The following is a 72,089-nucleotide window of genomic DNA, read 5'->3' as shown; positions in this document are numbered from 1 at the left end:
AACTTTATGCCCTAGAAAAGATATCTCTTCTAGCCAAAACTCGCACTTACTGAATTTGGCATACAACTTATGCTCTCTTAGTATCTGTAAAACTAGCTCCAGGTGCTTAACATGTTCTTCTCGAGTCTTAGAGTATATCGAAATATCATCGATGAAAACCACTACGAACTGATCCAGATACTTCTTAAAGACTCGCTGCATTAAATCCATGAAAGCAGCTGGTGCGTTAGTTAATCCAAATGGCATGATTGCAAACTCAAAATGTCTATATCTTGTATTGAAAGCAGTTTTGGGTATATCTTCTTTCTTAATCTTCAACTGGTAATACCCTTGCCTCAAGTCCAGCTTAGAGAAGACTACGGATCCTTGCAGCTGATCAAATAAGCTATCAATCAACGGTAGAGGGTATTTATTCTTAATCGTAACCTCATTTAACCCTCGGTAATCGATACATAACCTCAAGCTTCCGTTCTTTTTCTTGAAAAATAGAACGGGTGCTCCCCATGGTGAGTCGCTTTCTCTAACGAAACCTTTCTCCAGTAGGTCCTGTAGTTGAATTTTCAACTCTTTTAGCTCTGCAGGAGCCATTCTGTACGAAGTCTTGGAGATTGGAGCCGTTCCCGGCACCAAGTCAATCTTGAACTCCACTTCTCTCTCCGGCGGTAATGTCTTTAATTCTTCAGGGAAAACGTCTGGAAATTCCCGTACCACTGGTACATCTTCTAATTTCACTTGGTCACTAGGAGCGTTAATCAGGAAGGCTAGGAAACCTTGCGCTCCTTTATGTAACATTTTCCTCGCCCGTATTCCCGAGATCATAGCAGACGATGCTAACCTACCTTTCACATCTAATTTCAGGGTTGCTTCCCCGGGAATCCAAAACTCTAACACTTTTTCTCTGCAATCAAGTTTAGCATGATGATGGGCTAGAAAATCCATTCCTATAATAACATCATAACCTTTTATGTCCAAGCTGATTAGATCCACTAGCATTTTACGCTCTCCAATCCAGAATTCGCAATTCTTATAGGCTAAGCTAGTGATTATATTATTATTACCCATAGGTGTCCTAACTTCAAGATCGAAGGGTAATCTAACAGGTTTCACATCAATTCCGGACATAAAAGTTGGATTCACAAATAAATGAGTTGCACCAGGGTCAATTAGTACTCTAGCTAATCGATGAAAGATTGGAAGAGTACCTTCTACAATTTCCGAGGAATCGGGTACAGATTGGTCATCTATAGTGTACACCCTGGCAGGAACTTTCGGCCTGCCCCCTCCAGAAATGGCTGGTCTAGCGTTCGAGGTAACCTCTTCTTGCATTTTTGGGCAACCGGAAATTTGGTGCTCACTGCTTCCGCACTTCAAGCACTTTCTTGTTTCTTCCAGCATTCGACCTCGGAATGTCCAGGTTTCTTGCAATACGCACAAGTTACCTGGGGAATTATCGCACGACCTCCTTGCGGGGCGTTCCTAGGTTGACCCCTTCCATTTGATCCCCCTCTAGCTCCATTATCTCTCCCCCCTGTACTTCTCGCCCCAGCTCCTCTCGCTAAAGCGCCTCGTGGTGCTCCAGAGCTATTCACTCTACTCGTTCCTCGACCCACTTTGGTCGGTGGAGCATTTCCATAAGTTGGCTCCCTACACTACTAGGGGCAAATCTTTTCTTGGCCTGAAAAGATTTCACTTGGGCTCTGGCTACTTCAACCCTTTGGGCTCTCTCGACAGCATCGACAAAAGTGTCTATCCGAACTGCAGCTAATCCCTCCTGGATTTTCACGTTTAGTCCCTGCACAAACCTCCTTACACGCCTTTGCTCCGTGGCTATCAATTCAGGAGCAAAACGGGATAGTTTCATGAATTGGACCTCATATTCGGCGACACTCATCGCCCCTTGCCTACATTTGATGAAGTCATCCTCTCTCTTCTCTTGGATGAGAGGTGGAAGAAACTTGGCGTTGAACTCCCTCGTGAAGTTCGCCCAGGTCCTGGGAGTATGATTCCTGTCCCAGTTAACCCTAACTAGGTTCCACCAAGAGCGAGCAGCTCCTTCAAACTGGAACGTTGCGAAAGTTACTTGTCTCTCTTCCGCATAGTTTAAGGCTGCGAAAATGTCGGAGATTCTCTCCCACCATCCTTCGGCTATCTCCGGTTCGGGTCCTCCATAAAACTTGGGAGGTCCGAACTTCAGAAATCTCTCTAGTGCCCGATCCTCAGTATCGGTTGGGCTTCCTTGGTGATGCACTTGTCCAGAGGCTTGGTGTTCAGTCAAGCGCTCTAAGACATCAGTGATTCGATTAATTGTGGTGGCCACTTGGTCTCCGGCCACGCCCTCTTGACCTTGGTCTTGATTGACCTCGGGTCCCCTATCGCTACCCGCTTCGGGATGTTGTCTAGTTGGTCTCCCACGTCCTCTACCTATCACTTGTCGGTCCATAGCCTAGTTATGCCTATTACTGAAAAATAAGGCTATTAGGCGAGAATATTATTTATTGTTATTATTGTTATTATTCTCTTTGTAATTTAAAATCAACAGGAAAATTGAGAAAAGTAAAATGAAACGCTTAATATATAGACACATGTGAGAGTCATACAAATAGCGGGTTGGGACATTTTCCAAAAGTAAGGCACATGAGTTTAACAAAAACATATACAAGTAATCCCTTAAACAAAAATCAGGGATGTGGTGCCTCAAAAGTAGGCCATCGAGCTAGGCAAAATTTGATGGCCCAACCTAGTGTCCTCCTTTCTAACCCTATCTATCTAATACAATCAAGTCAGATCTAACCTAACCCTCAGCAGGGCTACCAGGAGCAGCATCCTCCTCTGGATCCTCCTCAACGCCTACCTGAGCGTTACCCTGAAGAATACTCGTGGCCTCATCCATCATCATAGTGGCGTCAGCCCTAATACCAGCACTCCTATCACGTACTCTCTCGGCTAATCGAGTCAACCGAGATCTCTGTCTCCCTATCCCCCCGCGAGCAACCTCCAACCTAGCATGCTCAGCTGCTAACCTCTGCTCTAACTCAGCTATACGGTCAAACTGAGTGTCCACCATGATGCTCAACTCCTCAACATCCTGGGTCAAAGTATAGTTAGCGTCCCTCAAATGGCGACGCTCATCGTCTAATCACAGCACTAACTCATTAGGGTAGGCGTGGGTGGCCCTACACTGACATCGGGGATGCCTATCAGCTGGTGACTAGCGTATATGAGCTCCTCCACCTCGTGGCCTATAGGAGATGGACCTAAGAGGCTCTATATGTCCATTAGTCTCTCCATTACCATTAGCATGCCCATTTCCGTTCTCCATACCTGCAAAATAACAAAAACCCAAAGGTTAAAACTTAAATAGCTAGTTTGGTCAGGTACTACTTAAATATGTCTAGGTATCTCATTTCTTACTTCTAGAAAGGATTAGGGTTTCTAACACATCTAATATGTCTTTCAATTAAATTTTCTAACCTAGGCTCTGATACCACCTTGGCGACCCCACTTCCCCCTAAGGCGAACCAGAGGGTTTGCGGGCCGTCTGCCTAGCTCTCGCCAGGACTCACACAAGCAAACTATCCAAACCCTTCCGAAGAATAACCTAAACTATTACAACACTGTTTCCTTCCAAATAGGCTGATGACTAAAACCACATTAACTTCAGAGATAACAGCATTTTTAAGATAGCCAATCGTCGACTCTTAAATACCTTGCGCGTTACAAACCAGGCAACAAAACATACAATCCAAATACATTAGTACAAGCCAAATAACAATTCCAGGGTTCACACTTTTCCAGCTTCAAACGGCAATCCAAATTAAAAGATACAATGTTTAACTCAAACTACATGCATAAAAGTGAAATTAGATTTCAAGTCTTGCTCAAGTGCCAGAACCTGTCAAGGAAAACAAAATAACGTGGGGTGAGCTAAAGCTCAGTGGTGCCCCAAAACATGCAATCACATAAAACAAATAGCGAGTATTAACTTCAATTAAAGTAAACAATTAGGAAAGCGTTTAACAGCACAAGATAGGATACAGGGGCTCTCAGGAGCCATTTCTCCACGAGCTTGATCAAAATTTTCCGTAGTCGACCCTCCGTCAACTTTCACTACCTAAGGTCCGTGTAGATCTTTTTATTTTTCTTAACTCCGACCACCAATCATACCCCTGTACCGAGCCCGCACTCCAAGCACGAAAGTGGTAATACTCGAGTATACCTTAGGGACTGGTCGAGGAATTCATCCAACGACGTTACGTCCAACAAGAGATTAGGGACTAGTCGTGGAATTCATCCAACGACGTTACGTCCAACAAGAGATTATTAGGTCAGGGTAAGAGTCCTTTCCACCCTTAAGGTGTAGTACACTCCCCTGCCTAGTGATTAACAAGTGCAAGCATGTACTCATGAAAACATTTCAAGCAAGTCACTACTCGAACGGCTAGTGTGATAAAGTACACACTGCTCACTTCGATGGATCAGAAACCATTTTTTTTTTCCAAATATCACATATCAAGTCAAGAAATCGCTTTAATCAAGTAAGCATAGAACAAGCAGAGACACTCACCAAGAGTGAAGTCACAAGTCAAGCTGGGAATCAAAATCCGCGTCCTCGCTAAATCCTAGAAAACCAAGTTTTAAGAACTATAAGTTTTCTATTCAAGTTCTAGGTTTATAAATATAAAAGATTCTCTAGTATATAAATAGTTTATTTTCTCAAAATAATTCGACAATCCACTTAAGATTAAAACTAGTAAAAGTAGCAAAATATTCCGTATAGTTTCCTTATATTACTTTTCTTTCTAAAGATGTAACTAGAGCTACTTTACTTGAATAAGTTTGCTTGCCAAACAAGTTTTCCTCTGGAATAGCTAGCCAGGACAATTTTTAAAGAAAGAAAAGGAAATAGAAATAAAACCTAGGGTTTTAAAACTAGTGAAATCATTTTCTAAAAATGGTAAAGCTAATTTAAGCCAGGAAAGAAAATAACTAGTTGACAATGTATTTCAAAGTCCCGAATTTCTAACGTTATCGTATAATACTAAATTTTATCGTTCCATACTGGTGTAAAATATATTTAAATAGCTTGATTAAAAATTGCTCAAGTTCACCGGGCCAAAATGAACTTCACGATTCCGATTCACAAGCACATTATATCTCAGATTTGCTAATATAGTAAAGTCACGTTTCAACCAGCAATTTCACTAGGGCTTCGTCAATCATTAGCCCTGGGTTTCAACAGATTCATATCTGATTGAAATTAAACAAATGACCAAGGCTTCGTCAATCATTAGCTCTTGGTATCCAACAGGCTCATATCAGATCACAATTAAACAAATAAATTCAAGGCCTCCAGGCAATTCCATCGACTAAACCGCAAGGTTTTATCCACCAAGTGAAACTAATAACATGTAATTCCAGCAGTTAATTCCATCAAAATTTAACGCTTGTGCAATTCACTCAAATAGCCAAGAATCTCCATCTCAACATTTTAGCCATAAACATTACATTGTCACTCCAACTTTCACATGAATGACCCTCTTAAAATGTTCTAGACTGAAATCAACAAGTATAGGATATTTTACAGCGAATCAAACTTTAATGTAACAATCTGGAACCCAAAAATTTGCAAAAGAAATCTGGAAAAAAAATTCTTTCTTCTTCCCTCGGCTAAGCTGAGAAATTCAGCACTTTGCTTCAACATTTTTGGTCAATTCAACCAACCAATCAAGTGTTTCACATCTATATATCTTATAAGACTTTAAAACAACCTATTTCATGCATTTCCAAGCATTATTTTCCAGAGAAAAATTCCCAAAAACAACTGAAAATTCCAGTTTCACTCCCTCGGCAAATCACATAAATTTTCCAGCACTTAGTTGGTCTTAAATCCGAATTTACCTCGGTTGAATCATTGTGTTAAGTACCCAAAACTAACATGCAAGGCTACTTAATGAAATTACTATCATTTCTAGTTCAGATCAAGTTCGGACAGCAACTATAAACATCCACAAATCCAGAAATTCATTCGGCTATTCTCGGATGATCTTGCATGCAGCAGATTTTCTTGTTCATTTTTTTTCTTGCTTAACCGAGCTAATGAGTAGCATGCAAAGCTTAATCATCTTGTCTTAAATTAGTTAATCACATTTATAAGCTCAGATTGCCTCAGGGAAACAAAATTAAAGCTGCATTTCCATTTCAGCTTCTCGGCAAACCCATTCCTTCCAAATCAGATTTTTCTAATGCTTTGATTTCATCATCCGGAAGGATAAACTTCACATGCAAGCTCTTAAACAGCTTCATCTACCCATAATTAGCTAGCCTAAGTCTAGAATTTACCTCAGCTGGAAGCTCAGCTCACGCAACAAGAAGCTGCAATGTTTCTTTCTCGGCTAGCTCTCTGACAGCACAGGAATGCAGCCCGCCAACTCCCTCTCTTGCTCAAGCTTGCACGCGGAATGGAATGGAGGATGATCGCAGCTGGTTGAGGTTAAAGAAAGGAATGGAAGCTCTAGGCAGTGAGGAAGAGGATGATAAAACTCACGCGGTTATCACTCACACTCACTCGCGAACAGTTTAAGAAAGCAACTTGCGCAACTTCCTCCCTTGCTCAAGCTTCTGATCAGACAGGAAAATAGGAAGCTCGGCTCTTCGCTCTCGGTCGATAATAACAAGGCAAAGAGAGAATGTTGTTGTGGTTTGAGGTGTGATAGTGGAGTGGAGATGGGTGCTGAAATGAAGATGAATCGCGGATGGAGGAGGTTGAGTGTTTGAGAGGAGAAAAGAAATGTGATCCGGCAGAAATGGAATTGTTATTTTAAAAGGTTGGCCAATGGATCCTTAGTGGTTGCATGGTAATTTCCGAGGTGGTGGAGGCTATTTTAATCTTTTCACGTTTCCTCCGAATTTCCACTTAAGTCCTTATTCTTAATCTAATTCCAAAATTTATCCCAAATGCAGTTTGAATGCCTAATGATATACTATTCTTGCAAAAGTTTACTTATCGAAATTTTTACGTCCTAAGTATACTTAGTATACTTGTATCGCTTGTATATAAAATTTATCGACTTCGTCCTAGTACTAAGGTTCCTATTAGCACTTAACCTTATTAGCAATTAAAACTAACTATCGGAATTCAAAGAATTTATTTTAAGGCAATAAAATTAATCTAACTAAAGAAATATTAATTTAGCATAACAAAACCAAGTAATTTAATATTTTAGCACAATTATATTATCTTTCGCATAAAAATTGTTTTTACGCCTTTATTTAAAACAAGTGAAAGTAATGCTAGAATTTATTAAAGAATTAAAATTTGCAAATGAAGTATGCATTGATATTTATATATATTTCGAGGTTCTCACAGGCGCGACAGCTCCGAGAATTGGTAAGTTTCTTGAAATTGGCTCTAAACATGCTTGTGGGTTTTTCTTTGATGTGAAAATGCACTGATCAGAATAAGCTGCTGTCTTGATGAACATAGAAGTTAGCTTGCATTTCCTTAGCTTTTAGTGCTTCCCAAACTAGTTCATCATTGTTTGAAGAATGCCGTGTCTGTACATCATTGTTGAGTTTGTGACGCCCCCACTTCTCCCTAAGACGAACCAAAGGGTATCCGCGGGACGCCTGCCCAACTCTTGTCAGGACTCGGTACAATCCACAATTTAAAACTCGGAATACTTCAAATAACTTCAATACATAATTAAAGTACTCCAAAATATTTCACACTTACAATTATTCAGCTTTCAAGCTTAAGTACAATCCAACGGAAAATGTACTATAACCATCCGCTATAATACAACTTAAAATTTCAAAAGAAAGCTATCTAGTACTATTCACGAGCACTCTTGGTCTCGAACCCTGTTAAAGAGAACAAAAACGTGGGATGAGCTACACAGCCCAGTGAGGTTCCAAGACACTCTATCAGTTCTAATAAATCAAGTAATTGAGCATACCACATGTATAGTTCGGGGTTGCACGTTGGCTCATGAACATGAGACAATTATCATTATACGAGTACTTTGACCATATCACAGGTATGACACATTAACATGAGACAATTATCATGGTACAAGTAATTTGAGCATGTCACAGGTATGAGTCAAGATTTGCACGTTGGCACATTTGCATGAAATAGTTATCTCTGTGCAAAATAAACACACATTGAAGAATACGGTGTTCCAGTGGAACCATGTCGGTCATCTGCACCTTATAACTTTCAGATCCCCTCGGTTTGTCTGGCCATCACCTTATCTCTCCAGTGGTAGTAATCGAGTATACCGAAACGGTGGCCCATGGTTTCAACCTACCCGACCGAGCCCAGTCCTGGCTCGAGTAGGTTAGTAACCAAGGGCAGGGCCCAGTTCAGCTTAGAGCTTACAACATGCACAAGTAATCAAGTAAACCGATGAACGGTAAAAATTTATCATTTTAGTAGGTCGAATGAGATAAAGTACACACTCGCCTTAAAATGGTGGACAATTTCATATCAACATATAATTTACGGTAATCAAGTAATCAAGTAGTCAAATAATCACGTAAGTAGGTAATCAAGTAAACGGTAAGTAATTACGGTTAACGGTTAACGGTAAGTAGTCACAGTTAATTGATAGACATATTAAATAAATATGCCCTTCAAGAATTTCATGTCGAGTAATTCAAGTAGTCACGTAAATATGCTCTTCAAGCATTCCATATCGAGTAGTTCAAGTAGTCACGTAAATATGCTCTTCAAGCATTTCATATCGAGTAGTTCAAGTAATCATGTAAATATGCTCTTCAAACATTTCATATCTAGTAATTCAAGTATACCTTACTTAGATATGCATGAGTGTGGTAAATACTTAACATGTAGCACTTAACACTTAATGACTATGGGATAAGCATGTCCATAGACTTATTCAAATTACGTACTCCTATATGGAACACTCACCTATTCAAAACAAGTGAGTAAGTACTCAAATAAGTGTTTAGGCGTCCACTTCGAGTTCCTCTTGAAGGTCTCCTTGAGCGCCTGAGCAAATAACCATCAATTATTATACACTATCACTTAGAACCCCTACTTATCAAAGAAGGTTGTACTAGTGTACAATCTAAGGAGAATTCATGAATTGAGCCTTAATTATTTATAATCGAGGCTCGGAAGTGGGTTTCAAAAACACAAGAGAAATCTGATTTTCGCCTTTGAAATCAAGGGTAAAACGGTCTAGCAATATCGGAGGAAAATGGAGGGTTCGAAACCCTCAATTTCCTTTAAGTTTGAAAATTTCAGATTCGGCAAGCAAACTTTGAAAAATCAGATCTCACTCTCTATGTGTCCAAAATTGGAAAAATTGGTACCGTTGGAAACTACTTCCAAAACACTAAAAGTTCTTAGAAGACACTTTTCCATGATTCCAAATGGAAGACATTCAAAATTTGGCTCAAAGTTGCTGTTTTGTAGTCTTAAGACAGTTTTGGGGTTGGTTTTTGGTCAACTTTGGAAATTCGATAAAATTCACAGAATTTGAACTAGTCTCTCAAATTTGAAACTCAATTAGAGTTGCAATCAAAGTTTAAAACAAAACAAGTGGAACAAGAATTGAAATTTTGAGCGCCAAGATATAGCAGCTCAAATGTGGCAAAAAATTCCTCATTGATCAAGAATTTCCAGATTCGAAACATGAAATTTGGGACTTCAGTTGGACATTGAAATAGACTCGGAATAGAACAAAACTTGGTAGTATTATTCTACCATATAAGGGCTATTCCTCTGTCAAATTTCATAGAAAAATTCACTCGGCAAGTTGGTTAACAAAACCATAAAAGTTCCAAGAATTTCCAAGGCAAATCTGCCTTGTAATTCAATTTTTCTTTCCTCAAACCTTTGGCCAATAAAAATGCCTAAAACATGTATCATTTGTGATAACCAGGTCTAATAAGAATCCAAGATACATTTGGTAGGTGATTAACACCAAAAATTTCAGAACAACAAGTCCCAACCAAGGTTTAGGCCTTTACTAGCCAAAAAGAGGGTTTTTACTCACTGCATCAGTTTCGAAATATGGCCACAACTCACTCAATTCAACTTGTAATTGAGCGTGGTTGGTGGCGTTGAAAACTAGATTCATAAAGCTACAATTTCTATGCAGAAATCATTTTCAAAATCTGTCCACAACTAGCTCATATTTGAGCATCAATTGCTGCTCAAAACAGAGCTTCCAGTGAACTAGCGAAACAGGGCAGCCAAGTTCAAATGGTTGGTACGGTTCACTCGGGTGGAATCAAGATATCCATTTTATACTGTTGGAAATCTGGGAATGTCTATTTTCCAGTGCCACAAACGGCACTCGATTTCAATATCGGAGTAAAAAGTTATGGCCAAAAAAAAAACACTGCCTGGGTAATCCGGGAACAATTTCCAGTTTTGAAGCCTTTTCGAAAATTCAACTTTTGGCCAACCAAATCAAGTAATTTTTGATGGAAACTTTCTACACAACCTATACAACATATATACATTATAAAAAAGTCAATTGAACCACTGAAAAGTGCTCAAAAGCACACGAAAATGACAGGGGCAGTTTCGGAATATTTTTGCTCATCACCTCCTTTGAGTTTCCTTTCACCAATACAACTTATTTCCACTAATTTAAGCACTAAACCAACATTAATAATATCAAAACTCATGAAATCAGTCCTCAAGTCATTGTGGGAGTTCATAGAGCCCACACACCAAAATCCAACAATCTAAAGGTACCCACATGAAATTATGAACTTATAAGTGCTAGATAACTTCCATAAACAAAGGTTTAAGAGGTTGATCGTTGTTTACCTCCTTGGATGATTTGAGCAGAAAATTTCGGTCACTCTAAGCCCAAGAAAAACCGTGAAATGAAGCTCTCCTCCAAGCTCAAGTGAATCTTCAAGTTGTTTGCTAGTTGTAGTTAAATTTTGGAGTGATTTGGGTGAGAAATGAGGGAGTTGTTGAAGAAGAATTTTGGTTGTCTTCTTCCTTCGAGTGATGCACGGCTGGTAGAGAAGAAAGGAAAGGTTGTTGCAGCTGCAAAAGCTTGTTGAGGAAGCTTAAGATTGTGTGGCTAAGAATACTCTAAAAGTCAACCAAGACTAGTGCGCGTACGCACGCGTTTTGCGCTCGTTTCCCCTCGGGTTTGTTTCACTTGTGCACTAAATCTCTAATGCACTTCCTTAAACCTTATAATTATTCACTCTTAATAGTCTAGAAATAAAAGTCTTAAGTCCCTCAATTAAACCGCGCGTGTGAAAACGCGTATTTCTGATTTGTGCGCGATAAAGTGGAATTTCCACGAAATTCTTATAACGATTGTAATACTAACTAATACTAGAGTACTTAAACCTAAAAATACCTATTTTAAGACTAATGCATAAGTCTCCAATTTTCCAAGCTTATTGTATCTTCAAATCGATCACTGTCTCCAAACGCGCATTCACTATTCTCACTAAACGAGATTCCAAAATTAATTTCCATAACAAGTCATTTTAAAAATACATGTAAGTTATAGTTCCATGTAATTGGGTCTAAAAAGGTTACAAAATAATATTCGGGGTAAACGGGCATTTAAATATTTAACTAAGCTCGTAACAGGAGTTTAAAATAAATAAATTTTACGAGTCCTCACGACTTTTCTTAATCTACTATTGATCATTCTTATTTTTCCAAAATTAATACACTCTCAATTCAAATATAGTTTCGAAAAACGTGTACTCGTTGTTCCAAACTAAACGAGTTTTCGAAAAGTAACTTTTCTAACAAAACGCTTTAAAAACATAAAAGAGGCATTTTTTCATATAAATGGATTTTAAATAGTCGAACTAAATAATTAATTAAGCCTGTAAAATAAAATAAAATAGGGAAATTTTTGGGTCCTCACAGAGTTGATAGAATTTCTGTGTAAAAAGAGAAGTCTATCCATGCATTATCGGTGTAAACCAAGAGACCAAAGAAAAGAGTAAACAAAAGAAAACTCAAAACAAATATATGCCAACGAGTCAACCAATTTGCCATTGATACTCACTCTTTCTCTGGCACTAAGTTTGTCTATTAAAGTACTCAACTCCTTCTCTTTTTCCTCTAGTTGCCTCCTTAAATACTCAGCTTTCTGTCGCCAAATAACCTGAGGTTAATATTCATGTTCTGTTTGAATAAACCACATCACAGTATGGAATTTCTATTCTGCAGATATATGTTAAATACGTAACTAAAAAATTGCATATCTTTATCAATATTGTAAATAAACACATCAAAAAAAAATTCACCTCCTTCTTCACAGCTAAGCTTTCCACCCTAACTTCTCTTGGACTTCAAACGAGCTAGCCTGTGCTCCATATATCAAAGCCTTAGCATCGGCCAACTTAGTCTTAGAAGTAAGCTTGACCTGTTCACACTTTACACGTGTTTCAAAGTTTGATTCACGCAGCTTAGGATTTAATATTGCAGAATTAGTGACTATTCATGTTGCTGGGTAATTTATAGCAAATTGGCTGAATGGTATTTTGTCATGCTGCCAAAAAATTCATGCTTTAATGAACCTGTGACATGTCCATGAAGGATAAACTAGAAGACTAGTTCCATTGTTTTGACATGAAAATCGCAGATTAACCATAACTCTATGAAAGAAATAGATGTACATTACTTGATTGTAGGCTTTTAACTTTTCTGTCAGTGGAAATTGAGTTGACATCCGAAACTGAGTTGATGACTACTCTTCTTTGACTTATGAAAAATTCTTTGGGGGTCTTGTATATTTCTTAATTACGACTTTAGGGAGGCATATCATATTTCCTTAGAAACTATGTATATCCTTCGTTATTCCTAGCATTGTATTTCGGCATAGAGTTATTAGATTATGGGATTCATAAGCTGAATTTTTTTTAAGGCATGTCTATTAGTCCTCCCGAGGTTTTTTCAACACCACATGTGTCTAGAACCTATTCATCCACACCAGTCATGATTGACAGTCCAATATTTGTAAGCTGTGACACCTGTGATCCCACACAAGAGGATGGTGAGACACAACAAGGGGGAATGGAAGACACCAATAGAAAGCAAAGAGATGCAGCTGAAGATGATAGTAAATTTCGAGTACCTAAAAGGAATAAAGCATCTGAGGCATGGGAAGATTTCGACAATTAGGAAGAAAATGGCATATATTATGCCATTTGTAAACATTGTAGCAAGAAACTAAATCGGGGAAAAACTAAACAAACCAGCAGCATGTGGAGGCATCGAGAAAACTGTTACGTTAGAAAAGCTAAGCTTAGAAAGGCCGAGCAGCAAACAAAGATAAACTTTCAGCAGGTGGATGAGCGTTTTCCAACTGTACCACCATTGCACACGGGCAAATTCGATATGGAAGCAATGAGAGAGGCTTCTGCACATTGGATTTTGATGCACGGGCATCCTTTCACAATTTTGGAGGAAGAGGGTTTCAACATAATGATGAAACTTGGGTGGCCGGAGTGGCAGAAGATCTCACGCATGACAGCTAAAAAAGATTGTACACAGGTGTATGAGATAGAGAAAAAGAAGTTGAAGAATTTGCTAAGGCATGTACAGAAGTGAGCTTGACCACCGATATGTGGAAATCAAAGAATCAAAAAATTGAATACATGGTGGTGACTGGGCATTGGATTGATGGAAATTGGAAGCTTCAGAAGAGGGTGTTAAATTTTGTTCATATTCGACCATCACGTCGAGGAGTTGAGATTTCAGATGCAATTTTCAAGTGTGCAAAGGAATGGGGAATTGAGGGAAAAATTCACACTATTTCCATAGACAATGCCTCAAACAATGATGTGGTCGTGAGATTGTTGAAAGATGATTTCGGTAGATGCAAGAAGCTATTGGGTGGAGGAAAATTATTTCATGTTCGTTGTTGCGCCCATGTCTTGAACCTTATGTGTGATACCCCGACTTCTTTAAACCCTAAATTCTAATCAAAAGAAAAAAAAATCTTAGTTTACTTGTGACTAACCGGTTTTCTTAAATCTCCTATATTTTAATCGAAACCCTAATTGTAACCAATGGAATTGTAAAATTCCTCACATTTTGCTTAAAATTCCTTTTATGTGGCATTTATTCCTTTCTAATAGCTTTACTACTCATTTACATCCCCAATGTTTAGAATAAAGAATAGAATTAAGAGTTCTCCCTTTTGCATTCATCGTTAGGGTAAACTAAGATTTTTACGGCTAACCGTAGTGTGACTATCCGGTACCGAGGGTGGATCAAATTTGGTGATTAAGAGTGAGTTTTAAATGATATTAAGTGTGTGATTAGAAGTGATAATAATAAGTTAGTGAATTATAAGTTAAAACCCTATTATACGCGATTTAGGGAAAAACGGCTCAAACCGACAGGTGTCACTCACTACCGATTGAACACACCACTTAAACACTACTTTATTATCTTAATCTCCTTTCTTTTATATCAGCAAAAATCACCCCAAAATATCCCTCATGGCAGCCGAAATTATTGACTCAAAAAGGAGAGAAAAGAAAAAATTTTTGGATTAACCAAAGTGTGACACTTGTTGGTTACTTAGAGACCTTTGACCAAGCCAATTTTCTTTGCTTCTTATCTTCACTTTGGCTCCATGTCTTCACCATTTTTCCTTGGTTTGGCCGAGAGCAAGAGAGGGAGAAAGAGTGAAGAAAGCTTTCCATTTCAACCTTGAATCAAGCCTTGTGAGTGAAAACAAGAACAACTAAACCGATTAACTTGTAAATTGGAAGCTTGGGAAGCTTAGAGAACTAAAAATTTCAAGGGGAAGTAAAGGAGAACACTAGCAAGCTCTGGTTTTAAGGTAAAATGGCTGAGCACTCTTTTCTTTTTTTCCTTAATCATGTTGGAGTTGTTTAGTAACTTGTATTTGTGATTGTGATGCTTAAATCAAGGGAATTTGGATGATTGGGGTGATGCATTTGAGTTAGGGTTTGAATGATTCCCTTCTCATACTTGTTGTACGGATGGTATATGATGTATATAAGCTTGTATATGAGGTGGTAGTGATGGTTTTAAACTAGAAATGGGCATTATATCTTGATTGTAGCAAATTTCCAGAATTTAATTTCTTGCATACCCTGTTCTGCCCGGTTCTAGTTCACCATGATAGAGGCCAAATTAGGCTTGTCACAAAACATAAAAGTTGTAGGTAATGATGTTTTATAGTTTCCTACAAAATTTCAACTCAATCGGAGTACTGTAACTTGTGAAAAGACAAAAATACCCCTGACTGCCATAGGTAGAGTTCCGTGGACAGTTTTAACATTTCACCAATCTGATCAAGTTTGTTCACCCTGATCCGTACTGATATAGCATTTTACCAAAACATGAAAGTTTTATTGTTATGTTTTACCTTTCCAACGCCACTGAAAACACCTCAATCGGACTTCGGTAGCCTGAGTTATTGTCATTTACGTATAGTGCGGTTAGCTAGCCCGAATGTGAGATTCTGGTTCTGTAATTTGACATTTTTGACCTAGCTACACTATGAACTGGACTAAGTAGTCTTCATCAAAGTTGTAACCCTTTATCTTAACTTCGAAACGGTATAAATTTCATCCCAATCCGATAAGTGTAGCCTCGGTTGTGTCCGTTACGCAAAACAACGTCAAATCTGTCTTTTGTTTCTTAACTCAAACTTCATTTCCGGACATTTTCCTAGCTTGATTTTGTACTTGTATGACATTGAGTCTATTGAACAGCTATTGAAATGAGATGATTTTGTGTGTGATTTTGGGACTGATTAAGAAAAAGAATGAAGCCATAAATAGCTGGAAAATAGGTAAATACAAAGGGCGTGCTGCCCAAATTTGCACTCGAGGAATAGGTAAGGATTTGAGGATGAATACCACTTGAACCATCTAGGATATTTACGTCTTCTCTTATCAAGGTATATGAGTTAGAATTCGGCCGAAACTTGTACCCTTGGAAAAATGAAAGTTATGACTAATAGAAATACGTTTTCTCAATTTCTTCGACTCAACTGGTATTTCAAAGTATAATTGATTCAAAGTTTCAAAGTTTTAAGAGCGAGCATGACCTTTTCAGAATTTGATCAGTATCTTGAATACTACTTAAACGAATTGCATTTACTTGATTTTATTGAAGCGAAACTCCTATGTTTCGAACTCTAGAGAGTTTTACATTCGCAAATGATATTTTATCGCAGATTTGGACTCCAACCAAGGAGTTGGACCTGAACGTGACTTTTGAGAGGCACTAGACCTTTGGTGAGTGTTTCCAAATACCTGGTTGAACTGGACACTTGTTCACAATACTTGATCAATGTAAATAAATGATATGAGATTTGTTGATCGGGCAAGAGTGTACTTTATCGCACTTACCCTAACATGATATATATTTGTTTATTGTTGCAATTAACTTGATATATTTGTACTTGATTTGTAAGTGTGGAGCGGCAGTATGTACCACACTCAATCCGAGTGGGAGGTGCCTCTCATTCCCGTCTCCATACTTTTATTTTAATTCCGTCGATTGGAGATGTTATCTCATCGACTTCTTGGGGACCCAAACCCCACTGGCGAGTTAATCGAGTCGAACCGGCAAGGATTTGGTCGATTAGATAACGAACCATGGGTAGTTAGTGATGTCGAGTGGAGTGTTATCTTCTCGACTAATCGGTATACTCGAGTATTACCACCAGTGTTTATTGAGGATTTTGGGCCCAGAAGGGGGTGTGAATCGTGGACGGAGAGTAGTTTAAGTGGTGTTCTACTGGATTGGTTACTTACTTGAAAGTTGACGGAGTGTCAACTATTACTTGATCAAGCTCTGGTGATGCAATGGAAATTTGGCTCCTGAGAGCCATCCGTATCCTTATACTTTGGAATGATTATTGCTTATTAGATTATTGTTTCTTCTGAAAAACTTTTACACTCGCTCACTTTGAGATTTGCTACTTGAAGTATTATTGTTCACTTTTATGAACTTTTGATGCTCATTAATTTGCTATGTTGATATTCGTACTTTTAAAAATAGTCAATTTGTTATTTGGAACCTCACTGGATTTTTAGCTCATTCCACGCCATTTATTTTCCTTACAGGGGTACGAGCGAGGCGTAAGACGTGTACAGACTAGCGTAGTCTAGTTGTTTTGAATTTTGAATTTGTAATCACGCTAGTACCCGACGAGGGTTGATTGTACTCGAAATGTAAACACTTTGAAGTTTTTTGGCGTGTAGAAGCTTTGTATCTGGATTTGAGCATCAATGTATATATTAATTTGAAGTGGATGTGTTATTCATTTTCTATAGATATATATTATTTTTTTCTTGAGCTATGAGTGAGTGAGTCCTGGCGAGAGTTGGGCAGGCGGTCCGCCGAACCCTTTAGTTCGCCTTAGGGGAAAGTGGGGCCGTCACATTATGGTTCAAGATGGCTTGAAGGAGATAGTTGATATTTGTGAAAATATTCGAAATAGTGTGGATTTTGTGAACAAGTCTGATGGTAGGGCATTGCTATTTGCAAAAATTGCTCAACACCAGCAAATTCCTGGGAAAAAATTGCTCCATGATTGTAGGACGAGATGGAATTCAACATATGAAATGTTGAGTTGTGCTATAAAATATAAAGAGGTTTTTCCTCGTTTTCAAGTTCGAGAGCCCTTTTATAAGTCTTGTCCATCTTTAGAGGATTGGGAGAAAGTTGAGAAAGTTTGCACCATTTTAGAGAAGTTCTACACAGCCACGCACATAATTTCGGGGAGTGAGTATCCAACTAGCAATCTATTCCTCCCTGAGATTCTAAAGGTAAAGAAACTCTTGGATGCACGAGTGGATGATGAAGATGATTTTGTCCGGGGTATGATTACAAGAATGAAGCTCAAGTTTGACAAATACTGGAAATAGTGCAATTTATTGATGTCCATTGCAGCTATCTTGGATCCCAGACAGAAAATGCGAGCAATAGAGTTCACCTTCCCTAAGATGTATTCCACATATGAAGCTCAAGAGAATATCACATATGTTCGAAAAGCCATCTTTGAGTTTTATGACGAGTACGTTGCTATGGCTACAAGTGGAAGTGCAGGGACAGGTTGTTCATTAAATCTTGCATCCGAAATAGCATGTCTACCTCGAGCAAGTGCTGACTATTGGGATGATTTGGATGAGTATTGTGGTGAACTCAAATCCGATGAACCCCACAAGAGCGAGTTGGTGGATTACCTAGACAAGCCTTGCCAACCTACTGGACAAAATCCAAAGGATTTCAACTATTTAGATTGGTGGAAAATCAACCGATCAGCATACCCGGTACTCTCTCAGCTAGCGGCTGATGTATTGGCCATTCCTATCACTACTGTCGCATCTGAGGCCACCTCTAGTGCTGGAACTAGGGTGATTGATTCATACCGTGCTTCACTTGCTCCAGAGACAGTCCAGACGTTAATGTGTGCGGGCGATTGGTGTAGAAATTTACACGGGGTCAAAAAGAAATTGAAAGTAAGTTATATCTATATAAGTTTGTTATTGCAGAGATAAATTAGTATTTATTAGTTTGTTTGTTGGTTTTAAAGTATTATATTTATATGCATTTCCACCACCTAAATGCAGCCACAGAAAGCTCTCAAAGAATATGAGCTGCCCAATGTTTGAAGTTGCATAAGGAGCAAATAACTTGTTGGAAATCAGGTCCACCTTTTTTGTGAATTCTCATTTTCTTATTCTTAATTTTCTTTAAGTTGTGTTCAAATTTTAAATTTAAATTGCACATAAGTTGGTTGATTTGTCATTTGTGTATGCTAGGTGTAGTAGATTGTACACCGAAGTTTGAAGATGCATAAGGAGCAAACAAGCTGTTGGATTTACCATATTACAAACAGGAGCTTCTAAATGCTGATTAGACTCCAGAAAATTTCCCTAAATTTTTCCTTTCAATTGGCTGCACTCTTTTTTCTATTTTCGTGAAATTCTGATGAGGTTGAGAACAGGTTGTTGCTTGTGTATATTGCTGAAATGTTAATGTGGATCATGGCCACTTAGTTTCTGCATGCGTATGGTTTTTCTTTAATCTGCCTGCCCTTTTGTTTCTCATTGCTTTCTCTTTTGCGGAATTTCTAAATTTTGGAAGCTAGAATTCTTGAATCTTGATCATGGCCATACTTGGTTTTTGGTTATTGGTTGGAATCTTGATCATGGCCGTGAGGTGATTGGAAGTAGTCTAAGGGTACAGGAAAAACATATATTCTTAGAAGGAGCTGCTCTTTGAGAAAGCTAGTCCAGCCGCTATGCACTTAGTGGACAGGAGCCATGGGATGGATATCCGTCATTCCTTGGTTGCAGACCACTTCCTCGGGTGGAGTTTATCTCTTGCCTTTTTTGCTTTTAATTGATAGATTCAATGTTTTTCACTTGTTCCATTGATGGTCTTGACAAGGATTCATAGCATTGACGTTTTTCACTTGTTCCATTGATGGTCTTGACAAGGATTATTAGGAATTGTGCAAGAACCAGGATCAATTCGAGCTCATTCGAGCTCGAGTACTCAACTTGATATTGAGCTCAAATGATACTCGAGCTCGATCGAGTCAAGTTTGAGTATGCTTATGATACTATCGAGTCGATTTCAATCTTTATTTCTCGAGCTCGAGCTCTGGTGGTCTGTGTCAAGCTCGAGCTCGAGTACGTCACTACTCGAGCTCGACTTGGCTCGATTTCACCTCTAGCTGTGGTTTCTCCCTCCGTTTATTTGCTAGTCCAACGCTAGTAAGGATTTTTAGAAATGGGCTAGTTTAGTGCTAGACCTTTAAATCGTTCATGCGTTAGATTTATTTTTGTGTGATATTCATTACATTTTCATGCATATTTTTATTTTTAGAATCTTTTCTTATTTGTATGATATTGTCTATTAGATTATCCCCTATCCTCTATATGTGTTAATCATATCATTTAGAATTGCATCTCATTTAAGAAATTGCAAAATAAGTTAGTTCATTTGTTTGTCTAGATTAGGAAAATTATTCTTTGAATATGAAAAATGGGTGATTATAACTTTTTAGTTTAAATACCCATTAATCCCTGTATAAGAAAATTATGTCATGAGTTTTTACCTCCCATACCCATTATGTTGCATTTCCTTTTCCTTTGATCACTTTTACCTATGTGTGTAATTTAATTTTCTTTTCTTTTCTTTTAATTTCATCATCTGCATACTCGTGATACTTTTAAGGAATTATTTTGGCCTTTGGAATTAATGCGATTGGTATCAATTAAACCCTTGAATGAACATTTTGTCCCTTTCAATATTTTCTAAATTTAGATTTGCATCCATGTAGGAAACATCCAAACGTGATAAAATTAAGGGATAGATTTAGGAAAATTTTTTATCAAACCTCGCAACTAGTTTAGACTAGATTGAAAGGGTACCTTAGATTTGAATTAATCGAATCTTTGTCTTCCCTTTTTTCAACCGTGACTCTCGAACCCATTTGCTCTTGTTTTTCAAAGACCCAGAATTGTCGAAAAGGGTTTTATTTTATTTTGTTTTTGTCAAAAATATTTTTGGGAGACTTGGTACACCTAAACTCAATATCAAGTGGCGACTCCTATATTTCTTAAACTAAATTTTGGACCCAAACTGTCGCATTCTTTAAAGTCTCATTCTAGGCCCTTTTTCACTTATTTTTTAAAATCACATCTTTTATAAATACTTTTTTTCATCGCAAAAAATGGGGCGCGAAAATTTATTTATATGCATTAAAATTGGCACCAATAACCGCAAATACACATCTCCATATTATGAAGAATTAACTAAATATTCAACAATACCCAATATTATAACATGAGAGACATGTCATTAAAATTGTCAAAAATTGTCAAAATCACCAATTTATTAAAATAGGTAACAAATATGTCCCAATTAATGAAATTAGCAATAATCAAGTGAATAGCAATCATTAATTTGCAACAATAATCCACATTTAGCTATAAACATGATTAAGCAAAAATTATCCCCAAAAATCACAAAATTCATCAAAATTACTCTCTATACACAATGTACATGCTAAAACATCATCAACTAACCATTTTTAATCATAAACATCCATCAAAAAGGGCTCAATAACAATCCAAACTAATTTTCTAATTTCTTTTAAATATAGCAACTTTAAAATTTAAACAACTAATAATCCATCAATTTGCTACATTTGAACATGTAAACATATTTAAACAACCTTAATAAGCATATTGGAGGCTAAAAACTTCAATAAATGTCATCAAAAATTTGAAATTAAAAGATATAAAAAAACTCAGGAAATTGAAAAATATCAACTTCAAAAATACAAAGATTTGATGAAATACTTACCTCAATCACATAGAAAGATGTTTGGTTATGCTAATGAAGCAAAAATCCCTATGAAACATCCTCTAATTGACCCCCAATTGTTTGGATAAAAGTTGAAAAACCCTAGCCTTCAATCTCCTTAAAACCGATTTTTGAGGTGTTTTTGTTGGATTTTAATCGGTTAAAAAGGGTCTATGAAGGTTAAATGATGTTGGATTGATGTTTTCTAGTAAAAAAAATGGAGTGAAATTGGTGATTTGTAAATGTGTGTGGGAAAGAAAGAAAACGCGGCTTGAGGAAGAAAAAGAAGAGAAGAACAATGGTCGTGTTTTCTTTGTTTTGAAAGAGGAGGTTCAAAAACGCGGGAGTGGCCGCTTTTCATGGGTCGCGTTTTCAATAGGGACTTTGCAGAACCGAAAATGCGAGGACAAAAACTGTGGCACTAGGTCACGTTTTCTTGCCCGCGTTTTCTATTTTTGAGCCAGACTTAAAACGCAGGGCAAAACGCGGCCTTCCTCGCATTTTAGCCCACATTTTGCATGAAGTTGTTGAATAATAACTAAAATGCAGCCCTAAAACGCGAGTGCTGGTCGTGTTTTAAAAGGTGTGTTTTGTGTTTTGAACTTTTTGTGCAGAAATTTCTGCAATTTTCTAAAAATTGCGCACTTGACCCCAATTTTCCAAAACACATCCTAGATCATTTCTTTATCAAAATAAACAATTCACGCACTTGTAAAATGATCTAAACATGCATTCTAAACCTCTTTAACGTATCAAAAACCACAATTACACAATTTGAGGTGTTGAGATCATTGATCAAACTTCGCTGTTTTCACTTCATTTGGCCACCTTTGCTTCTATTTCCCAATCCTACAAATGAAAAACAGCAAAATAATTTAAACACATAATTTAAACATAAAATTACACTAAAATAACATAAATTTAAACAAACATTGGGTTGCCTCCCAACAAGTGCTTTTGTTTATAGTCGTTAGCTCGACTATTTTGTCTCATTTTTCAAGGAAGATTTGTCAACGAATAATCCACCATTTTAGGTCGTGGTGGATCATTAAAAGATGGTTTAATAGAAAAAGCCACATGTTCTAATGATGTAGAGATGGAAGTGACTTACCTATCTGAAGTGTTTCATAGATATTATCTTGAATATGCACCACTTGAGAATTCATCAAAGGAACGTCCACATTGCTTTCTTGGGGAATAATACCTTTAAAACTTATATTCTCAATACATTCCTCAAGAGAGGTAAAAAATGAGTCATTAAGGCTCAAATCTTGAGGTTCAAGGATGAGTCATTACTATCATGTGTAATGGACTTTTTTCATTGAAACACAAATTAGATTTATCATTTTGATCAAAACATAATCCATTTTCACATACAACATTCCCACCATTCATGCTAGGGTCATTTTGCATTTCATTAGAAGAAATAACTTCACAAAACTCATGCAATTGTTTTTGTATTCTACAAAAGTGAGAAGCCAATTCATCTAACCTTTCTTCAATCCTAGCAAAACGGTCGGAAATTGCATTAGCTAGCTTTTCTATAGCTAAATCCCAAGATGATTTGGAATCCTTAGTTAACCTTTTTATTGTCAATTCCCAAGATGGTTTTGATTCATATTGGACACATTCGGATTGGTAATCATAAAAACATGGAGAATCACTATTAGTACATCGATTATCCCAACCATAAGTAGAAGAATTATCCCAATTAGCACCATATTGATCAAAACAAAGATTGTAATGCCCTAATTCATCATAATAATCCACATTTTGTACTTGCAGACATATATTAGTAGCATGATAACCTCAACACAAATCACAAATCATATGATAAGAATTAAAAGCATTAACATTCCTCTTTCATTCAATCTCATGCATAATGGTGTCCAATTGAACTTGTAACGTTATAATATCAAGTTTAGCCTTTAAGCAACTTAAACCATCTTCAAATGACATACTTTTGGTAATTTGATGGTTACTTTTATCCATGGAGTTTTACACGTAATAACCATCCATTGCCGAACTTCCTTCTCTCATGTATTGTCCTCCATATTGACCTATCCACCCCATCACCTAAATTTGCTTTTAAGCAATCTCAAAAGCAAGATTAGTCAAGAAGGATAGTTTAAAAGATGCAAAATAAAATAGAAAATAAAACATGACTCAACAAAACACTAAAAAAGACATATAATACATAAGACACACCAAAAACAAAAAAAATAAGAACATTTGTCTAAATTAATAAAGTTGTTCTTAGCATCGATATTGACAAATCTTTCCCGGCAACGGCGCCAAAAACTTGATGAGCGTGGGTATACATATAACAATTAGCTCATTCCACAGTCAACTTTTACATTTATAAATCCTAAATACCCCACACATGATTTTTGCAAGTATACAAGTCGAGAGTGAGTATAGGGTATTAAGGGTCGAACCCACAGGGAAGATTTTCAATTACCGGTGATTTTTGAACTCCTTTATTATTTAGACTATCACAAATGCAAGAAATTAACTCTACACTATAAACATGAAGTAAAAGTAATAAAAATAACACTAGAAAGCTCGTAGAGGTATGGAATTCCTTACTACTCTTGCAAACGAAATTACTAGTTAAGTGAATGTTATTATCTTGGCTAGTCATGGCGTAATTTCCTAATGTATATGAAACCTACTCTCGTAATGAATGAACTGTACTTGTAATTAAGTCATACCTACTCTCGTAGTTATGAAATTAACTAGAAACTCATTTCTTCTATGAAATTACATGAAACAAGTCATGAAAACCATAAAGGTGCTCCTCTACTCTCGTGAGTGAACTCCCTAGATTTATCACTTCCTTGAACTAGTGTTAAATTCTAATTCTCATTGCAAACTTAACACCTTTAGATTATCATAATTAATGGGCGGTTAATCATGATTAGAAAAGCAAAAGTGATAAATAGCTTGCTCAAAATAATATCACCAAATAATGAAGTAAACATCACTAACAAGATATAGAAAGTTCATCCATAACTTTATGCATAAACTTTAACTACACATAAAAACAAACACCAAACTTGTATTATAGTTAAACATGAAATCAAATACAAAAGAGAAAGTGATAGGAGAGAAGTCACCCTTGTCACATGAGCTTTAACCCTCCATCTTTGCTCTTCAAATCTTCATCCAATTCTAACTACAAATACAAGATGGAAAACTAGTCTAACTATACTATACTAATGAACTAAGAAAAACTAGAGAAGACTATATTTTTGGTGAGTTTCCCTAACCTTCCAAAGTTGTTAAAATGTCCTCCAAGGCCTATATTTATAGAGGAATTCAAGAGCCAAAAGAGTTGTTTCTAATTGTCATTTTTTGACTCTTGAAACTCTCAAAAATTTCTTCTCAAAGTTTCCATGCTCATCTGATCATTTCCAGCGGGAATCTTTGTACAAAAAGTGGTAAAAAAGGTTGTGTGAAAAGAGCACAAGTTACAGAGCAAGTTGCAGCCAAAATCCACTAAAATGCGGGTAGAAAATGTGACCTATGCCCGCGTTTTGACCCCTCGTTTCTCTCTTTTGTAGGTTTACACTTTTCTAGGCAGAATTCATCCTTGCTCTATTTTTTGTCCAACTTCAACTGATATTTTCTCGATGTTAGAGGCTGAACTTGTGACGACCCCACCTCCCCATAGGGCGTACCCAAGGGTTTGGCGATTGCCTGCCCAGCTCTCACCAGAACACACTCACTAACGTTCTTGAAATAGCCTTTCAAGCCTCGAAATTAACATAAAAGTTCCATTTCCAAACCAATAATTCAAACTTAATTTACAATCCAAAAGTAAAACATAGGATTACATTTCTAAAGATTCCAAATACCTCTCATCTACAAAAGTACAAGTACAAGAGATTATATACACTAGTTCACAGCTACTTGCTCCAACCTCCACCCCTGTAAGGAAACCAAACTAATGGGATGAGCTAAAAGTTCAGTGAGGTTCCCAAACAAATAAACAAGCAGGTAAACACGGGAACATTTACACTTAGCACTTTGCACACTTGGCACAGTAATAAGCAATCATTTAAGAATCAATCATTCATTCATTGAAAGGATACGTGTTCACTTGGAGCCATTCATTCAAGTAGATCATTCATTCATTCGCCAACCATTTTCCTTATCCCTCCGACATTAGAAAACATTTGTAAGTGAAAACTCCTTCAATGTTCATGTCATTTATCTATTGATTTCACTGCATTGAATTCACTGGCCAGTTCTCCACCAGACTTCATGGTAATACTCGAGTATACCAAACATTGTCCTAGGATCACCAGCCACGTTACTGAGTCCGCTTCTGGCTCGAGTCGACTGGCAACGAAGAGCAAAGGCCCAGTTCAGTCAAAAGGCTTACATTCATGCACAAGTAGCATTCAATCATTGAAAATTCACTTTTGCTTGGGTCGAGTGCAATAAAGTATACACTCGCCCATCGAAAATTCACTTAGCAATCATTGGAAAGTATTTAACATTCCGAAAACATTCATAACATTTCACATAGTCATTTAAAGCACACACACACAAGGAACACTCACCAACGATTAGTGTTTAACAAAACCAATTTCAGGCCTAGCTCCTTGGCCGGATTCAAAATCTGTGATCAAATGTTGAATACAAAATACAATCAAGTAGGGTTTTCAAATATCCAACCCTCACTTGTGAATATCACAAGAAGATCATGTGAATAGAACTTGTATGCATAGACTTCATGAGCTTAGTAACCCTACGTAAAATACATGCACACTTGGTTTTGTTTTGGAAAGAAAATGATTGGAAATTTAAGTTTAAAGCGTGACATACGCGACTAAAAATCATGTTTTAAAATGGTCATTACTTTCACCTTGCAAAATATATAATTTTGGCAAAATTTCAGCTTACATATCACCTCCAAGGTTAACTCAAACATTCCTAAGCAAGTGAAGTCCGAATCGATTACAAATCACACATCCATGTTCACTTTCACTCTCTTATCCATCAAGAAATGAAATGGATAGCAATTCTGCTATTTTCCTTCAATTTTCCTCCAATTTTTCAAGCTAAGCTTCATGGCAAAACAACCCAAATCAACTCCACAACTCACAAGGAAAAAGGGTTCTTAGACTAGGCTACAAAACCAACTAATTTAGACTTATCTATAGCATATAAACATAATAAATCAGAAATGGAGTGCAAGTAATAATATATCCATGATCCAAGTATGAAATGGAGTGCAAGTAATCGAGAAATTTAGGTTTAACAACCAGAAAATGTTTCCAAGACCCTTCCAAGCTCTTGTCATTTCATAAGAAAAATTCCAGCTTTTGTAACGCTCTTTGAAAAGTCATAACTTAAGTTTCGTAAGTCCAAAAATCATAAATCTTATATCGTTAGAAATAGATTCAAAGCATTAAAATTTCCCAGAAGACATGTTTGTAAGATTCTGTCCACAATTCAGTCGAATTCCAGTCTCAAGTTGCTGCTTCATCAGGTAGAAAAATAGATCAGGTGTGGAAATTTAGTCAACTTTGAAAAATCACAGATATTCAAAGGAATTGAGAAACATTCTAAAATTTTCATGGTAGAAAGTACTCTGAATATAGTTTCAAACACAACAAACAGAACTCAATTTGGAGTTTTCGACGCCAAGATATAACAGATTTTTTAAGACTGCTCAAAGTCGCCTGCGGGAAAAATTTTCCGCAGCGCTCTCCCTTATTTTCCCTGATTTCCAGCCATTTTCAAGGCTTCATTCTCACCACAAGATAAACACAAATCAAGTTCACAAGGTATAGGATACATAGAGTACTTATTTTAGTCACAAAACTAGCTATAAATCAACATATACCTAAGTTGGAAAATTCTCTACCAAGGCTGGAATTTTGCAACTAAGGCTGGAAATTCTTATTTGGAAGCTAAAAGTCATATTAAAGCTAGTGCATCTCTTATCAAAGCTGAAAATTCATCTCAAAGCTAAAAATTGAACATTAAAGCTGAATATTAACCAAACCCTAGCAATAACTTCACCAAACCCAATATAAGTTGTTATCTAGGAACAAGTAAAAGAAATGTTATCTAGGAATTTTTACCTCACAACCCCAATATAAGTTGCAAAACAAGAGCTTTCTTCCTCAAGTGACTCCACCAAAAGCTTCCCTCCAAGCCTAACTTAAGATTAATCGGTGTAGATTTGGGTTGGTGTTTAAATCTCTCATGGATTGAGCAAGAAAGCAAGATGAAATTTGAAGGATTTTTCTCTCTTTTCTCTCCCTTAAGGTTAGGCCAAGACAAGAAAAAAATGAAGGAAAGTTTGGCCAAATGAAAGATAAGAAGGAAAGAAAGTTTCTTGGTCAAACATGTCTTGGATCATTGACACTTGGCAAGGCCAAGTTTTTCCTTTTTTTTCTTTTCTTTCCTTTTCTTGGTCAAGAATTTCGGCCAGCTTAGGGTTAATTTTGGGGAAGATTAAATGAAATAAAAACAAGGAGATTAGGGTAAGAAAGTATTGGTCAAGTGGTGTACTCAACCGGTAACAAACGGCGCACGTCGGTTCAAGCCTATTTCCTTAACTCTCTTGTACTTTGTTTTAACTTATGACTCACTAACTTACTCTTAGCACTTTTAATCACATACTTTCTCTTACTTAATACCCGCTCTTATCCATCAAATTTAGCACACACACCTCACCGATTGATCACACTACCAAAATGCACCAAAACCCTAACTTACTCTAACTTTAAAAGTAAAAGTAAAACTCTTGACTCTATTATTTATTACAACTATTAAGGGAAGTAATTAGTATTAAAGAAATTATAAATTAACTTATTCAAAACAAAAGAGACTTATAAGAAAATATAAGCAAATTTTGAAGTCCTCACAGAACTAGCTCTTGTGTAAAACATAAAAGTTTTAACTGTTCAAATTATATTTCCAATGCATCAAGAATCATCCAATTTGGAGCTCTGTGGACTGAGAAATGACCAAAATACCCTCGACTGGTCAGAACTCTTTTTCAGCCTTCGACCATGAAAATGCGCTTCTATATTTTGACTTTTTGACAAGAAAAACGACTAAACTGGAATTCGATGTCTTCATGCCAAATGTAAATCGATCTCTTACTTCAAAATGTAGATCTATCCAATACTTGTAACTTAAGATATTGCCGAAATACCACAAGGTGTCAAAGGTGGGAAACTTCCTTCAATTGCATTTCATCTCTTGCACTTTATATTATCTTTTTATCACTTCAAACCATCATCAATCATCCAATTATCTTCTCAAATCACTCCATTTGATGATTGAATCTTTAAACCTATAAAAACATGAAGTTTTTACCATTAAAATCCATATAAATGTAATTTTTACCACTTAAACCATAAAATGCATATTTTCACTAAAATCCTAGTTAATTAGCTATAAAAGTAGTTAAAACACACCAAATGTGATAGCCCAACCTCACCCTAAGGCGAACCAAAGGGTTCGATGGACCGCCTGCCCAGCTCTCGCCAGGACTACGGAGTCGATTCACACAAACCCAACATAGTACGCGCGATAGGATCCAAAGAAAAAGAAAAAAAAATCGAAAACTATATATATTTACATTGCAGTCTTGAACAAATAACATACAGTGCAATCCGTGGTATTCATACTACACAAAATACAATTATCGCTTCGTTTTTCAAAAGAGCAAGTACAAGTAGGGTTTCCAATCATTGAGGAGCTATACCAAATATCTAAACTAGCTCAACTCATGCTTCAAGGTCACAGTTCCAAAAAGTGGTTCCCTGTAAGGAAAACAAAGGTAACAGAAAGGGGTGAGCTTACGCTCAATGAGGTACCAAACATATAGGGGTAAAATCATAGCCTTTCACGTTGAATCAATCAGATACATATACCAGATATAAAGGAAAGCATTTAAACACCGTGGTTCAAAGGGAAAGGATACGGGTGGCTCTCAGGAGCCAGCTTTCCATTTGCAGTACTTGATCCGAACCCGTTGACTCTCCGTCAACGTAAATAGAACCAACATATCCGTAGACCCCATTTTTCACCAATTTCCGTCCACAAAACATACCCCTACCAGGCCCGAACTCCATACAGTACAGAAATGGTAATACTCGAGTATACTGGAATCAAGAGTCTCAATACCCAAAGATTCCCAGAACAGACTATTGTGGTTCGTTATCTAATCGACCAGGCCCTTGCCGGCGCCCGACTTGAGTCACTAACCACAGGTGTTGAGCTCAGAGGTCACAGAAAGGTCGTTGGATACCAGCTTCCAAACGACGTCCGAACAGATTCAGATACAGTTAACAGATTATGCACAGTAAATAGGCATATGGACAGACAAGAGAGTGAGTGTGATAAAGTACACCCTCGTCTCAAACAGAATAAACAGATAGTACAGTCATTCAGATCACAGATTGCAAGTGCAGAAATCAAGTTAAGTAACAAATAAGGGGAGTGGTATACTCACCGGTTTCAGTACAGATACTTCAAAAGTTTTTGCCCAAAATAGAGCTTTAATCACCAAGAAACCCTAAAATAACCAAGGTGAAACAATTATGGTTCCCACTTTCACGAATCCAGTACACGAAATGCATAAAGAAGACTCAATTATAAGTCGTGTGCCTGATCAAATTAGCTACCAGTGCAAAGAAATAACAATGTGATTTTGGAGTAAAAGGTAGCGGTTGGTATCAAAGACATGAACAACCCTAAACCCCTTCGCTCAAGTCACAAGTAAATCCAACTAGCCTTCAAGTAAAATTTCGGGCAGCATATCCCTTGTGTTTACCTATTTTCCAGCCATTAATGGCTTCATTATTTTCCTCAAATCAGTCCCAACATCTCATACAAAATAATCTCATTTCCAAAAGCCGTTCACTAGGCTTAAAGTCATATAAATACAAAAATCAAGCTAGAAACATTTCCGGAAATGAAATCTAAGTTACGAAACAAAAGGCAGATTCGCCGCTACTTAGCGTATCGGAACTAACCAAAACTACGCTCATTCGATTGAAGTGAAAGTTATACCGTTTCGAAGCTAAGACAGAGGGATATAACTTTGATGAAGACTACTTAGTCCAGTTTCTAGTGCAACCAGGTCAAAAATTCAATATACTAAACCAGAACCGTAAAAACAGGTTAACAAACCGCATTCTGGTTAACGAACCATAATTCAGGCTACCTAAGTCCAAATCAAGTGATTCCAAAGCCATCCGAAATCTAAGACACCAGGCTACATTTTTTAAGAAGGAGTCAATAACCAAATCAGAAGTATTCCCAACCAAATTAACCAATTACATAAGCAATTATCAAGTTCGTGTAGAAACAGGGCAGCAGGGGTATTTCAGTCTTTTCATAAGCTACGCTACTCTGATTAGCCTGAAATTTTGCAGACATCTCTAAAATATCATTCCCTACAACTTTTATGTTTTAACCCAAGGCTAATTCGGCCTATAACTATGATGAACAGTACCAGGCAGAAAGGGGGTAATCGAAACCCTAACTTCCGAAATTTCCGTTCAATGCGGAAATTTTCTACAATTAACCACAATTTACACCTTCTAGCTTCATTCAAGATCATTTCCAATCTTCATCCATGGCCACAACATATGAATCATATTAAAACAGAAAAATCATGAATAATTATAAAACTTCACCAAATTCAACCAAAATCATGATATAATCCACAAAATCACCTCTTAGGCTACCACAAGTCATTAATTAAACATCATTAGATAGAGAAGAGGGGTTCCTTCACTACTCACCTTAGTAACCAAAGAAAAGAGACCACTTAGCACCTTAAGCTTCCAAATAACTTCACTAATCACCTCACAACCACTCACTTTAGGGTTTTTATGGGGTAAAAGCAAGATTAAACGGTTGAGTTGTTGGATTTGAGCAAGATTGAAGCAAGAACTTGGAGAGTTTTTCCTTTCTTTTGCTTGGAGAGAGCCGGCCACAATAAGCTTGGAAATGAAGAGTTTTGGTCAATTTTTGGGTTTATTTAGTAAAATGGTAAAAAGGTGAATAGTAGTCAAAATGCAAGATTAAATCATATGGTGACACTTGTCACCCTATTTAATGCATGCATATCACTTTGTTTCCTCTCACACCAATCCACTTGGTAACCTCTAATTATCTCTTAGCACCTGATAATTTAAACCCGGTATCCAAAACTTAACCTAGTTGGCCGAATTTTACCGAACTTTCCGCACTAGCGGGTCCCACGTCCGGTATACGCTCTTAATTTCTCAAAAACTAACCAATACTAGAAAAATCATCTAAAACTATATTTACTCATAAAAATTATCTAGAAAAGTTTTCTAATAAAGAAAATGCAGAAAAGCGTGCAATTAAATAAAATGAAGTCTAGAAAATAAGAAAATCCACGGGTTCTCACACCAAAACTAACTAATAAAACACACTTAAAACATGTAAAATATGCACTTATCGGAGCTCAAGTGACATGGGTGACATCTCTTTTATAACTTTATTTCTTGTATTGATTTTCATGTTTAGTGAAATTACAGGCTTAGTTCATGTTTGTGTTTCCTTTATGTCTTGCTAGATTGTAAACCAAGGGAATGGATGAACTTCTATGATTATTAAGTCAAGTTTTCATGGTTGTTTGACCTTATTTCTTAAGCATGTTATTTTACACTTTCATTGTTACAATCATAATTAACTTGGTATCATTAGTTGTGATTATCTAAATGTGTTATTTCTTCAATAACCATTGTGATCTAACACTAGTTCATGGAATTGTTAAACATAGGGAGATAACTCACTAATGTAGGGTTACATCTTTCTGACTTTGGTGGCTTATTTCATATAATTTCATAGAATTAATGAATCTATAACTAGTTTTATATTACGTTAGTTGGTGTGAAGTAGTTACAGGTATGGTTGGTATATCGATGAAAGCGTGTATCACGTCTATTTGGCAATTATGCCATAACTAGTCAAGATAATGAATTCATTTAACCTATTATTTCATTTGCATGAGTAGATAGGAATTCCATAACCCTAAGCATATTTTCTTGTTAATTTTACTACTTTTATTGTATGTTCGTAGTGTAGATTTACTTGCTTTATTTGTGATAGTTTAAATAATAGAGGAGTTCGAAAATCACCGATAGTTGATAATCTTCTTTGTGGGATCGACCATAATTATCACTATACTCATTTGACCTGTATACTTGCAGAAAATTGAGGTATTTGGGTTTAATTGAATTGATAATTAGGAATTAATAACTTGAAAGTCCAAATCACGTCAAGCAAATTAACTTGGACAAATTTGGTTTGTGTGATATGATCATGTTATTGGAACCCTTGATTTGATACATGAAATTCATACTAGTTGCATGATGTCCATATTTCATGCTTCTAGTTTATGCTAGTATACAGATTTTACTCCATCCTTCTCAAAATGATGGATACGATCAATTGAATTGTTTACTTGAATTCATGAATTCTAATAGATGTATACTCCATTCACTACATATACAATAAGAAGGTGTACAATATCTTGTGCCAAGTTGAATTTCAAAGAAACACCATAAATTCTTTAATACACGTTATAAGAATTTTGCTATTACTCGTGGTGTTTGACAAGCCGATGACCATATCTGACTTTAGAGAGTCAAGTTTGTATTACTGTGTGCATATGTGATTAATTGTCAAATAATAATGGCAGCACATGCATAAATTAATAATTCTTTACGCTTTTGAACCATAACTAGTTAGTATTTTCTCTGACTCGAAATACCTTGCATACGATAAATCAACAAAATAATGTAAGATAGAGAGTTAGGAAGCTTTGATGACCTTATCAATGTTGATCTAGTTTGAGTGGTATATTTCTAGACCTGTGAAAGCTTCAAAATGCAGGTCATAATGAGTTAAAAATTGTCAGGCTAGTGATGAAGGCACTTAAAAATTTGTTAGACACACTCAAATGCCAATGTTGCTCTTTCGTTTGAGATTGAAAAAAAAAAGCGTGAACCTCCATTAATTTTAAAGAGATTGTGTATTTTTCAAAGTCTATCAGCTTAGTGGACATCTGATATCTTGGTATTTGATGTACTTCTAATTTATAAAAGTCGTGTTATGACTCATGGACCTCAATCTATGTTTGGTGATTCTTATGAGATTAATAAAAAAATTAGAAATAGTGGGGGTATTTCTTTGCTAAAATTAATGCGAAAAATTAGATTAATTACTTAAGGATACTTAATCAAATGATGTGAATATATATATTGAATACACACACACACGCAAAATCTCATGTGATACCATGTTATTTTTGCAACTTGAGAGTATGAATTTTGAAGTTGTAATTTGTTAAATGACATTGAGTATCATGTTTTTGGATTTCTTAATCCTTTCTTTGAGTTCATGCAGTTAGATACACACTCAAAAGTGTGAATATAATTTGAAGACACTTGAAGTAAGTATTTCATATTCTTACAAAAGCTTTATCAAAATTCCACAGAGATGGCAAGAATGGTTTCAGTAGATTTATAGACTACTGGCTTACTAGATGAAGTTGAGAATTATTGAGAAATAAAGTAGCTACTAATAGTAAGCTAACGTTCATCCATATTGATGATTTCTAGTGAGACTATTGGCTTCTAGGATAAAAACAAATCGAAAAACATTGAGCCTTCACTTTAAGTGAAAATAATTGCCTGTATGGCAATTATGTGAGAAATATTCTCACAAAAAATTTGCATAAAATCATTGCGTTATTGTGATATTTGATGAAATAATTTGACTTGAATGCCAATGAGATCATATTTTTGTTTATGCTTTTGTGATAATAGTGAATAACTCAAACTTGAGGCAAAGATATGATAGACCATGAGAGGGATGTGATTAAAGTTCATAAATCATAAATCACATGTAAGGATACTCAACCTAATGATTGGAGCTCCCAACAATTAAATTCAAAGGAAAAAATGAATTATATGGTGATTTGAAAAAACGGTATGCACAACTTTTGATAATTATAGTCCATCCCTATAGTATATATCCATACATCCTGTAACTAAAGAAAGATTGAGCTATATTACTCTTAATAAAATCTATAGCTCCTATGATTGGGGAGTTTGAGTTAAGGAAGCATGCTTGATGGATTTCACCTATATGAGTGTTAAGGATGGGGCCACCCTAAAGAGAAATGGGATTTATTCTCTTATGCACTCATGTGACGACCCCACCTCCCTCTAGGGCGAACCCTAGAGGTTAGCGGACCGTCTGCTCAACTCTCGTCAGGACTCACTTACTAACATTAACTTCAGAGATGACATTAAGTTCAAAGTAAGCACGAAACTTCCCAATAAATATTACAACCACCCAACATCACAAAACATCCATACATAGGTATACAGCTAAGCGAAATGAGATACAAGTAGTTCAATCATTTCACTAAGCATAAATAGGATTTGCAATTACTTAAAATGAGGATCACAACTTTCGAACTCGCTAGTCTTTGGATACCAAATCAATAACACTAAAATTCTTCAAAATAACATTTACATGCTACAAATCGGTCAAATAGACGAACCAAAGTACAAGCTACAAGATGAGAACTTGAAAACTAGTACCCTAATACAGTGCCGCCCGATTACAAGTTTAAGAATTTCTATTACAAACTAGTACTATTCTTCTCTCTCTCGTCTCGCACCCTATTAAGGAAAATAAATAAAGGGATGAGCTAAAAGCCCAGTGAGATTCCAAAAAAATAACAAATAGTCAGGCATTACAACATTCACATGTTGGCATGATCACGTGTTCCGTGGAGCAAGTAATATCCAAATAACTCATTTAACAATGTACAGTAAATACACATTCACGACAAGGATATAGTCTGCTCTCGAGAACAGGTTCCATCGCAACTTATCCAGGATCTGTTGACACTCCGTCAACGATGGAATTATAACAAGTCCAGTAGAGCACTACTTAACTCCAATTTCCGTCCACCGAATAACCCCCTACCGGGCCCGAACTCTAACAGTAATAGTAGGTGATAATACTCAAGCATACCAATTAGTCGAGGAGATAACACTCCACTCGACAAAACAGTAGACCCAGGGTTCGTTATCTAATCGACCAGACCCTTGCCGACTCGACTCGATTAACTAGCCAATTGGGTTTAGGATCCAGGCCATTACTTTCAAATCATGCACATGAATATCAGTTCACTTGTAAACAATTCACTTATAGTAGTAAAATAGGATTTCAGTCAAGTTAGGTCGAGTGCGATAAAGTACACACTCACCTATGCAATAATAAGTCAATTCAAGTAACAAGTCATATACAAATCATATTTGAGCAACAAGTAGCATGGGACTTGCAGTTGGAACACTCACATGGCAAAAAAGCTTAAGTGTTCGGTTCGGGAGCAACTTCGGCCTCACTTCCAAGTCCTAGAACCAAGTGATTAAAGTACAATAAGATGCACTACTCCAAGCCACAACATTTAAATGGAACTACGTCCAATTCCAACTAAGAAACCTCACCCCAAATCACATGATTTCTAGCTCAATTCAAGGGAAAACATCATGTATACATTAGGTCAATGCTTCAAGCAAATGATAGTGCAAAACTTTTCTCATTTTCATCCACCAAGTTGAGTTTAAAATTGATTTGCTCAAATCAATTTTTTCCTTAAGTTGGAAATTTATCGTTTGGAACATGAAACATGTAAAAGTGAGGTTTTCACCTCTCAAAACCTTTCATTTTCTACTCCAATTCACTACCCATACCAAGGTTAATGTCTAATTATGTGTTTAGGACATTAACAAGATGATTTCACCACACAAAACCAAGTGCAAATCTAAACAAAATCACTCTCTCTTTCGGTCAGCCTCGAGTAGAATTCCAGCCATGAAAACAGTGAAATAAATGGAGTTTAAACCACTTAAGGTCCATGGTTTTGGTTCATTTTCAACACATACTTGTAGTTTAAAGTCTTATAGGGTGTTTTGAGCAAATTGAGCTTAAAATCATCTTGAAAGTTTAGCAATCAAGGCTGAAATTCCAGCAAGCATTATTTCTTTGGGAAAATCATAACTTGAGTTATAAATGTCAAAAACTCATACAACTTGGCTCATTTAAAACTAGACTTGAAATGCTAACAATCTTTAGAAGACACCTCAAGGAGATTCATTCATAAATTAGTCCAAATTGAGCCACAAGTTACTACAACATCCCAGTTTTTCCTTGTGCAGGGCAGACTTTTCAGTCAACTCGGCCGATTTTCTGGTGCATATATAAAATGAACCACTAAGTCAACCAAGTCATATGATTGTCAAATTTGATTATCTGGTGCATATATAAAATGAACCACTTAGCGGAGTTAACTTGTTTTAAAGGTACTCAAATTTGATTTTTCTACACTAAGTTATGATCATTTTACTAAAACTGCCCAAAGGTGACCGTCACCCGAATTTCAAGCTTTCACAAGAGTTATTTCAACTTTATTGCTGCCAATCTCACCTCTAAGCTAGCAATTTGCTACCAAGATCAAAGAAAACATGCTACATATCATACTAAACAAGAAATATAACATTTATAGCATGACTTCCTAGTGGAAACTCCTCAAAAATTCACACTAAAAGGCTGTAAATTGAGCTCACGTTTCCCCCTTGGTCAAATCTGGAAATTTCCTTTTAACAGCCACCAGCTCACATGGATGCTATATTTACACCAAGCTTCATGTATCAAAAGGGATTCAAGGATTCCCTAGCAATTTGCAGCAAAACAAGAGCCAAAATCTAGAAAACAAAAGGTCATTCCTAGTTCAATCCAAGCTGGAAAATTTCCAGCAATAAAGCAAGTCTCTACAACCTGTTTCTACTTCAATCCAACCTCAACCAAACATACATCAAAAGCCCTCTAAAGCATGTGAAAGAAAATGAAATTCCAAGTCATGTTACCTTTAAAACAAGCAAGAAGTTAACTCCCCCATTTTGGTCCTTCTACTCGATCAAACAAGCTGGAAATGGAAGCAAGACTCAAGCTTCCTTTCAATTTTCTCTCTCTGGTTCCTCTTAGCTGAAATGGAAGCAAAACAAGAGAAATTTCTTTGTTTTCTCTCAATCTTCTCTCGGCTAGAAGGTTGGAGCAGGACACAAGCTTTTCCTCTCAACTCTCTCTCAGCTAAAGTGGGACAAAACAAGAGACTAGTCTTGTTTGTTTTTTTTTCTCTTTCTCTCGGTGGTTGAACTAAAGAAAAGAAACAAGAGGAAATAAATTTGGCTTGGTCAACATTTGCATGCTACTTGGACTTGGTAAAAAATGGAGGCAATGGAGAAATATGTCTTTCTCTCGGTTGGGAAATTGGAACAAGACAAGGAAAAAAATCCTGCAGCTTTCCCTTAACTTTTTCCTACTCTCTTGGTTGGAAAAATAAAGAAGAAAGATCTCTCACCTCTCATCTCTCTAGAACTGGCCAAAGCAAGAGAAAAAGAATGAGGAATAGGGATGTAAGAAACTTCAATTGGATAGACATAACTCTAGTCTTGGTCAAGGTTGGTCAAGATTAGTTGGTTAGGTGACAAATAGTAAAATTGCAAGGTAAGTCTATCTTTACTTGTCAAACATATGTGAGTTGTCAAGAGTTATTCTAACAATTACCCCTCACTTCTATATTCCCATGTTATGTTCCTACTAATTTCTTATTCTAATGTTAATTTCTATAAAGGTTGATCCAACACTAATATAGGGTGCATCCAAGTTATTTAATCACAAGAAACAAGTAACAAGTAAACGCAACACCTTCAATTCTAAAACAAAAGCATGAAATACACAATAAATTTCGGGCTCTCACAACTCATAAAAAATTGGGATTGAGTACAAGGCCATAAAGTGCCAGTTCTAAAAGCTCATAAGAACACTTGGACTATTGTGTGCATAATGTGATATCCAATATTCACAAAGCGGTCATAGGTCAAGATCGAAGTTCACTACTAGCTCTAGTATTGAAAATTGCTATAACACTGGATATAGATTTAAGGCATTGCGATTATGCATGGCAGTCCTTTCTTACAATATTATAATATACTATTTTATTTTATTAAAATAGGTGGGGGATTGGGATTGTTTTAGTATTTTCATAAAATACTTAATCTTTAATTAAATGCATATGTTACAATAGAGAAAAAATGGCATTTGTGGAGTTAGTGGCAACTGATTGCATTTCATTAATTAACCTTTTTATTAGAAATAAAAGGTTTTTAATTACAGTAAATTTTGTAATCTACAATTCTAATTTGAATGTAAATTGATTAGCTAATAACTTCTACATTTATCTAGCATATTATTACTATTGTAACTTATGATTTTTGACTAGCTTTTATCATCTACATATAAGAGTGTGGCAAGAAATAGACAATATTAGTAGCATACTGCAATGATTACTTATGCTTTTGACTAGCCTTCTTCACCTATAGTATGTGTAGTTGAGATAGAAAAAGCAATACTACAACAACTTATGCCTTGTGAGCTTCAATTCATAAGAGAAAAAACTACCTATACTTCTATTATTTTCTATCTCATAGTTTGGCAAGAAAAATCGGTGTAAGCATGGCTTGTTGTATCTTGGGGTGACAATTTGAAGATCCTGCTATACTGGAGTTAATTCTTCTGTAGAGACTTGAATCACCTTAAAGAGAGTGAGATATCTGTATTTCAACCCACCACAATTATGCATAATTATATTCTTATTGTTAATTATTTTACTTTTTTTTAGATATTTAACATTTGTATTTTTGTTCTAAGTGGAATAACACTTCTTATTTGAATCCCTAACAACAATTATGAATTGAAAGGAGTTGAAAACATGCAAGCAATGTCAAACCACTTCAACGATTAAGAAATGGTAATAAATTACATAAGAATGTAAACAAAATGATAAACAAGTATATGAATATTAATGAATAACAAATAATGAATGCTACTTCTCAAAATCGATGGCGGAAATGAAAGTTGTTCCCTTGAATTGAACTAGAAAACTAACCACTCATCTTCGAAGGAAAATGTAGAGAAAAAGAAAATGAAGGAAAAAATGAATAGCCTCCTGTATATTTTGTTTCTCTCCTATTTAACATAAAACTACTATCCTAATGATAAGCTAAGGCTAAAAAATAGGAGATCATATTCAAAAGAGAAAATCTCTCTTCAATTCCACCAAACTTCTTTCCCAAATTGGATGGTAAATGGGTGCCCTTTTTATTGGTCAAGATGTAACCACATGATGAGATTTTTTCAAATTTAACTATCTTGCCATGATTAACTCTGATAATTGTCACCCAAAATATCTTTGATTTGCTCCACATCTTCCCAAATCAATATTCCAAGAGGTTTTCCTATAAACCATAGAAAAAACACTTATAAGTTCACAAATTCACAACAAAAGCTAACCAAATCATGACATAAACGTATGAAAATAATGAATTTATCATATTCCGCCACATTTAGCTTTTGCTCATCCTCTAGCAAAATTTAAATTTACTTTTCCAAAACAAAAATTGTAATGCCCTCAACACGAACAATGAAACTCTAAAAACATCATAGCACATCTTGAATAACATTCTAAACAACTTAAAATTACCCATCAGGCATTTTCACTTGAAGATAAAATAATCCAACACATAGACAAAAAGGAAAAAAAGGAAAAATTGGTCACCTAGGGTTTCAACCTTCACCCAGGGTTTCTTGGATTGTTAGGACTGGAGCTCAGCCATGGCTGACCTTTAGCCTCCTGATCCGGGCAGTTCGGCTTCTCAACCTATTGTCAAGTCCTTCGAGGTGGTGCTAGCAGGTGGTGTTGCTTCTGGTGACAGGTCATCCGCCTTACCTAATGTTGGTTAGTATGCGTCACGTAAGGGCGAACCGGCATTATTGATTTCTCGTGAGGATGAATTGAAGCTGGCGGAACCTTTAAACAATGTTCTGGTAGGCAGGTTTGCGTTTAGTCATCCACCTATGGATGTTATTTGGAGTTTCATTGTTTTGTTGGAATTAAAGGGTGTTTGCCTAGTGGGGCTTTTGGACTCTTATCATGTTGTTCTTCGTCCGGCGATGGAGGAGGATTACACAAGGTTATTTCTGAGACGAACATGGTTTGTCAAGGATTCACCTATGATAGTTTCGAAATGGATGATAGATTTTAAGTCGAATCAAGAATCTTCAATTGCCCCTATATGGGTTTCGTTCCTGGAGTTACCGTTACATTTTTTCAACATGAAATACTTGAACAAAATTGGATCATTGATTGGTCGTCCATTGCAAGTAGATTTGGCTACAAGAGATTTTCATCGGCCATCAGTGGCGAGAGTTCTTATTAAACTCGATGTTTCCAAAGAACCTATTCGACGTGTATGGATAGGGGAGGGGAATCAGGGTTTGGCAAAAGATCGACTATGAATTTTGGCCTGAGTTTTGTATACTTTTGTGAGAAAATTGGCCATGTTGAGGATGTGTACTTTACAAAAAATCCTAACTTACGGCCAGCAAAGGGGATTTTGCTGGCTAAGAGAGCTCATCATTTGATTTATGTGCCAAAAAACTCTGAAGGATCAAGCAAAATTTTGTCATCCAAGGATATTAGCGAAGACCAAGAAGTTAGATTAGTGATAGGGACACAAGATAATAGGGAATAGATAGTTATTGTTGCCAACGATGCTTTAATGGATCAGGAGACGTATGAGATAGATAAGGGCAAAGAGATTTTGGTGGAGGGAACTTAGTTGCAGGTTGAAGAGTCGAGACCACTGGGTTTTGGCAGCCTTGAATCAAGATATTGCTGTGCTACCTCTATAACATCGGTTGTGGGGGTGATACAGAAGCAGAGCGATAAAGGATCAGTAGTTTTGTTGCTCTAGGCTGGAACGGAGGTTGGAGTAGAACCTTCTTGCTACAAGGATCGGGTAGGAGTAAGCTGTACAGATAGGGAATCGTCAAGTTTGGTTCATTCGGTTAACTTGGTGGAGAGGGAATTCACTGAACTAGAGTTTGAAGCAGACGATGATGATGACTCATATAAATGCATGGTGGAGTTATCAAATTCATTTGCAATATTACAAACCTTAATTGAGGAAAACATACAGCTAGCAGTAGACAACGTGGCTTTTCAATTTCTCTTAGATGTTCTTCGCGAGGTCGAAAACCCAGAAAGAGCTCTCTTGGTGTCACTCATGATCTGGGGATGTCAATGCAAGACCTTGTCATTTTTAAACAGTAGATTGAACAGAAGATAGGGTTACTGGAGCAAGATTGCCTGCAAAGAGCTGTCATTGATGCCAAGGATGTTGAGTTATTGAACAGATTGGATAAACCAAAAGCTAGCCGCCTTCCTATTTACAACAAGAAATTATTGGCCTTTCTTTATCAAGTTAAGTCCTCATTGTTTAACCATGATAAATCCATTTAATGCAATTGTTTGGAATATTAGGGGAGTTTCTAAATAAGATTCCCAGTGCCACTTGCGGGATATGTGTTTCAAAAATTCTATTAGCTTATTGGTCTTGCTTAAGCTGATGTCTTCAATCAATGTTTTGCCTTCTATTCGATTTATTCCTGCGCTTTGATAAGGCACATCCTATTTGGATGGGAAAATTTGGGTTTTTTGGAAGGATCTTTTTTCTTTAGCTTCTCAAGAGCATGGGGAACAAATGGTGCATCTTAAATTGACTTTCATGTCTGGAAGGTCAGTTCTTTTTTTAGCGGTTTATGCAAAGTGTACTCGAGTCGGAAGGAGGTGCTTATGGTTGGCCATGGACGGTATTAGATCAGATCTGGATGAACCATGGCTAGTCGCGGGAGTTTTTAATGTTATTTCTTCGGTGGGTGAATGGTTGGGGGGAGCTCCTGCAAATGGACAGAATATGATAGAGTTTAACTCAGCATAATTCAATTGCTCTCTTTCGGATGTTCCTTTTGATGGTTAGCCATTTTCATGGACGAATGGAATGGTTTGGCAACGGCTGGATCGGGCTGTTATGAATAATGCATGGGCATCAGCGTATGAGGCAGCTCATGTTTCACATTGGACTCGTGGTCATTCAGATCATGCGCCTTTGTTGATCAAGTGTGGTGCCTTTGTTAGGCATCCTTTCTCCTCTAAATATATGAATTTTTGGCACTCCAAGCCTGGGCTTATGCACGTAGTTCAAGAGAAATGGGATAAATCTGTGTCTATAGTAGGAATGGAGAAATTTTTTCGCAAGCTTATGAATGTCAAACGGGGTTTACGATATTGGAACAAAGACTCTGTAGGTAATATTCTCATGTTCAACAGGCTGAGAAGGCTTTGAAGGCATGTGGAAGGGAGTATGATAATAAGAGAGATGAAGTGTCACGGACTAAGTTAGGGGAAGTAAGGGTAGAGCATGCGAGGGCTCTATCTGTAGAATGTGAGTATTGATGACAAAAGTCGGCTATTAAATGGATTCAAGTGGGGGATGTGAATATCGCTTTCTTTCATTTTGTTGTTCGCCAAAGGAGAAGCATAAATTTTGTTGCAAGGATTAAACAGGACTCGGGGGCATGGATTGAAGATTTGGATGATATTAAGCATTCGGCAGTGGATTTCTTTGCTAAGTTATTTACTTCAGATAGAGAGGATCGATGTTAGCCAATGGTCTCGTTCCAATTTCCACAACTTCAAGGGGAGGATAATGAAAAATTATTGATGCTTTCAACACTTGATGAACTTAAAGAAGTGGTTTTTTCTATTTCACGTGATAGTGCCCTGGGTCCTGATGGTTTTGGGGCAGGTTTTTATCACAAGTTTTGGGAAATTGTGAATGATGATTTATGAGAAGCAGTTCATGATTTTTTTAAGACGGGGGTTTAACAGTATGCTGATCATTCTCGTACCAAAGGTTGTGGGTGCTACGCAATGGAGTGAGTTCCGACCAATTAGTCTGTACAATGTTAGCTCCAAGATTATTTCCAAATTATTGGCTAATCATTTAAATCCTCTCTTATCAGTTCTTATATCACCTTGGCAAACCGGTTTCATTCCTGGCAGGGGTATAATTGATAATATTTTGTTAGCTCAAGAACTCGTGCTAGATTTAGATAGATGGTTAAAGCACCCTAATGTGATTTTTAAGTTAGACATGGCCAAAACGTACGATAGGGTGGAATGGAGTTTTCTAATTTTTATGTTGTGAAGGTTTGGTTTTCAGGAGGCAGTGGTCGATTTATGTTTTAGGGCATTTTCGAATAATTGGTTTCGGTGTTAGTTAATAGGGAGTCGGCTAGTTTTTTAAGTTTTCAAGGGGAGTTCAGCAAGGTGATCCTCTATCGCCATGTTTGTTCTTACTGGTGGCAAAATTTATCGGACGAGGGCTATCTAATATGTTCTTGCAAAATGACAGGCACTTTTATGTTTCGGCTGGTGATCGGGTGCCATACCTTGCTTTCGCTGACGATACTATAATCTTTGAACAGAGGATTGTTTAAACATTTAAAAAAAAATTTTGGATGATTACCAGGTTTTCTCGGGCCAAAGGGTAAATGCTAACAAGAGTTCATTTTTCATTTCCTCCAGAGCATCTTACGAATAGGTGTCGATGGTAACAAATATTCTTGCCTTTCAACGTCAACCACTTCCCTTTGTTTATTTAGATGCCTCGATCTTTTCAAGCCGTTTAAGCACTATCTTGTTTGATGTGGTGCTAGCCAAGATTCGAAAGTGTTTGCAACACTGGAGTTCTAAAATGTTGTCTGGTGGTGGTAAAATTGTTCTGATATGTCATGCTTTGTCTTCGTTGCCCATGTATTTGCTACAAATGCTATATCCTCCTAAAGCGGGCATTAGGTCATTGGGTAGATTGTATAATGTTTTCCTTTGGGATCACTCGGTTGACTATAAAAGAGTTCATTGGGCAGCATGGGAGAAGTTATGCTTTCCAGTAATGGAAGGTGGTTTAGGTTTTCGTAGATTTGAAGACATAATGGATGCCTTTTCTAACAAAGCTCTGGTGGAGGTTACGCTTAAATAATTCCATTTGGGCTTCATTTATGCATACTAAATATGTTAAACACATGCACCCCTTAGGGTTCAAGTGGCTCGGCCATCACCCAAATGGCATAGGTTGCAAGGTATCTGTGACTTTGCTAAATCAAAGATTTGGTGGTGTTTAGGTAGAGGTATGATGGATTTTTGGTATGATCGTTGGTGTTTCCATGAGCCTTTGGCATCTATGATGGGAGTTGATAACCCTCTGCATTATTTTCTTGCGGAGTTTTATATGGAGCAAGGCTGGGATGTGCAGAGACTTCAACGACTTTTACCTATTAATTTAGTTCAATCCATCTCGCAATTACAGTTGAAAGCAGACGAGGACGTTCATATGGTCTAGCTCCTCCCATCTTCAGGTCAGTTCTCGATCTCTTCTACTTGGGAAGAGCTTAGATCAAGGTGAAACCTCTTAGTTTTGGATCGCATGACTTGATGTAAGTTGCTGCCATTTAAAATTTACTTTTTTGGGTGGAGATTGTTGTGTAACTTTGTCCCCGTATATGGTAGTTTGCAGCGAAGAGGCTATCCTTTGGTTTCTCGGTGCAATTGTTGTCAATTGGAAGTAGAGGACCAAGATCATGTTTTTGTCTCGGGTTCGGTAGCAAGGCAAGTGCCGACACATTTCGGTAGGCAATATGGGTTGTTGAAATTACGATTTGCTAATGTTATCTCAATGTTTCAGGCATGGTACTTTTCAATATCTGGCCATTCGTTTGCTCATATTAGAATGGTGCTGTCGGTTTTAATTTCTTGGTTCTTGTGAAAAGCTAGAAATGACTCCAGGTTTCGAGGAGTGCGTTTTGCTAGTCAAGGGGTTATTTACAGGTTGAGAACTTTTTACAACAAATAAGGCTTGCTAGAAAGTTTAGAAGGTATCCTTTTTGTGGTGATTTGGATTGTCACCTCACAATATATGCTGGTCATAGGGTGGCACAAGTCCGGTGTTTGGTGATTTGCTGGCAAAGGCCGCTTTTGGGGATACTCAAGCTTAACACTGATGCAAGTGTCATTATCGTGAAGGCTTGTGGTGGTGGGATGGTAAGGGATCATGCGAGGAAGTTGGTTTTTTCGTTTTATAAGAAGTTTGGGAACTATGATGTATTGATGGCCAAAGGGGCTTTTGCTATTGCGTGGTCTCCAGCTGTGCATGGAACACCAGTTATCCCCATTAGTAGTTGTTAAGTGTTTATTATTAGCATTTTTAAGTATTATTTTGTGTGTATTTTTTGTACAAATTAGGATGATTTAAGATGTAATTTGCTTCTTAAGCTTCTAAATTTTGTGAATTTCATTTGAGCAACTTAAGATGCAAATGTTAGTTATATTTGCGAGAATTGAGAAGAGTTATCAAACATTGAATCAAGTCGGATACAATTTCAACTTCATTAGAGCTCGATTCAACAATAATTTGGAAAGAAAATTGGTTATTCAAGGCAATTATTCTTGGAGCAATGCATGAACAACAACATGAACATCTTGTATGAAGTATCAGAGATGAGTTGAAAGCAGAAAAGAAGCAAGAAAACGCAGCAAAAGAGAAAATGCGACCCTTGAATACGCGAGCTGAGGTCGCGTATTGTGCCCAAAATTTTTGCCACTTGCTCTGTTTCACACTACTTTTTAGCTCAGTTCTAGACAAGAATTTCTGTTGCACTTGCTCAAGAAATCGTAGAGGAGTGGAATGGAAACTTTATGTCTTGTCATTAGACATTTTTTGACTCTCTTAACATTATATATGTTAGAATTATTAGACAAGAGAGAACTTAGTCATTAGGAAGAGTTTACATCAGATTTTAGCTCTAGAGTTTAGTGTTAGTCTTTTCTTGTTCTTTCTAACAAGAACTTGTGAGAACAATTGGAGATTTCATTGTACAACTCGTTTTTGCTGAAGAAATAGAAGATCATTGGGTACTTGTTCATCATCTTGGCTAAGCTTTCTTTATCTATCTTTTTTACTTGTGATTCAATATGTGTTTATACAATGAAACTATGCACTTTCTAGTTATATATCATATGCGTAGCTAAATTTCTAGATCTAGGAAGTAGATGAAACTTATAACTATTTGATATGAGTTAAATATGATTTACACTTACTACCTCTTGTATTAACTAGTTCATTTATATATGCTTATCATTTGTTGTTGCTTGATCACCAATAGCAAGTCTTTAGTTGTTATTATTCAATGAAAATTGATAATAATGATGGACCAACATAAATAGAGTTTAAGGATAGACTCATGAGAATAGAGGTACACTTAAGTGGATTATCTTTGTATTTCATGAAGAATAAAGAGTAGATCAAGTGATTCACTATAAGAATAGGAAAAACTAGACTATTCCAAACCACTACATCATGAGAATGAGTTTTGGTAAATATATAAATAAATCTCTAGTTAAACAAGAGTAGTAATAAGAGGTAAATCTATTTATTTGTATCTTTAATGCCATAAGTGGACTCTATTTTCCTAGATTCAAGTGTTTAGTGACAATTCTCTATTGTTTACTTGCAAGTTATTTAGTTGATTTAGTGAGATATTTAGTATTGTGATTTTAATTGCTTTTATTGATAAGTTAGTCTAAATAATAGAGCAAGTGAAGGACCTAGTACTTGTAAAAGTTGCTCCCTGTGGGATCGATCCGATATATGCCTTAAACTATTATTTGACCTTTATGCTTGCAGTCAAACGAGTATATTTTGGAATTAAACTTATACTTATATCAAGAATCTGTCAAGCTTTTGGCGCCGTTGTCGAGGAGTGACAATATTAGGGTCTAATAAGTTTTATTAATTTAGACATTTTCTTTATTAGTTAGTTGAACTTTGTTTATAGATAAGTTATAATATTTATTTATTTTTGTGAAATAATTACTACATTATATCTTTTCTTCTTATTTGTAGTGTATGTATCGAATTTTACGGATAGTTGCACCTTTTGATCCGGAAATTAAAAGGACACTATGTAGACAAAGAAGGCACTCACCACAACAAGAGGAAGAAGAAATTCAGCACATAAAGAGAATCACTATAGAGTTGTCTTTTGAAGGAAAAATGGCAAAAAATGAAGCAAATAGATGAGCTCTTAGAGATTTTGCTCTATCGAGGACATAAGGATTACAAACAAGTATAGCATGGCCGATGGTAAATACTAATAATTTTGAGATTAAACCATCACTCATTCAAATGGTTCAACAATCTCAATTTGGAGGTAATACCGTAGAGGATCCTAATGCATACTTAGCCACATTTTTGGAGATATGTGATACTATTAAAATGAATGGAATTAGTGACGATGCTATAAGGCTAAGGTTGTTCCCATTTTCTTTAAGAGATAAGCCAAAATTTGGCTATATTCTCATGCTGCTAATATTTTCATTACTTGAGATGGTTTATCTAAGGCATTCTTGAATAAAAACTTTCCACTGGGTAAAACGGTTAAATTTAGAATGGACATTACTAGTTTTAGCCAACAAGAAGGTGAATCATTATATGAAGCGTGGGAAAGATTTAGAGATTCGTTTCGAAAATATCCACACCATGGACTTCTCGATTGGCGAATCGTACAAATTTATAATAATGGTTTATCTTTCTCTACTAAAACTACTATTGATGCAGCCGCAAGTGGAGTTTTAAAGGGTAAATCACACCAAAAAACTCAAAACTTGATAGAGAAGATGGGGGCAAACAATTACCAATGGGCAAATGAGCGAGATAGTTCTTGTGACGACTTGAAAATTTGCTTATATTTTCTTATAATTTCCTCTTATTTTGTATAAATTATTTTATAATTCCTTTACTACTAATTTTATTCTCTCAATAGTTGTAATATAAAATAGAATCGAGAGTTTTACTTTTACTTTTATAGTTAGAGCAAACTAGGGTTTTGCGCATTTCGGTAGTGTGATCACTTGGCGAGGTGTGTGTACTGAATTTGGGGTATAAGAGTGAGTATTTGGTAAGAGGAAGTGTGTGATTTGAAGTGCTTAAAAATAAGTTAGTGAATTATAAGTTAAAACAAAAGTACAAGAGATTTAAGAAAATAGGGTTGAATCGACGTGCACCGTTTGTTACCGAGTGAGTACACCACTTGACCAGTACTTTCTTACCCTAATCTCCTTGTTTTTATTTCATCTAATTTTTCCTAAATTAACCGTTAAGTCAGCCACCATTTTTTACCAAAGAAAAAGAAGAAAAGAAAAAAAGGGAAAAGAATCTTGATTGTCAAGTGTTGGCAATCAAAGCAATGGTTGACCAAGACATTTTCCTTTCTTCTTATCTTCCATTTTGGCTAACATTCCTCCATTATTTCTTCATGTTGGCCGAAAATTGGGAGAGAAAAACAAGAGAGGAGAACTTCCAATTCCAACCTTGTTATTAGCCTTGTTTGAGTTAAATCACAAAAACCAAACCGATTAAACTTGCATCTTGGTGCTTAGGAAGCTAGGAGTGGTGAAATTCTTGGGAGAAATTGCTTGGTTCCTCACTTTCAAGAAGGTTTTGGAAGGTATAAGTTCATCCACTTCTTGTCTCTATCTTAATATTGCTAAATATGCTATAGAAGCTTTGAATCTTGGAATATTATGGATGATTTTCTAGTTTTGGATTGTTTAGTGAAAATTTCAGCTAGGGTTTATATTTTTCAGCTTTAATTATGTTGTTTAACTAGCAAATGTTGGTATTGAGCTTGGATATGGAATTTGTTAGGCAATAAATGGTATGATTGTGACTTTTTAGCATTAAAAGATGAATTTCCAGCTTTGATGAGAAAATTCCAGTTTTAGTAGTGGTTGAAGATTTGCTAGAAATGAGTTATATTTAGATGTGTTTTAGCCTAGATAAAGAGCTATCATGATATGTTTATTGGTGGTGTTTGAATTGGGTTGATTTGGGAAAAAACATGAAGCCTTGAATGGCTGGAAAATTGGACAAATACAAAGGGTATGCTGTCCAAATTTTCATTCGAGAGATAAATGAGTGAACTTGGAACTTGAGCGGTGATTCGTGGTCGAATTGAACTTCGGTTGTTTAGAGTATTGCAGTTTCTTTTAGTAAAGGTATATAAGCTGAATTTTTTGCCAAAACTCGTACCTTTAAAAGGCGAAAGTAGTGACCACTTTAAATACGATTTTTTAGTTTTTAATGCCAAGTTGTGAACTTATAAGTGTTAATCGCTTTTTTATCGAAACCAAAAGAGCGAGCATGAATTTTCTAGGGTTTAATATGTAAAATGAGTACTACTTAAATAAGTTTTATTTACTTGATTTTCTATAAGTGAAACCCCTATATTTTGAACCCTATTTGATTGCAAACTGTTAAACGGTATTCTATCACAGATTTGGACTCCAACCAAGGAGTTGAACTTGAGCGTTGTTTTGAAAAATAATAACTCATTGGTGAGTGTTTTCCAATGCATGATTGAGCTTGATCTTTGAATGAAATAATTTGCTAATGCGATTGAATAATACTTGACTTGTTTGGATGAGGTGAGGGTGTACTTTATCGCACTCGTCCTCCCCTTCTTGATTGATCTCGTACTTGCTTGAGTTTCATTGACTTGTACTTGTATTGGTGCTTGCGTTTGACTTGTAAGTGTTGAGCGGTAGCATGTTCCACACTCAATCCTAGTGGGATGTACCACTCATCCCGTCTTACTACTTTTATCCTCACCCTATTGGTTAGTCAGTCGAATCGAGCCAGTAAGGGCTTGGTCGAGGAGACTGGCGAACCATAGGTATTGTTTATTGTATAATCCTTTGGATATGGTCCACTGGATTCGGTATACTCGAGTATTACCATTACTCTTACTTTGGAGTTCGGGCCCGGTAAGGGGGTTGATTGGTGGATGAAAATTGGTGTAAAGTGGAGATCTATGGTCATGGTTTTACTTCTTTAAATGTTGACGGAGTGTCAACGGGTTCAGATCAAGTAATGCAACGGGAATTTGGCTCTTGAAAGTCATCTGTATCCTTATACTTGGAAATGATTGTTACTTGTAGTGTTATTATTTCTCTTATGAACTTTTACGCCTGCTCATTTTGAGATTTCAAGTTTTACAAAATGACCAACTTGCTACTTGGGTCTGCATGAAGTTTTGGAACCTTACTGAGTTTTGGCTCACTCTATTAGTTTTTGTTTTCCTTACAAGGGGTACGAGCATAGGCGTGAAGCTGGAAAGGCTAATTTTGTCTAGACTTTTAACGTTTGTAATTCTTCTAGCGCTTGTGCTCGATTAGAGTTAGAAGTGCAACTAGAACTTGAATCTCTTGTTATATTCGGATATGTATGAATGCTTGAGATAGAAATGAATGTACATGTACGTTCAAAGTTTGGGAACTGTTGTTTCCTTTACTTTTGAGGTTGTAACTTGTTTTCTTGAAGTGAGTGAGTGAATCTTGGCGAGAACTAGGCAGGCGGTCCGCTAAACCCTGAGATAAGCCCTAGGGCGAGATGAGATCATCACAGGTGGTATTAGAGCCTAGATTTGAATTGGTCTGGACTGATTGAGTGACTTGTACTTGATATGGCTTACATACGAACATCTAACTGTGAAACCCTAGAGAGTCGGTGGTAAACTTGGCTTTGCTTGTTTAACTTGCTTATTCTCTTGATACTACTTGGAATGTAGGAAATGGAAGGAAATGACGAGAACGAGAATGCCGAGTGACCCCGTCGAGTGCTTAGCTATCAGGAACATCCAGAAGGGCCGGTACTTCAGTGGGCCCCGGAACGTAGGGTTAGGCACTGTAATTGTTGGCGGACCTACTCATATTCCGATAGGGTGGTCCTTGCCATAGAGGACAAGAGGGAAATTTTGGCCAATACAAATCGTAGGGCCCAAACTGAGATCGAGCGTGGCGAGGGAAGTAAGGGATCGAACCGATAACATTTTAACCGAGTGTGGGGCACTTGTGGAGGAAGTAGTACAGGTGAACTTGGCCGAGGAAGATTAAGTGAACGTAGCTCCTAGTGATTCAGGAGCCAGCCTCACCTGAAGAGGTGGTGGAGTCAGCTGGATCAGTGACAAACCAAGTTAGGGATCCAGGGTTTTGGGGTTTGCATGTGATAGTTAGGGACATAGTTGGGATGACACGTCATCTTTTGTTTTTGATATTGATGTGTTAAGGCTGATGTATAAAGTACCTGCGTTTGTTCTATGTCCTTCGGTTGTTAAAAGTTCTTGACTTTATTAGGTTGATAAGTACAGTACTTCATGACTTGATATGTGAATTGCTATGATATGTATATAAAGAAAGTATGTTACTTTAAAATGTGCTCTATTATTTTCATTTTATGATTTGAAAATATTTTTATCCTGCTTTATAACTACTTTATTTTGTTTATACCTATATAGTCTATTTTTTCAAAAAAGGCATGGATGGTAGGCGAAGTCAGGGATGTGGAACTAGTCGAGGACGTGGTTCTAGATATGGATGTGGAGCTAGACAAGTACAAGAATCGAGAGAAGAGAGAGATGCGATGGCCAAACAACAACCCGAACCTAGGGGATCAAGTAGCAACGGCAATCCAGCAAATGACTAATATTTTATCTTGATTGGTAGAGCAGCAGGGTCAAGCCCCTGTCAATCAGTCTAGGGACCCTGAAATAGGGGAAGATAGGGCCCTAGAGCGGTTTCGAAAGTTCTCACCTCCCAAGTTTCTTGGAGGACCAGACCCGGAGGTTTCGGAGAGATGGCTGGAAACAATGATCATTATTTTCGCTGGCTTAAATTACACGGAGGAAGAATAGGTAAATTTTGCCTTATTCCAATTTGAGGGACCAGCCAGAGCTTGGTGGAATGTAATTAGTACTAAGTGGGAGAGAGAAAGGACAATATGGACTTGGTTGAACTTTGTGCGAGAGTTTAACTAGAAATATCTTCCACCAATAGTCCAGAAGAAAAGGGAGGATGATTTTATTAGGCTACATCAAGGAGGCTTAAGTGTATCTGAGTATGAGACTCAGTTCACCAAGTTATCAAAATTTGCTCCTGAATTGATAGCTACAGAGCAAAGGAGGGTGAGGCGGTTTGTGCAAGGATTGAACGTAGAGATACAAGAGACTTTAGCGGCGGTACAAATTAATACTTTCACGAAGGTTCTTGAGAAAGCCCAGAGGATTGAGATTGCAAGGGCGCAGGTGAAGGCTTTTAATGCAAGAAAGAAAGGTGCATCTAGTGGAGACCAAGGGCAGGAACAAGGTGATCAAGGTATGCCACCTCCTAAAGTGGGTCGAGGAGCTGGTGGTGTGGGAATTTCAGGGACACCTAAGGAACTTACTCCGAGAGGAGCCCCAGGTGGAAGAGGACAACGGAGAGGTGCCTCACAAGGAGGTCAACATCAATCCTTTGTGGATATTGTGGAAAAACCAATCATACTGAGGATAAATGTTGGAGAAAGGCACGAAAATGTTTATGGTGTGGTAATGCTGAGCACCAAATTGTAACTTGTCCCCTCTTCGGTGAGACTCAGCAGTTTGATAGGTCAAACCCTAAACAACCAGATGTAGGAAGGAATAGATCCAGAGTGCCTGCTAGAGCGTATACCTTAAACCACGAGCAAGCGCTTAACCCGTCTAAAGTGGCAGAAGATACGATTCATGTTTTCCATTGTCTGTCTAAAATTTTGGCTATGGTAAGACCTGGGAGTTAGAGACGGACATGCAAGAAAAATACCCTGAGTTATTTACGAATAAATGTATGAATTTCAAGGTCGAAATTCTCTTAAGGAGGAGAAAGTGTGACGACTTGAAAATTTGCTTATATTTGCTTATAATTCCCTCTTATTTTGAATAAATTATTTTATAATTCCTTTACTACTAATTTTATTTTCTCTACAGTTATAATATATAATAGAATCGAGAGTTTTACTTTTACTTTTATAGTTAGAGCAAACTAGGGTTTTGCGCATTTCGGTAGTGTGATCACTTGGTGAGGTGTGTGTACTGAATTTGATGGATAAGAGTGAGTATTAGGTAGGAGGAAGTGTGTGATTTGAAGTGCTTAAAAATAAGTTGGTGAATTATAAGTTAAAACAAAAGTACGAGAGATTTAAGAAAATAGGCTTGAATCGACGTGCACCGTTTGTTACCGATTGAGTACACCACTTGACCAATACTTTCTTACCCTAATCTCCTTGTTTTTATTTCATCTAATTTTTCCTAAATTAACCGTTAAGTCAACCACCATTTTTTACCAAAGAAAAGGATGAAAAAAAAAGGAAAAGAATCTTAATTGCCAAGTGTTGGCAATCAAAGCAATGGTTGACCAAGACATTTTTCTTTCTTCTTATCTTCCATTTTGGCTAACATTCCTCCATTATTTCTTCATGTTGGCTGAAAATTGGGGGAGAAAAACAATATAGGAGAACTTCCAATTCCAACCTTGATTTTAGCCATGTTTGAGTTAAATCACAAAAACCAAACCGATTAAACTTGCATCTTGGTGCTTAGGAAGCTAGGAGTGGCGAAATTCTTGGGAGAAATTGCTTGATTCCTCACTTTCAAGAAGGTTTTGGAAGGTCTAAGTTCATCCACTTCTTGTTTCTACCTTAATCTTGCTAAATATGCTATAGAAGCTTTGAATCTTGGAATATTATGGATGATTTTCTAGCTTTGGATTGTTTAGTGAAAATTTCAGCTAGAGTTTATTTTTTTCAGCTTTAATTATGTTGTTTGACTAGCAAATGTTGGTATTGAGCTTGGATATGGAATTTGTAAGGCGATAAATGGCATGATTGTGACTTTTTAGCATTAAAAGATGAATTTCCAGCCTTATGAGAAAATTCCAGTTTTAGTAGTGGTTGAAAATTTGCTAGAAATGAGTTATATTTAGATGTGTTTTAGCCTAGATAAAGAGCTATCTTGATATGTTTATTGGTGGTGTTTGAATTGGGTTGATTCGGGAAAAAATATGAAGCCTTGAATGGCTGGAAAATTGGACAAATACAAAGGGTATGCTGTCCAAATTTTCATTCGAGAGATAAGTGAGTGAATTTGGAACTTGAACGGTGATTCGTGGTCGAATTGAATTTCGGTTGTTTAGAGTATTGCAGTTTCTTTTAGTAGAGGTATATAAGCTGAATTTTTTGCCAAAACTCGTACCTTTAAAAGGCGAAAGTAGTGACCACGTTAAATACGATTTCTTAGTTTTTATCACCAAGTTGCGAACTTAAAAGTGTTAATCGCTTTTTTATCGAAACCAAAAGAGCGGGCATGAATTTTCTAGAGTTTGATAAGTAAAATGAGTACTACTTAAACTAGTTTTATTTACTTGATTTTCTTTAAGTGAAACCCCTATATTTTGAACCCTATTTGATTGCAAACTGTTAAACGGTATTCTATCGCAGGTTTGGACTCCAACCAGGGAGTTGAACTTGAGCTCGGTTTTGAAAAGTAATAACTCATTGGTGAGTGTTTTCCAATGCATGATTGAGCTTGATCTTTGAATGAAATAATTTGCTAATGCGATTGAATAATACTTGACTTGTTTGGATGAGGTGAGGGTGTACTTATCACACTCGTCCTCCCCTTCTTTAGCGATCTCGTACTTGTTTGAGCTTCATTGACTTGTACTTGTATTGGTGCTTGTGTTTGACTTGTAAGTGCTGAGCGGTAGCATGTACCACACTCAATCCGAGTGGGAGGTACCTCTCATCCCGTCTTACTACTTTTATTCTCACCCTATTGGTTAGTCAGTCGAATCGAGCCAGTAAGGAATTGGTCGAGGAGATTGGCGAACCATAGGTATTGTTTATTGTATAATCCTTTGGATATGGTCCATTGGATTCGGTATACTTGAGTATTACCATCACTCTTACTTTGGAGTTCGGGCCCGGTAAGGGGGTTGATTGGTGTAAAGTGGAGATCTATGGTCATGGTTTTACTTCTTTAAATGTTGACGGAGTGTCAACAGGTTCAGATCAAGTAATGCAACGGGAATTTTGCTCTTGAGAGCCATCTGTGTCCTTATACTTGGAAATGATTGTTACTTGTAGTGTTATTGTTTCTTTTATGAACTTTTACGCCTGCTCATTTTAAGATTTCAAGTTTTACAAAGTGACCAACTTGCTACTTGTGTCTGCATGAAGTTTTGGAACCTCATTGAGTTTTGACTCACTCTATTAGTTTTTGTTTTCCTTACAGGGGGTACGAGCATAGGCGTGAAGCTGGAAAGGCTAATTTTGTCTAGACTTTTAACGTTTGTAATTCTTCTACTGCTAGTGCTCGATTAGGGTTAGAAGTGCAACTAGAACTTGAATCTCTTGTTATATTCGGATATGTATGAATGGTTGAGATAGAAATGAATTTACATGTACGTTCAAAGCTTGGGAACTGTTGTTTCCTTTACTTTTGAGGTTGTAACTTGTTTTCTTGAAGTGAGTGAGTGAATCCTGGCGAGAGCTAGGCAGGCGGTCCGCTAAACCCTGAGATACGCCCTAGGGCGAGATGGGATCATCACATATGGTATTAGAGCCCAGGTTTGAATTGGTCTGGACTGATTGAGTGACTTGTACTTGATATGGCTTACGTACAAACGTCTAACTGTGAAACCATAGAGAGTCGGTGGTAAACTTGGCTTTGCTTGTTTAAATTGCTTATTCTCTTGATACTACTTGGAATGTTGGAAATGGAAGGAAATAACGAGAACGAGAATGCCGAGCGACCTCGTCGAGTGCTTAGCTATCAGGAACATCCAGGAGGGCCAGTACTTCAGTGGGCCCCGGAACGTAGGGTTAGGCACTGTGATTGTTGGCGGAGCTACTCATATCTCGATAGGGTGGTCCTTGCCATAGAGGACAAGAAGGGAATTTTGGCCAGTGCAAATCGTAGGGTCCAAACTGAGATCGAGCGTGGTGAGGGAAGTAAGGGATCGAACCGATAACATTTTAACCGAGTGTGGGGCACTTGTGGAGGAAGTAGTACTGGTGAACTTGGTTGAGGAAGTTTAAGGGAACGTAGCTCCTAGTGACTCAGGAGCCAGCCGCACCTGAAGAGGTGGTGGAGTCAGCTAGATCAGTGACAAACCAAATTAGGGATCCAGGGTTTTGGGGTTTGCATGAGATAGTTAGGGACATAGTTGGGATGACACGTCATCTTTTGTTTTTGATATTGATGTGCTAAGGCTGATGTACATAGCACCTGCTTTTGTTTTATGTCCTTCGGTTGTTATAAGTTCTTGACTTTATTAGGTTGATATGTACAGTACTTCATGACTTGATATGTGAATTGCTATGATATGTATATAAAGAAAGTATGTTATTTTAAAATGTGCTCGATTATTTTCATTTTATGATTTGAAAATATTTTTATCGGGCTTTATAACTACTTTATTTTACTTATACCTATATAGTCTATTTTTTCAAAAGAGGCATGGAGGGTAGGTGAAGTCAGGGACGTGGTTCTTGCCATGGACGTGGAGCAAGACAAGTACAAGAATCGAGAGAAGAGAGAGATGCGATGGCCAAGCAACAACCCGAACCTAGGGGATCAAGTAGCAACGGCAATCCAGCAAATGACTAATATTTTAGCTTGATTGGTAGATCAGCAAGGTCAAGCCCCTGTCAATCAGCCTAGGGACCCTGAAATAGGGGAAGATAGGGCCCTAGAGCGGTTTCAAAAGTTCTTTCCTCCCAAGTTTCTTGGAGGACCAGACCCGGAGGTGGCGGAGAGATGGTTGGAAATAATGATCAATATTTTCGCTGGCTTGAATTACACAGAGGAAAGACAGGTAAATTTTTCCATATTCCAATTTGAGGGATCAGTCAGAGCTTGGTGGAATGTAATTAGGGCTAAGCGGGAGAGAGAAAGGACAGTATGGACCTGGTTGAACTTTGTGCGAGAGTTTAACGAGAAATATATTCCACGAACAGCCTAGGAGAAAAGGGAGGATGATTTTATTAGACTACGTCAAGGAGGCTTAAGTGTATCTGAGTATGAGACTCAGTTCACCAAGTTATCGAAATTTGCTCCTGAATTGATAGCTACAGAGCAAAGAAGGGTGAGGCGGTTTATGCAAGGATTGAACGTAGAGATACAAGAGACTTTAGCGGTGGTACAAATTAATACTTTCACGAAGGTTCTTGAGAAAGCCCAGAAGATTGAGATTGCAAGGGCGCAGGTGAAGGCTTTTCATGCAAGAAAGAAAGGTGCGTCTAGTGGAGACCAAGGGCAGGAACAAGGTGATCAAGGTATGCCACCTCCTAAAGTGGGTCGAGGAGCTGGTGGTGTGAGAATTTCGGGGACACCTAAGGAACTTACTCCGAGAGGAGCCCCAGGTGGAAGAGGATAACGGAGAGGTGCCTCACAAGAAGGTCAACATCAATTCTTTGTGGATATTGTGGAAAAACCAATCATACTGAGGATAAATGTTGGAGAAAGGCACGAAAATGTTTATGGTGTGGTAGTGCTGAGCACCAAATTGTAACCTGTCCCCAATTCGGTGAGACTCAGCAGTTAGATAGGTCAAACCCTAAACAACTAGATGTAGGAAGGAATAGATCTAAAGTGCCTGCCTGAGTGTATACCTTAAACCTCCAGCAAGCGCTTAACCTGTCTAAAGTGACAGAAGGTACGATTCATGTTTTCCATTGTCTGGCTAAAATTTTGGCTATGGTAAGACCTGGGAGTTAGAGACGGACATGCAAGAAAAATACCCTAAGTTATTTACGAATAAATGTATGAATTTCAAGGTTGAAATTCTCTTAAGGAGGAGAGAGTGTGACGACTTGAAAATTTGCTTATATTTTCTTATAATTTCCTCTTATTTTGAATAAATTATTTTATAATTCCTTTACAACTAATTTTATTCTCTCTATAGTTGTAATATATAATAGAATCGAAAGTTTTACTTTTACTTTTATAGTTAGAGCAGACTAAGGTTTTGCGCATTTCGGTAGTGTGATCACTTGATGAGGTGTGCGTACTGAATTTGGTGGATAAGAGTGAGTATTAGGTGAGAGAAAGTGTGTGATTTGAAGTGCTTAAGAATAAGTTAGTGAATTATAAGTTAAAACAAAAGTACGAGAGTCTAAGAAAATAGGCTTGAATCGACATGCACCGTTTATTATCGAGTGAGTACACCACTTGACCAATACTTTCTTACCCTAATCTCCTTTTTTTTATTTCATCTAATTTTTCCTAAATTAACCGTTAAGTCAGCCCCCATTTTTTACCAAAGAAAAAGAAGAAAAGAAAAAAAAGGAAAAGAATCTTGATTACCAAGTGTTGGCAATCAAAGCAATGGTTGACCAAGACATTTTCCTTTCTTCTTATCTTCCATTTTGGCTAACTTTCCTCCATTATTTCTTCATGTTGGCCGAAAATTGGGAGAGAAGAACAAGAGAGGAGAACTTCCAATTCCAACCTTGATTTTAGCCTTGTTTGAGTTAAATCACAAAACCAAACCGATTAAACTTGCATCTTGGTGCTTAGGAAGCTAGGAGTGGTGAAATTCTTGGGAGAAATTGTTTGGTTCCTCACTTTCAAGAAGGTTTTTGAAGGTATAAGTTCATCCATGTGAGGCCCCGAAAGAAAAAAAAAATTTCTGGTGAACAGTAACTTTTACAGAATCCGGCCGCAAATCCGGCCAGTTCTTGGCCGGATTGCTGGCCGGATTGAGTTGGCCGTTTGAAAAAATTTGATTTGTTTCTGCCTCGAATCCGGCCGACTATCCGGCCAGATATCCGGCCAGAATCTGTCGCGTACAGTTTTCCTTAATGGGTAAGTTTTCAATTTTGACCAGATTTGAGGGTTCAAAACCCACTTTTCTTCATTCTAAGATGACCGAACCTTCTTGGGAGCAAAAGAAAGAGAGAAACTCCATTCTTTTCCTTTGATTTACTTCATCAATCTTGGGTGATTTCTTTCAAGTGCCGAATCTACTCCGATTAACTTCAAGTCTAAGGTGATGGCAAGCTAAGGGTGGAAAATTTTGAGAAGTAAAGGGTTTTGCTTGGTTTATTTTCAAGGTGTTGGATGGTATAACCCTTAGAAACCTTCTTTGCTTTTAATACTTTCAAATTTATGGTTTAAGGTCGTAGTTATGGTAGTTTTGTGAGAGATTTCTAGATTTAAAGTAGTATGATGGTAATTTTCTGATTTTTGGGGAATTTTTCTGTTTTCATATGATGGTTATGATTGGCCTTGGATTGATAGCTCTAAATTGTGTTAAATGGAATTTTGTGCGTTAATTGCCGAAAATTTTAGATTTGTACGGAAAATTTCAGATTTAGGGTTTTGATTTGGGGCTTTCTTATGATTGGTTCTTGTGCTCTTAATTGGTTAAGATTTAAGGGTATTGTGGCCCTAATTGGGTGTATTTTATAGGCTATGATTTGTATGTGAAAATGTGGTTGAATTGAGATATATTTGGTATTGTTTTGTAATATGGAAAATAAGAAAATTAAGGGGGAAATGCTGTCCAATCTTTGAGAGTATTTGATTGTTTTGAATTTGAGTTGATCTTGATTACTTTTATGGAAATTCTTGTGATTTGGAAGCTAGGAGGATAAGTTCCATATTTGCGATATTTCTAGACTTGATCTAAGTTATTTCCTCTTTGATTTTGGCATGTATATGATTAGTGGAATTTATTCTAGGGTTAAGATGGCATTTCTAGCCTTAATAGCTATTAGTAATGGTTATATGCAAAGGTTGGTTTAGAAGTGCACTTTCAGTCTTACCTTATTTTTGGACCGAACTTGGACTGCCAATTTCTCTATGATTTAGACCGAATCAGTCTTTACATAAAACATGAAAGTTGTAGATATATGAGTTAGCTATCTACTTGCCAATTTCAGATAGATTGGAGTACTGTAGCTTGTGAATTGTCTAAAAAACCCTTGACTACTCATAAGCCCTGTTTTGTGGACAGTTTTTCGTTTTCTGTTGAATTTTGATTTTTGACGATGAAAATGTATGCTTTGGCCATGGAGGTCTTCATAAGAAATGTTGGTATATGTCTTAGCTTCGTAATGCCATAAGATTCGTTTCAATCCGATAAGTATAGTTTCAGTTGTGGTTGTTGTGCCGAAAGGTGTGTGGAGCTTGATAATATTAGAATTCCCATTCCTTGACTTGATATTTGTAATCTAGGGTTTCGACTTGAGCATGACAATGGTACATGATAGATGAGATTCGTGAGCCGTGGTTGGTGAATGATCTCTTAACTATTTCCAAAAGTTACTTTTGAAATAATTCTTGCATTGGCTACATGATTGCATATCATCGTGTTTGTGTGTGTGCCATGACATTTTGGCTCTGATGAGTTCTTGGGAAAATCTTGTGCTTAGAACCAACGTCTCCACTACTATTTATGCATTCTTTGGAGAACGATGGCTCCTTATTTCTGTTTATCTATTACTTGAACTAAGGGAGCGTTGGATATTTAAGTACAAGGATTTCACTGGCTCAAAAGAGCAATATACGCACATTTGATCACTGATTCTTGATATCACTTCAATGAAATATTGTAAAGTTTATTTGATTACCGATTTTACTGGTCACTTGCTGAGCTTCTAGCTCACCCCCAAATGTTTTCTTCTCCCCACAGGGATCGATGCAAAAGAAGTACCTGTATTACGATATCCGTGTGACTGGATGGCATGTATCTTGTATAGTTTAGATTTGGATTCATTTTGTGTAATAGTTGGGCTGGGGTGACTGTTTGAAATTGGAATGGATGGATTTCTCTTGTACACTTTGATTTTTGATTTATCTTGTGTAATTATTGGGGTTTGTATGGATGTTTGGATTTGAATCGGATGTATGTGACGTTCCACGCTTGGGAATTAGTTTCCGCTTCGTTTATGATACGTAATTCTTCGAGGAATTGATGTATATTTGAGATTTATATTGTAATTTATTTGAGGACTGTAGTGAGTGACTGAGTCCCGGCGAGAGTTGGGCAGGCGGTCCGCCGAACCCTTTGGTACGCCTTAGGGGGAGTTGGGGCTGTCACAATCCACTTCTTGTCTCTACCGTAATCTTGCTAAATATGCTATAGAAGCTTTGAATCTTAGAATATTATAGATGATTTTCTAGTTTTGGATTGTTTAGTGAAAATTTCAGCTAGGGTTTATATTTTTCAGCTTTAATTATGTTGTTTAACTAGCAAATGTTGGTATTGAAATTGGATATGGAATTTGTGAGGCGATTAATGGCATGATTGTGACTTTTTAGCATTAAAAGATGAATTTCCAGCTTTGATGAGAAAATTCCAGTTTTGGTAGTGGTTTAAGATTTGCTAGAAATGAATTATATTTGGATGTGTTTTAGCCTAGATAAAGAGCTATCTTGATAGTGCCCATGAGTGATCTCCCCGAAGAGTGCATCCACCAACACTGCAACTTTAGCAGAAGCGAGTCAGTGTCGCCCACGTGCAGACCGAGAACTTGTTCAAACCAGCCCCAGACCTGGCCTGCTGCTTGGCAGCGTACAAAACAATGTGTCAGAGAGTCTTCATTGGGACAAAAAGGGCATTTAGAAGGCACGTGCAGACCAAACTGCCGCAGTATCTCCGGAAACGGAAGCAAATTATTTAGCAAGAGCCACATGAAAATCGAAATTTTGACAGGTATACTGCAGTCCCAGATTAGCTTGCGAGAGATTAAAGGGTTGGTAGGGGTCCGAAACTTGTCTAGTGCAGACGAAACCTTGAAAGTGCTAGATGTTGAGGGCTGCCAAATGACTCGGTCCTTGCCCTATGAGGGAAGAACCTGGAAAGCAAGGATGCGTTGTCGTTCCTCCATTGTGAGTGAGCCCTCAACCTGGTCCAAGCACCACTCCCCCTTAGCCATTAGCTCTGCAATTTGTACATGGGGCAGTGGTAACGATTGCTTGTCGCGTGCCAGTGGACCCGTACCCAACCAGTTCTCAAACCAGAAGGATGCACTACCATCATGAACCAGCATCCGTATGTGCTTCTCCATGAAGGCTCGGACTTGCGCCAATCTTCTCCATATCCTCGAGCTCGAGGCTCTTACTGGTGCTATCGTCAGGTGCTCGTGTGCTGCTACGTTTTTGGACAGAGTATAGCGAGTCCAAAGCGTGTCACCACTTCTCAGCTTCCATCATAGCTTGCATCCAAAGGCCAGCATCACATCTTCAAGCTTATGAATTCCAAGGCCATTGTGCTCAGTAGGAGAGCAAAATGCATTCCAGGTTCTCTAGTGCCGTTTTCCACGCCCCTCAGCCTCTCCCTAGAAAAATCGGGACATTATCTGCTTAATTTGGCGTAGGATGGCTTTCGGAGGCTCCTGAACCACAAAAGTGTATAAAGGCATTGCTGCCAGCGCTTATCTGTTGGGAGCTATGGAAGGCTCGGAATAAGGCAGTGTATGACGACTTTGTGACTTCACCTGCTCAAGTCCGCCGCTAGATAGTGGGTTTACTGAATGATATTGGAGTTGCTTACCTCTTTCCATCTTCAACTTTGCAGGATACAACCTTACGGCATTTGGGGTTGGTTACAATGGCAGACCGTCCACGGCGCATCAAATGTATTTCTCTTTCTTGGTCCTTGCCGCCTTACCCTTATGTGAAACTGAATGTAGATGGTTCCTCTCTTGGTAACCCAGGTTCCTCAGGGGGTGGTGGTATTATACGTGATCACACTGGTTGTGTCCTAAAGGCCTTCTTTTCCTTCTACGGATTTCGTACCAATATGGAGACAGAGGCAATGGCTCTCTTGGAGGGACTCCGACTGTGTCTTGCTCTGGGGTTACCAAAGCTAATTATGCAGATGGACTCGAAGCAGTTGTTCAGTATGGTACAACAAACTTCAGCAGTGCCTTGGAATCTCGACACCATTATTAGCCATATACGCCAGGTGCTTACCAAAGCACATTTCATTTTGGAGCATTGCTACGGGAGCTCAGCTCAGTAGCAGACATCCTGGCAAAACAAGCAGCAACGAGCAGCCAATCGGCCACTTACGACGTGGCCAGTCTGCCACCACGTGTAAAAGGCATCTCAGCCTTATATACTCAGGAATTTCCTTATTTTTGCCTCCAGCGTGTAAAGGAGTAGTACTCCTAGTTTCATTCTCTTTTGGAATTTTAATAAGATTATTATTTAAAAAAAAGAGCTATCTTGATATGTTTATTGGTGGTGTTTGAATTGGGTTGATTTGGGGAAAAACATGAAGCCTTGAATGGCTGGAAAATTGGACAAATACAAAGGGTATGCTGCCCAAATTTTCATTCGAGGGATAAATGAGTGAACTTGGAACTTGAGCAGTGATTCGTGGTCGAATTGAACTTCGGTTGTTTAGAGTATTCAAGTTTCTTTTAGTAGAGGTATATAAGCTGAATTTTTTGCCAAAACTCATACCTTTTAAAAGGCGAAAGTAGCGACCACTTTAAATACGATTTCTTAGTTTTTAACGCCAAGTTGCGAACTTATAAGTGTTAATCGCTTCTTTATCGAAACCAAAAGAGCGAGTATGAATTTTCTAGAGTTTGATAAGTAAAATGAGTACTACTTAAACAAGTTTTATTTACTTGATTTTCTTTAAGTGAAACCCCTATATTTTGAACCCTAATTGATTGCAAACTGTTAAAAGGTATTCTATCGCAGATTTGGATTCCAGCCAGGGAGTTGAACTTGAGAGTGGTTTTGAAAAGCAATAACTCATTGGTGAGTGTTTTCCAATGCATGATTGAGCTTGATCTTTGAATGAAATGATTTGCTAATGCAATTGAATAATACTTGACTTGTTTGGATAAGGCGAAGGTGTACTTTATCGCACTCCTCCTCCCCTTCTTGAGTGATCTCGTAGTTGCTTGAGCTTGATTGATTTGTACTTGTATTGGTGCTTGTGTTTGACTTGTAAGTGTTGAGCGGTAGCATGTACCACACTCAATCTGAGTGGGAGGCACCTATCATCTCGTCTCACTATTTTTATCCTCACCCTATTGGTTAGTCAGTCGAATCGAGCCAGTAAGGGTTTGGTCGAGGAGACTGGCGAACCATAGGTACTGTTTATTGTTTATTGTTTATTGTATAATCGTTTGGATATGGTCCACTGGACTCAGTATATTCGAGTATTACCATCACTCTTACTTTGGAGTTCGGGCCCGGTAAGGGGGTTGATTGGTGTATGAAAATTGGTGTAAAGTGGAGATCTATGGTCATGGTTTTACTTCTTTAAATGTTGACGGAGTATCAACAGGTTCAGATCAAGTAATGCAACAGGAATTTGGCTCTTGAGAGCCATCTGTATCCTTATACTTAGAAATGATTGTTACTTGTAGTGTTATTGTTTCTTTTATGAACTTTTACGTTTGCTTATTTTGAGATTTCAAGTTTTACATAATGACCAACTTGCTACTTGGGTCTGCATGAAGTTTTGGAACCTCATTGAGATTTGACTCACTCTATTAGTTTTTCTTTTCCTTACAAGGGGTACGAGCATAGGCATGAAGCTGGAAAGGCTACTTTTGTCTAGACTTTTAACATTTGTAATTTTTCTAGCGCTAATGCTCGATTAGGATTAGAAGTGTAACTAGAACTTGAATCTCTTGTTATATTCGGATATGTATGAATGGTTGAGATAGAAATGAATGTACATATATGTTCCAAGCTTGGGAACTGTTGTTTCCTTTACTTTTGAGGTTGTAACTTGTTTTCTTGAAGTGAGTGAGTGAGTTCTGGCGAGAGCTGGGCAGGCGGCTCGCTAAACCCTGGAATACGCCCTAAGGCGAGATGGGGTCGTCACAGTTCTAGGTGCCAAGTAGGTATGATCGAAATGGACACTCTTAATATGCTAAGTACCCAAATGAATAATGTGGTGAAATTACTACATAGGGAAGTAGATGTTGGTCCGAGTTCTTCTTCATCTAATACACATGTGGCTTGTTGTTCTATATGTGGAAGTGACCATGATACTAACGAGTGTATTGATTTTGAGCAGGCTCAATTTATTAACAATTCCAATAGAAATGCTCAAAATAACCCCTACTCGAAGACATACAATCCGGAGTGGAGAAATCATCAAAATTTTGGATGAAAAGATCAAAATATCCCTCAAAGGCCGACTAATCCACCGAGATTTCAACCAAGGAAAATACAAAAGGACACTAAATCGGGTTGGGAGATTGTGGTGGTGAAACTTGCCAAGGGCACTTTGGAAAGATTTGAGCGAATAGAGGGAAGATTGGACCAATTGACCAGAATTTATAGAAATGTAGAAGTCTAAATTGGTCAAATTTTCAATTCGATTAATAATAGGAATCAAGGAGAATTGCCTAGTAAGACGAAGGTGAATCCGCAGGAGCACGTTAATGCCATTACTCTTTGTAATGGTAAACAACTAGAGGATCCTCCGATGGTTGAAAATAGGAGGAAAATTGAGAGTGAGAAACAAGAAGATGAGAGAGTGGACCAAGAAGTAAGTGTGGGGAAATGTAGTAGTGAGAAACCAAGAGAAGATCAACCTTCATCCTCCACTACAATTCCAATGCCTCCGACAGCTTCATTTCCTCAAAGACTCAAACCAAATAAGTTTGATAAAAATTTTAACAAAATTTTTAAACAATTGCATATTAATATCCCTTTTACTGATGCTATTTTGTAGATTCCTTCATATGCAAAGTTTCTCAAGGAGATTATGACTCGTAGGAGGAAATTGGAGGATTGCAAAACCATAGCATTAATGGAGGAATGCAGTGCCATTATACAAGACAAGTTGCCATCAAAATTGAAGAATTCGGAGAATTTTTCTATACCGTGCACTATCAGTAACATTGAATTCTCTAAGGTATTACGTAACCTTGGTGCTAGTGTATCATTAATTCCTTTAATGATGGCTAGATAATTAGGTTTGCATGAGTTAAAATGCACTAATATTACTTTGCAGTTAGCCAATCGATCTATTAGATATCCATTGGGAGTTTTGAAAAATATGTTGATTAAAGTTAAAAATTTTATCATTCCTATGGATTTTGTAGTATTAGATATGGAAGAAAATATGTCTATACCAATTATTCTTGGTAGGTCATTTTTAGCAACTGCACGTACTATTATTGATGTCAAAAATGGCAAACTTAGGTTTTAAGTAGATGAAGAAGAGGTAAAATTTAATTTGAACGAAATAGAAAAGTACTCTTCTTTTATCGATCATGCTTATTGTATAGGAGCTATTAAGAAGCCAACCCAAGAGTTGAGTCGAGTTAATTTTGATTTCGACCTTCTTGAACTTTGTTTAATGAGTATAGAGATGCAAGAGGGATATGGTGAAGAAATTGAAGAATTGACCAAGTATTTGGATTTTTAATACCTTATAAAAGAGGTAATGTTTATGAAAATCTTAGTCAAGGAAAAGGGCTTCCACCACCTTTGGAGATTAAATCTCTAAAATTAGAACTCAAACCACTTCCAAATAATCTAAAGTATGAGTTTTTTGGAGAAAATAGTACTCTACCGATAATTGTAAATGCTCACCTAGACGAGGGAAAATGTACGAAATTGTTAAGAGTTAACATAAGAAGACAATTGGATGGACAATCTCGGACATCAAGGGTATAACTCCTTCTATATATATGCATCACATTCTATTAGAAAACAATTGCAAACCGGTAGTGAAAATGCGAAGGAGACCCAATCCAAAAATGAAAGAAGTGGTAAGAAATGAAATTCTCAAGTGGTTTGATGCAAGAATAATCTTTCCTATTTCTGATAGTATTTAAATTAGCTCAATTCATGTTGTCCCTAAGAAGGGTGGAATCATAATAGTAATGGGTAAAAATAATGAAATGATTCCATCTTAACTCGTGGGCAGGTGGAGAGTGTGTATTGACTATCGAAAATTAAATGTAGTCACTAGAAAACACCACTTTCCTTTACCCTTTCTTCGTCAACTATTGGAGCGAATAGCTGGTTATGAATTTTACTGTTTTCTTAATGGCTTTTCAAATTATAACCAAATAGCTATAATTCCGGAGGATCAAAAGAAGACCACATTTACTTGTCCATACGGTACCTTTGCCTTTAGAAGGATGCCATTTAGTTTATGCAATACCGCTGCTACATTTCAATGCTGAATGATGACCATATTTTTTGATTATATTGAGAAAATTATGAAGATTTTTATGGATGATTTTTCAGTATTTTGCTCATCTTTTGACCATTGCCTTCGTAATTTAGATTTAATTTTGTAGAGGTACGAGAAGACAAATCTTGTGCTAAATTGGGAGAAATACCATTTTATGATTCGTAAAGAAATCATCTAAGGGCACAAGATTTCCTCTAAGAAAATTAAGGTAGACAAAGCAAAAATAAAAGTCATCGAACAAATGCCACCTCCAAACAATGTCAAAGGGATAAAACTTTTTTGGGATACGCGGGGTTTTATAGATGTTTTATTAAAGATTTTTTTAAATTAATAAAGCCATGTGATTTATTATGTAAAAATACCCATTTTCATTTTAATAACCAGTGCTTAATTGCCTTTGATAGGTTGAAGAAGGAATTGAATTCCACACCAATTATAATTTCACCAAATTGGTTGCTACCATTTGATTTGATGTGTGATGCAAGTGACTATACTGTTGGAGCAATTTTAGGGCAAAAAAAGGAAGGAAGGATGCATGTCATCTATTATGTGAGCAAATTGCTAAACGAGGCGCAACATAATTATGCAACCATAGAGAAAGAACTATTGGCGGTGATATTTGTCTTAGATAAATTTAGATCTTATTTAGTAGAATCTAAAGTTATCATTTACATGGATCATTCAGTTCATAAATGTGAGGACTCGAAAAACTATTATTTTTAAATCCCTATTTTTGGCTAAATCAATTATTTATTTGGATTTTTGCCACGAATAATATTTTCTAGCCTTATTAGACCAAAGTACATGGTATTATAGTTTCGATATATTTTTAAAGTGTCTCGTTTCAAAAATTATTTTTCTTAGAAGGTTGTTTAGTGAAAAAGTGAACACGCGTTTGGAAAATTTTAACCGATTGAGAGTACAATAAGTTTGAAAAATTGGAGACTTGTACAATGGTCCTAAAATAGGTAATTTTATGTTTAAGTACTCAAGTAATAGTTAGTAGTACAATCGTTATAGGAATTTCTCAAAGGTTTCGCGTTATCGCGCTTAAATTGGTGGTACACGTTTTCATACACGCGATTTTAATTGAGGGACTTTAGACCCTTATTTTGGGACAATTAAGAGTGAATAATATTTGTATGAATATAAGTGTACTAGAGGTTTAGTGCACTAGTGAAACGAACGCGAGAGGAATTGAGCACGAAACGCGCGCGCACTACACTATTTAAAGTTGACTTTTGTACACACAAGCTACCATTCATTAAGCTTCTCTAAGAAGCTTCAAAAAAAAAATAATCAGTTTCCCTCTCTCTCTTCCTCACCAAAAACTGCCGGCCACCACCCTCCTCTCTCAAGACTCCATTGCTCTTCATTTCTTCTTCACAAAAACTCACCCAATTCACGCAAAAATTGGAGAACACTTAACTCTACACTAGAGGATCATCTTAAGCTATAAAGGAAGGGAGCTTTCATGGTTTTTCTTGGACAAAAGGGGGGCTGAAATTTCTGGTCTTTGCACACCAAGTAGGTACATAATGATCAACTCATAGAATCTTATCTTGTGGAAGTTATATTGCATGATTAAGTTCTAGTATGCCATTGGTTAGCTTGTTTATGGTGTAAAATGAAATGGGTGGGCTCTATGAACTCCCACCTTTGTCTTGAAGGCTGATCTCATGCTTGATGATGGATTTAATGTTGGTTTAGTGCTCAAAATGGTAGATTAATGGTGTATTATTAGTATAAACTTCAAGGAGTGCATGGTAAAAAGTTCCGATTCTGCCCCTGCTTTGAACGTACCTATTTCTGCAGAATTTTGGGGATTTAATGGCTGGTATATGATGTTTATATGTTGTATAGATGGTGTATAAAATTTCATTGAAAAATATTGAGGTTTGGTTGGTCAAATGGATTAATTTCGTGAAGCTAGTAAATCTGGAAAACTGTTCCCGTAATGCTCAGACAGCTCGCTTGTTTCGTCGATAACTCTGTACTCCGATGTCGAAATCGAGTACCATCAGTGGCATTTGAAACTAGACATTCCCAGCTTTCTAACGGTATAAAATACAACCCCAGATTCTATCCAAGCAGCCCGTACCAACCATTTAAAGGTGACTGTTCTGTTCTCTGTTTTCCTGGAACGAAGTTCAGAAGCTGCAACTTGAGGCTCGAATTTGAGCTAGTTGTGTGCTGAATTTCAAAATGATTTCTTCTGAGAAATTGAAGCTTTACAAATGTGTTTTCCAATACCACCAACCATTCTCAATTCAGAGCTGAATTGAGGGATTTGTGACCAAAATACGAAACCTGCCCTGTTCTTGAAAACCCTAAATTCTGGGCAGATTTGATATTTGACTTGATGTGAACTTGTCAATTGAATTTCCTGGAGATAAACACTTACCAAATGTACCATGAATGTTCCTTAGGCCTTTCCTACAAAAATGAACCAAGTTTGAAGGATTTTCTGGGCCAAATGTTGGAAATGGAGAACGAAAAACTCAAGGCAGTTTTGCCTTAGGGATTTTTCGAAATTTTAGTTGGTTGGTTGACTACCTTTCCGAAAGCATTTTTCCATGAATTTTGATAGAGGGATACCCTTTATGTAGGAGTATTATACTGCTAAATTTTGTACCAATTCAAGTCCATTTCGATACCTAACTAAAGTCCCAAAGTCGGAAACTCAAATCTGGAAATTTGTTCAACAGTTTCGAATTTTTCCAAACTTTGAGCTACCGTATCTCGGTGCTCGAAACTCCGATTCTTGATCCGCTTGTTCTGTTATAAACCTTACTTGAAACTTTAATTGATTTACAAATTTCAGAGGCTGGTTCGGAACGTGTGAATTTTTCCGGATTTCCAAAGTTAGCGAAAAATCAACCCCGACACAACCTTGAATGCCCGGAAACAGTAACTTTGAGCTCATTTTTGAGTATCTTCACTTTAGAATCATGGAAAAGTGCCTTCTAAGAACTTTTATTACTTTCAAAGAGGTTTCCAACGGCACCAAATTTTCCAATTTTTGACATGGAGAATGTGAGATACGATTTTTCAGAGTATCGTATCAAACCTGAAGTTTTTCCAAATTCCAAGGGAAGGGAGTTTTCAAGTATTCCTTATTCCTTCAATATTTCTTGAACGTTTTATACTTGATTTCCCAAAATGAAAACTCGATTACCCGTGTACTTTAAGAAACTCCATTTAAACCTCGATTTATGAGTAATTGAGGTTCGTTTTCATGAAATTTTCTTAGATTGTACTAGTGTACAATCTTCCTTGATAATTGGGATATATGAGTGATACTTCACTATTATTTGTTCAGGCGCACACGAGGACCCTCAAGAGGATCCTACGGTGAACGCTTAAATATCGGTTGAGACTACTTACTATTTGGTGAGTGTCAAGTGCATGTTTACTTGAACTCCTGTGAACTTGATGCATGCTTGTCTTGCTTAATCTACCTGGTTTTGATAAAATGGAGTCGAGTGTGTACTTTATCACACTCGTACTTATTTGAAATAATTGATTCATGCTTGGCCTGGCTTGCTAGACTCACATATCCTGAATTACATGCTTGGACCTGTCAAATACTTGTATACATGACTTGGTATGCTATGAGTGCATACGTCGTTGGAGTGAATCTCCTCAATATTTACATGTACATGGGGGACGCCCAAACTCATAGGCCAACCTTGGAACTCGAGCCGGCATGGGCTTGATCGGGAACCTCGGTGAGCCATGAGATTCACATGATAAGCTTGATCTACTGAGAGAGATCTTGCTTGGCATGCTCGTGGAGTATCGCCTTATAAATGTCGTGCGGGCCCGGAGCGGTGTACGGTGGACGGATGGGAAGTTAGTGGAGTTCTACGAATTGGAAATACCGACCCTGTTGACGGAGTGTCATCGCGGGGAGGTATACGAATGTCATCGACACAGTAAGTGGAACTTAGCTCCTGAGAGCTACTATATCCTTGAATTGTTTCTGTTTACTTTCACTGGCTTTATTAATTACTTGTAATTATCTCTTAAACTGTTATTTGGGACTGTTATCTGGACTACGTGCTTGCATGTGTGTTCTTGGCCTCACGAGCGTTTTACTCACCCTGTAGATTTGTTTTCCTTAACAGGATTGAACTCGGAGATGTATTGGAGAAACCCTCCTGATGTACTTTTCTTTAGGATTTCTATTATATTTTGGCTATGCCCTTGGTTTTGGGTTGTACTTTTGGAATTGAAATGTAACATTTGGAGCGTGATGCATATTTGGGATTTATGATGTACTTTGAACACCCGACGTGCGGGTTGGATAATGGATGACTATTGTTCAGCTTGAACGCTTCCATATTTACTATATTTAAGTTATTTATTTGTGTTGTGTAGACTAGTAATAAGCTTGAATGGAATTGCTTGAGTCCTGGCGAGAGCTGGGCAGGCGTCCCGCGGATACCCTTTGGTTCGCCTTAGAGAGAAGTGGGGCGTCACAATAAATACTTGCTCCATAAGAAAGATGCAAAATCTTGTCTAATCTGATGGCTTCTGTTATTGCAGGAATTTGATATCGAAATAAAGGATAAGACGGGATCGGAGAACCTTGTGGCGGATCACCTTTCGAAACTAGAGTATATTCCTACAAATGAC

At 37.2% G+C, this 72,089-nt stretch overlaps 1 non-coding gene across 1 annotated transcript; it reads right to left on the bottom strand.

The window, feature by feature from the left end:
• Positions 1-47,837: 47,837 nt before the first annotated feature.
• LOC113719800 (small nucleolar RNA R71) lies at positions 47,838-47,945 on the bottom strand. The gene has a single exon (XR_003455043.1). It is a non-coding gene; the product is annotated as a small nucleolar RNA R71 (small nucleolar RNA).
• Between the last annotated feature and the right edge of the window lie 24,144 nt (positions 47,946-72,089).

The sequence above is a fragment of the Coffea arabica genome, chromosome 11e (assembly GCF_036785885.1).
Source record: "Coffea arabica cultivar ET-39 chromosome 11e, Coffea Arabica ET-39 HiFi, whole genome shotgun sequence".
NCBI classification, from domain to species: Eukaryota; Viridiplantae; Streptophyta; class Magnoliopsida; order Gentianales; family Rubiaceae; genus Coffea; species Coffea arabica.
The sequence above is the reverse complement of the archived record's forward strand: the minus strand, read 5'-3'. Positions and strand labels throughout refer to the sequence as shown.